This window comes from Onychostruthus taczanowskii, unplaced genomic scaffold, assembly GCF_017590055.1.
Source record: "Onychostruthus taczanowskii isolate IOZ18803 unplaced genomic scaffold, ASM1759005v1 scaffold72, whole genome shotgun sequence".
Lineage (NCBI taxonomy): Eukaryota > Metazoa > Chordata > Aves > Passeriformes > Passeridae > Onychostruthus > Onychostruthus taczanowskii.
Genome location: NW_024505008.1, coordinates 827,607 through 895,000, shown reverse-complemented (window position 1 = coordinate 895,000; position 67,394 = coordinate 827,607). Strand labels below are relative to the sequence as shown.

The 67,394-nt window shown below is 38.7% G+C and overlaps 1 protein-coding gene across 4 annotated transcripts; it reads left to right on the top strand.

Annotated features, from left to right (window-relative positions):
- Positions 1-17,074: 17,074 nt before the first annotated feature.
- Positions 17,075-67,119, top strand: CEMIP2 (cell migration inducing hyaluronidase 2). Of its 4 annotated transcripts, none has more exons than XM_041422219.1 (24): positions 17,075-17,347; positions 30,228-30,564; positions 34,925-35,065; positions 35,611-36,172; positions 39,293-39,462; positions 40,774-40,962; positions 43,588-43,757; positions 46,200-46,409; positions 46,813-47,018; positions 47,581-47,650; positions 50,285-50,413; positions 52,046-52,134; positions 53,998-54,129; positions 54,614-54,649; positions 54,789-54,944; positions 57,568-57,745; positions 58,232-58,447; positions 59,124-59,335; positions 59,848-60,033; positions 61,136-61,355; positions 61,923-62,021; positions 63,080-63,228; positions 63,934-64,040; positions 64,770-67,119. In XM_041422219.1, exons 2-24 carry the CDS (start codon positions 30,240-30,242, stop codon positions 64,964-64,966), a joined length of 4,149 nt encoding a protein of 1,382 aa, XP_041278153.1. In that variant the 5' UTR covers positions 17,075-17,347; positions 30,228-30,239; the 3' UTR covers positions 64,967-67,119. The 4 variants fall into 4 exon arrangements, with proteins under 4 accessions (XP_041278153.1, XP_041278154.1, XP_041278155.1 ...); XM_041422220.1 differs by lacking the exon at positions 17,075-17,347 and adding an exon at positions 17,910-18,102 and having other exon boundaries at positions 30,221-30,564; XM_041422221.1 differs by lacking the exon at positions 17,075-17,347 and adding an exon at positions 27,641-27,800.
- The last annotated feature ends 275 nt before the right edge of the window (positions 67,120-67,394 follow it).

The window sequence follows — 67,394 nt, the reverse complement described above, 5'->3', positions numbered from 1 at the left end:
TCTAACTTGTAGTGAGCACTGCAGAGAAGACATGAGAGAAACATTGATGAGACAGTCAATATAGCTTCATATTGGGCTAGAAGCTGTGTGCACCTCAAGTAGGTGACTCTGCCTTCTCTCCTAGAGCTTTGGGTGAATGTACTATAAATGTAATCAGGCTGTCATACTGGAACATTTTTAATTTTCCAAAGCCACTAAAGTTTTTGCCAGAAGTGTTTTTTCTGGAGTCAGGTAAATGGTGGATTGACTAAAATTCTAAAACTGAACTGTGCCAAAGATCCAAATAAATCGTAAGCTAAAACAGCATTTTAAGTCATTTAATCAGTAACTCATCTAGTAGCTCAAGGGCACATAATGGCACTGCAACTCTTTATTCAGCACCTGAAGTATTGCAAAGGCACTTGATTGGCCAAGTCATCTGCTTTTAAAGGTCTAAGTGCACTTTACATGTAAATGTTGTGCATTTATGTAAGTCATTCTAAGGAGAGCAAGGCATGTGTGCATAAAAATCACCAGCAGCTTTGCAAGAGCGTTGCTGATTTGGAGGCACGTATGATGCATTCTGATTTTGCCCTAAATATTTCCTAAAAAAAGTTTGCTTGGTCCATTTGGTAGATGCTGCACACTCTTCAAAACAGGAACAGAAATATCTGGTCTGATTTAAAACAACCTCCCAGGATGGTGCTGTTTTGTTACATTCATGTCAACGCTTTGATTCATTAGAAAAATGTTCACAAATTATTTGGGTGGTAAAATCTAACTGCTGATGAGGCATTTCAGTTTTCAGACCTCTGCTTCTCAAGATTGTACTAGTTAAATATGTAGTTTTTTCTTTTGTATTTGGCCAAGTTTATCATTGTGCACTACACAGAGAAAAGCAAAGGAATGTATGCCTTACTTATCAGAATTCTGTTTGTGTTGTATCAGAATTCTTTTTGTGTTGTAGTATCATTTCTAGCTGGCAACAAGATTTAATGTAAGTTTCTTCCTGTCAGAGATTCTGTGGCCTCTGAAGTGGTGGAACACAAACCGCATGCTTGGAGCCAGAACAGGAGGGTAGACAAAAAATGCAGACTTGAGAAAATGTATGAGTTCCTGTTCTGCTGTATTTGTAGAGCCCAGCGCTGTCTCAGTTTGCCCATCATAGCCGGTGCGTAACAGATACCCTGTCATTATGTTACTTAGGGTTCCAAAACAAAAAGAATTTGTGTCTTGGTTTAAAACAACTTGAAGGATCACACTCTGGAATGCACTGCCTCCCTTTATAGCTTCAACCAATCCCTTTCCACTAATTAAGTGATGAATACAAGTAGAAGTGAAAAAGTAAGTTTAGCAACAACGGGTACAGCAACAGTCAGGAAATAACAGCAAATAGCCGTCAGATACAAAACTGCTGAACTTCGCAGACTCCACAGAACAGAGAGACCCGGAATGCCGGGGGCAGCCCCCCAGGATGACACTCCACAGCCAAGTGCGGGGTACGAGGGACAAATGGAAAGGTGGTGCCAGTCTTCCCCCACCGTCCCCCTGCGCTCTGCTTATCCCCAGCTGGAGCTCCGGCCAGCACTCTGTGGATCAAGGGCTGGAAACTTACTGCCCCTTTCTCTCGGTAGGAGCAATAAAGGCAAGGTGTCTGGGCTGGAGTGACTCCGTAGTCTTCTCTCCTGCAGCGGGGACCGATGGATCTGGACCAGATTGCTCAACCTGAGCGAGGCCGCCCCACTTGATGCGGCAGTACAGGTGACACGTGTGGAATTCTCTTCCATGGAGCTCAAAGCGGCCAGCTGCAGACTCTCCAACACAAGAGAAAAAACCTGAACGAGAACCCCAAAAGGAAACGGCTCTGCCTGGGCAAAGACCAGGAAGTCAGTGAGCCAAAACCCACATGGCAAGAGGGGATGAGCTGATTGTGAGAGACGACTTAAAAAGGGCCCGATAGCACCCGGCACCGCAGCTTCCCGGCTGCAGGGTCAGAAGGAGACAGGAACAATTTTGGGCACAAATAGATCTCGATCACAACAACATTTTGGGCTACCAATGACAATTTGAGTAATCTACAAGTTAGGGTGATATGTAGGCTGTATTTTTTGTTTCTTTGTAGTCACAAAATCTTGAGGGTTCTGTTTCAAGGGAAAGTTGTGATTCACTTGTCAGTAACTAGAGTTCTTCAGAGACATACGATATCACAAGGCAGGATAAAACCACCGGGACTGGCAAATCCTGGAGCCAACTCCAGATTAATGCAGATAAGGTAAACATTAAATCTAATTTGTTTTCAGACTGCTGGTTATTGTCCTGCCATATTTTCACTTTCTAATGTAAGAAAATGAATTTTATGCAAGGCATTGTTCATGCATTACAAAATCACATTGTGTTTTCCCGCATGTGTCTGATCTGTGACATTTAGGCTTGCTTTCCACAGAAGTTGGCACAACAGGTTTTTTTACATGGTTCAGTCTCTCCTTCCAGACAGCAAATAAAAGGAAAAGAGAAAATGGCCTCATGCTGCACCAGGGTCGGTATGGATTGGATATTAGCAAAAATATTGTCACCAAAGAGACTGTCAGGGATTGGAAGAGTCTGCTCAGGGAAGTGGTCGAGTCACCTTCCTGGGGGTATTTAAAAGACAAGCAGACACACAGCACTTGGGGACATGGGTTAGTGGGAGACCTAGCAGCGCTGTGTTAGTGATTGGACTTGTTGACCTCAAAGGTCTTTTGCAGCTTTAACAGTTTGATGAATTCTATGGGGAATAGCTATTTTAAAAAACAATCGTATATGAACAATAGTGTTCACATGTGAACAAAGCATTATTACATCTGATTATTGCTTTGTCAGTGTTCAACAGCTGTTCTGAGTCAAATTGCTTCTGTGGCGTGTGAGAATGTGGTGATAAGAATGTGTGTGTTTAATGGTAATTTGTATTTTTACTTATTATTCTATCACTTGTTCTGAATTGTAATTAGTACTGTATTACTTCAGTAGACATTTGGATTTTGTAAGTAACCAGGAATCACTAAGGTATGTTTGTTTAATAATTAATATTTTGAAATATTCACATTTCCACGTATCATGACTGATACACATACAGCTATTGAATAATTGTATAGTAGTCAATCATGTGGTCATTTATGATAGGCAAAAATTGGATTATTTTTGTTAGTGAATCATTCAGATGGCTGCAGTGCTTTTCCATACTTCCCTTTCATGTTTCAGAGGAGTTTTTTCCTGTTACAAATGTCTAACTAACCAATTTGGTTATGTTGGTGGGAACTGATCCACTGCATTGAGCTTAGGAAGCATGAGGACATCTGTTTCCACATCTAAGTTTACGTTGTTGCAGCTTTCTGCACTGTGTAGAGTGCATGTGGAGCACAGATAGGGTCTGCAATGAAGTTTTTATTTAGGTAAAATTAAGAATTTCTTATATGCCATATTTTCTGCAATAACGATGTGACCCACTATAAATACATGATTACTTATGCTTTCCTTTAATTGTATCACATTTTCACATGGCTTAAAACCTGCAAACAGATTAGCAACTAATGCACAGAAAATGCTTTTCTTGTAGCAGGTTGTCTTAAAAAGTGCTGTAGTATGTCAAGTTGTCCTTCTGTCCCACTGCTCTGTCTGCAACATTGCTAGTCAGAGGTGTGATTTAGAAAGAGCTTTTAGACTGTGTGTTCTCTGTTGTTGGATCTTCTTGTGCTCCGCTGACATCCTAAATTAGAGAAGAAGAAATGTTAAAGACTACATCCAAACCTATGCCCTTTAAAATCTTTAGTGTATGATTTATTTATTGCCTTTTTGGACTTCTTGATACTGTTATTTCATGGCTACAAATCCAACAATTTTATCACTCTAAAAGAAGTACTTCCTTTTCTCTGTTTTTAAATCCATCTTGTTAAATTTTCACCCCTAAATGAATGTCCTCCCTTTTTTTTTTTTTTTTTTTCAGGGTTTAGTGAATAGTTCTGCTGCCTCTTGCCCAACTATTCTCTAGCAGATTTCACAATTTTTCTTAGTAAAGGAAGTGCTCCCTCTTATTAGTCATTTCGTTGTCCTTGTTTGAAATATAATACACACTTAGGATACACTAAGAAACTGCATTATTGAAAATGTGTACTCATGCTTTCAAATAATCTGATAAAAAGGGATATGATATGTATTATCTATAGAAAGATATAGTGTATAAATATATAATCTAGACATTGCTGTATTTTATGGAGCAGTATTTCTATAGATACTTATACTAAATTTTTGAGACAATTAGTGCAGAATAGGAAATTGTATTTATAGGATGTAAGCACAGATACTGTTTCTGTCATAGAGTATTTTAAAAAATATGTTATTAGAAGAAACCATGTCTCCAAACTTAGATTTTCTTAGCATAGTTAAAGCAGTGAAACTAGGTACTAGAAAATACTTTGAGAACTAATTTAAGTGGTTATCTCTAATTTGTTAATAAAGTTTTCTGATATGCACTATAATACTTTGATGTGATATTTTGACAAAAAAAACAGTGCATATACATTGATAATTCCTGTACTGATCCTTTATTTTAACCCTAGTAAATTTCTAGGGAGGAAAAAACCCATTAAGTGTCATTGGTATCTACAGTACTTTTTTGGATTACACTTTACTGTGACTGATAATTTCTTATGATATTGTGGGTCTTGAAACAACTAGGTTAATGATTTTTTGAAAAGCACAGCAGCAGAGAAGCAGCTAAATTAGTAATGTCAGGCTTCAAAGGCTCTTGATCATTAAGTCACAGTTGCCAGATTGTTTATTGTGAGGTCTTCTGCTGTGACAATACTCGAATCGCAGCAATTGCCACCTGCTGATGTGGCCAGTCTTCCCTTGAGTTTAGATTGTTCCTTAGCTTCAGACACCCATTTCTTCCTGCAGGCTCTTTGTTGTCCCTTGCACTCTTGTCTGGCTGCCCCTGTTTTAGTCTCCGTGCTTCCCAAGCCCATCTCAGAAATCTTCCAAGCAGCAGCCAGAAGTGGATCAGGCTCCATGAACTGCATGCCACATCTGCATTTCCGTGGCACAGACACGAGGAGCACAGACAAGAAGGGACTTGCTGCAGCAAATGTTCGGCTATTCCTGCTTTCATAAGGAGAGGTTGGTTGTCAAGTAGCTGGGAGGCCAGAGGAAACAAAACCATGTATCTGCTCCTAAGTATTTCTCTTCCATCTTGTTGTGGGAAAAGAAAATAACAGGAAAGTGAGGATGGGGAAAATAGGATGTTCCACTGGGGAAAAAGAAAAAAGGTTAAGGTAAATGTTTGGCCTGGTGAAGACCTAAAGAAAGATCTGCAGATCAGATTAAAGGAGTTTGTGCTTAGGTAGTGGAAAGCAGAACCAGCAGAATGAGACAGAAAAAGGAAGATGCTGGGAGAAGCAAGAGATTTTGGCAGAACTAGGCAAAATCAGGAAAAGGAAAAATGAAAAGAAAAATACAAAAAGCTTTTGTCTTTTCAAAGTAAAACATTTTTTGAAAGAAAAATGTAACTAATCCAAATGGGAGTGAAACAACTAGTAGATGGAGAAATGCCAATGAAAAATAGAGAGGAAGAAGGAAAATATAAAAATGAAAGGAAGTGGAAAAGGGGAGGGGGAACACCCTACATTACTTCTATTTTCCAGTTCCTTTGTTTTGTCATATGTCCTTGGGAAATCAGTTTATTGTGATAAAAGGATTTATGTCTAACAATGGCATATCCTCTGCATTTACTTGCTGGTACTATTACTGTGCTAGGGCTAGACCAGTGACCTCCAAAAGTTTTTGATCATGCACCTCTATCATTAAGACCTTTTTGAGCATGATCCCATAATAGAAGCATATATATTTATTTATAAATTGTATACATGCACTATTCTATTAAGGTATTATGTACATTTTAAAATATTTACCAAAATAGGAACTAAGATAATATGAGATGAAGATGAAAAAACAAACAGTATTTTGAAAATTTGTATTATTTTATTTTATTTTATTGATTTGATTTGATTTGATTTGATTTGTTAATGTTAGCACCCTAATTTCTTCACTCCAGTGTATTGTCTGGCACATATCCTGGGTTGTACATTTCCTTGCCACACACATACCTTGGAGAGCACTGGACTAGACCTAATGCAAAGCTTTAGCTAGTCTAAAGCTTTGTGATGAGCTCTCTCCAAAGCTATTGCTTACATTTCTGAGGGCCTTGGTGAGGAAGATGAGGAGGTGGCCTCCTTATCACAGGATGCAGAGCTGCCTCACCTCTTCATAAGTGTTTTACAGTATTGCACAGAAATGGATTCATAAATAGCTGGTTAGGACCAGTCAAAATAATTTACAAAAATAGTCATTCAGCCTGATCACACCTGAATTTTCTATGTTCTATTGTCTTACATTTACCAGCTACAAGGAAAAAATTATGGTTTCCAAAAATAAAAGCACAACTTACTGAAAGACGCAGCCATGACTTTAGAAAATTCTAGTCCAGTTATAGCCAAAGTAGACCTACAGCTATTTGATGAAGACATGAAGAATTCAATTTAGTCTTTTATATTTTCCTAAGTTTCTTCTCAAAGTAGGGTCAGCAAATTGAGTTGTGCACATCCTTTGAATTAGACCTGCAATCATGTTTTCAGTTGCACAGCTAAGATCAGACCCACTTCTTCAGGCATAACTTGATTTATATATGTTGACTCTTGATTTTCAAATGTGTTTGACGTAACACATTTGAAAGTGTGACATTCAAAACTTCAATAATAAATTATACTGGGCTTTCTTGCAAAGGATAAACCCACAAAAAAAGGCTTTGTTTTGCTGTTTTCCCATGTGCTTTCCTGTGGAAATTCATATAACAAAGGTTTTGGGAAGGTAAAAGCTGTAAGAATATAACCATAGGCTTGTATTTAAAGAATATTTATTTATATTTGTCTAACAACATTTATGCTTAATGTTTGTATAATTAATTTTCTTATATCTAAAAGCAGCAATCTGAATCAGTAACAAAAGACAAACACTGATAGTGAAACAAAACTATGATAAAACTATGGATTATTTAAAGGTATTTTCAGGCTAGTTTACATTTGAATGCTTTCTGACCTTCTTTGTGCCCTCTGCTGACATATATTTGAATTAGCAAACATTATTACATTTAACATCCTAGCCTAATAAATCTTTGTTACCAGCAGATTATCTAATGCAGTCTGCAGTTCAGTTGAAAGGCTGGGTTTAAATGCTCTAGAAATGTAGGAACTTAGGCTGGCACAAAACCTGGAAAATTATATTAACCTCTTTAGTAAATTTATACTTATATTTAAATATGGAATTAGATTCTAGTGTTGCAGGGGGAGGTTTCTGACTTTATATGTTTCCTTGTAAGAGTCCATCAGTGCTATCGACCGGTTGTGTCAATGGCTTAAGGAGCAGAATGGAAAGATCCCAAAAAGGTGTGTTCAATCTCCCTGTGTCTGACCTTTCTGCTGGGTATATTAGAAAATACAGTAATGGTTACAAAACAGACACCAGTTTGCATTGACTTGGACTGAGAAGATTCCTTGCCTTCAGTATGCTTCCCCGTGGTGACATCAGGCAATTCCTCTGTACTTTGTTTTCAACTCACTTTATAAACACAAATCCATCATTCTTTTCATCTGCTGGAGTGCTGGTTGAAGCTCACTCAAACATAAAAGAATCTGTATCCTGTTGGGCCTCTGCTATCCTTTAAGTAGTATTTAATGACTGTACTGTTTGTGAGACAATACTGGCAGAGTAGTAGGAAGACCCTACTGCATTGTGACCTAGATCATTATCAATCAGATAAACTTTAGAAAGAAAAAGAGGCTTACAGACCTGGTTTTTAGATTTAGTTGTAAATAGAATGCATTCTATAAAGTTTTGTACGAGATCTGTTTTACAGAGAATGTTTATGAGGCTTTTCAAAAAGGAGGGGACAGTAAACTCTTTAATATACCAATCCAATATATTGAAAACATATGTTGGACCACAAAAAGTCTTGAGTTTATCCCTCTCCTGTAATACAAACTAACCTAAGCCTGGTCCTTTTAATTGACCTACTGTGTTTTGAGCTGTCAATGGACACAAAAGTTACATTTCCAAACTTCAACTTCAAAACAGAAGCTAAAGTACTTATTTTTTAAAGAAAGCTTAGATTCTTATTCTAAAGGGAATAAGAGGGTATAGAGACTGTAAGGCAGATGTTATCTAACTTCAAGATAATGAAAGGGTCGTGAGAGCTGACACCAAATAAGCTTCAGTTTCCACATTGATTTATGGTGCTGCTCCTTGCAGGACCAATTTGAGATTCTGCAAGCTGGGTCTTGAGGCTGTCAAGGACAGGTTCATTCGGTTATAACCAGTGGGTACCTTGGTGGATATAACATGGGAGATCACAGCTTTGGCTTCTATCTGAGTTTAACCTGTTTGTATTTCGGAGGAGATTAAAAATAAAGATTAAATATGTTTGTGTCAGCCAAACGTCAAATGTAGCAGTCTGCTGCTTTAGATTTACCCAGTCCATAGTAAGATGCAACTTTTTCATTGTTAGTGTTATCTAAATGTTCACAAGCTCCTTAAGCCACAGAAAACTTTGTGCTAAAAGTTCTGTTTCTTCTAGTTACTGTGGAAAGTCTAGGAACTATCTTTTCCAGTGCTATCTTATTCCATAGCCATGTTCATATCCAAGAAAGCTGCATTCACCTGACAGTTCTATTCAGATCTTAAATACTTCTCTAACTTGAGTTCTAGCTCAAGACTAGTCCAAAGAAAAGAACAAGCCTCCTGTCAAGTTTTGGGTGTTGTCAACTGCATATGAAAAGGTCAGCATTTTATTCACCAAAAAAAAAAATAAAGAGAAAGGTTGTAACTGTCTGCTGTCCTCACTGAGGGAACATTTGAAAATATGGCTGGTGAAAAGGACAGCATGTATATCAGGATAAAAATTAAATTCCTTAAAAGGGAGGAAGAAATTCCATTGACTGGAAAGCAATGCCAGTTAGCAAGGAAGTATGTGTTCCACTCTAGGTTTGTATTGGAATATAGCACTAACAATAGTTGTGAGGAGTTATTAGCCACAATAACAGTTGTTTTTTTGTTTTTTGGGGTTTTTTTTCAATTAGTAATAAAGTGTTTACTAATATTTCCCTTTAAAATGTGGTTACTCTGTTTCAGGATTAGCACCCATGAGACATACAGGAGCCATTCCCATCTCATACCTTTTGTAATACTAGTCAGCAATCTCTGCTATTAACTTGATATGCATATTTTGAAACTTAATTGCAGAGCTGCAGGCATTCCAAGACAGATATTAAGATTCTTTGAATATATTTGTATTGTATCTTGCAAGAAACTTAGACACTGGGTCATAAATACATCAGATAAAATAGGATTCCTTTTTGGGGGGACGAGAAATGAATAGTAAATAAAAGTTTAAACTCTGAGGACCAAATAAAGCTATGTACTTAAAAAAAGTGAGTCATTACTGCTGGATAATCCTTTAGATATATAGGTATATAGCAACATATTCCTGAGTATTTGCTACACAAGATAGATGGATCAAGTAGTACGGCTTCAAATTCAAAAAATTCTATGAGAAGAGGTCCTAAATAACAGCATGCAAAGATATTTGTGTCCATTTGTATCTGATTTTAATTCATTATCTGTACATGGAGTCAACACTTTGCATGGTGGAATAAGTTTTAAAAATTAATGTGATTTCTGTACAGTCTGGCTTTCAGAAAATTTATGATTTATTTTCATATTTCTCTGATTCCAAAAAAGTGTCTTCCTTCCCTGGTTTCATGTGAGAGACTTATGAAGCTGACCAAAGGTAAGCTGTTATCAAAAAAGCAAAAGAAACAGGCAGAAGCCTCTTTCAAAGTCTTTCTGTTAAAATGGTGCACAACAATGACTAAGTTAATATCTAATTCTTGTGGCTTGACCTTGGCTGGGTGTCCAGTGTCCACCCAGCCACTCTATCACTCCTTGACTGACAGAAGTCTGTTCCAGTGCAGGCTTCCCATGGGATCACAACATCCTTCAGGCATCACCCTGCTCCAGGCTGGGGCTTCAGGAGCTACAGGTGGAGCTACAGGTGGATCTCTGCTCTCCTGTGGATCTCCATGGCTGCAGGGGCACCACTGCCTCACCATGGGCTGCACCAGAGGCCGCAGAAGAATCTCTGCTCCAGCACCTGGAGCATCTTCTGCCCCTCCCTCTGCAGGTCTTTTTCTCTCAGGTATCCTCACTCCTCCCCAGTGCAATAACTTATGATTTGATTTTTATCTCCCAAATGGGGTATGATTTAAAACAGTAATGTAAAAAGTGTTAATTACATAACAAATGAAGTAAAATAACAATCTATAACCATATAATAGTCCTTCCTGCATAGCAAGAAATTTGACTTAAGGCATCCATAAATTTGGGAAATTACTCTTTGTCTTTTTGGTTAGCCAGAATGTAAATGTCTAAGAGTTTATGTCCAATTGCTGAGTGCTTCAAGGAGTGGACAGAAATTTTCCCAGTCTCAAACAGCTTTTTGTTCTGGCCAGCCTGTCCAGCATGAATCTGGACCATGTACAGGTGGAGGTTTAGTCCAAAGCCTGCGTGAATCTCACCCCTGCAGCAGGGGCTGATGAAAGCTGCTGCATTGTTTCGGCCTCATATGAGTTTTAGTCTGAACCCATGAAAGGGTCTAATCACTGTGTAACTCAGCACCATTGGTGATTCCTTATGCCTGTAAAAAGTGTAAATATATGGACAGAAACACCAGGCTTTATGGAGAATATTGTCCGAAAAATTTAGACAGACATTTAGACAGCTTCTACCATACACACAAAGCCAGCAAGACCTTTTCTGTGCAGTCATTACTTCTGAGTCTCTAGAGACTTGGTTGTGATTTTTTTACTTGTAGACAACCTCCTCCAACTCTGACATTGTTTTTTCCCAGGAGATGACTTCAGTTAAGCCTTTAATCTCTATTAAGTCTGTGCTCTGTCTAATTCAGAATGGAGAAAATTTCTTGGACAGATATTATACCTTCACTGTGCTCAGCTTGAAGTTTTAGTTGAAAAATCATTGTGTAAGTTATCTTTCCTGTCAGAGTTTGTTGTACAAACAAGAAGAAGGTTTCTATCTGTAGTCTTTTTCTTTCTTTTTTCCCTGTGCTCTCTTTTCCATGCAGCTTGCTCCACAGAATTTTGCAGAGGTAAGGCTTATATAACTATAAAATGTTGATGTCAGTCCAACATGTACAACTGCCTGGCTTAGTAAATATGCTCCTACTGAAAAGAAAAGAAAAAAAAAAAAAAAAAAAAAAGCTGAGGGAGTGGAACCAAAAATAAGATCGGTAGTGAGAGAACTTGAAGGAAAATTAAAGAGTCAGCAGAAAAGAACTTCCCTGACTGAGTAGCCTTATGTGTAAAAAGAATGGCAAGCTTGTGCTGAGAACGTTGTTTTGCCTTCAGCACATTATTGACTTTGATAGTTATTTTTTCCTATCTTTTGTTCCCCCTCATTGCTTACCTAAAATCAAATGAGAGTATTTGAGGAGAAAATAGGGAACTGATGGTCTTTTTTTTTTTTTTTCAAAGGGCTGGTTTATGGCAAAGGTTATAATTTTTGAGTGGCTCCTATTTTGCACAGAACAGGAACTTGCTGTTCAGAACAGAACATGAACAATCTAAAATGCAGCTCCTTCTTAAAAGCTTGCTGATATGAGTGTGATAGCATATGGTACTTACAGGTTGTTGGGAAATCCAAAGTGAAGTTTGTAGACACAATTACAGGCTCTAAAGGATTGCTGTTCAGAAATACTACTAAGGAAACATCAATGCAATATTCAATGGTGACCAACAAAGCAAAAAGATTTTAGATATGATTAAGGGAGAAAATACAATGAAAAGAAAGCACTTTTTTTTAACCTAAGGTACCCATATTCTGGAGGACACTGCAATTCTCTTTCTGTCTTCTTTAAATAAATGGGCAGCAAAATTGGCAAAAGAAAAAGATGCTGAAATATGAAACAGTTTTCAATAAAGGGACAGAGAAATATGTTCTGTTAATACATTTATTAGTATCTCAAAAGAAATGGGCATGAGAGAACTTGATGGAGTGTGAAAAGGATGGAAAAGGTGAATAGGGACTAACTTTCTTTCAATGTAAGAACTATGGGGTATCATATGAGATAAGTGGAACCTCTGGAAGAGATATCTTGTAACTCATATGCCCTGTGTAGTTCCCACAGAGCTCCTTGTCACAGGATATCATGGATGTTAGAAACTTACATAGCTCAGAAAGCAACAGATTCTTTAATAGAAGCTGGTAAAAAGCAGCATATCATATAATGGTGACACAGAGCTGCAAATCACTTGAAGAAGGGGAAGTAATCTATCAAGTTTTGATGTCTGTTTACTTATCTTTTAAAAATATATTCTTGTAGTGTCTTGTCAACAGCTGTTGGAAAGAAGCTACTTTGCTAGATGAATCTCTGCTTTATTGTACAGAGACCTATTTTAATATTAATTTATGTTTTTTATAAAGAAACAGATCTGCAAAACCAGTAATGATCATGATCATGGTGCTTTCACCTCAGTCTCTTGTTTAAAGAATTGATTTTTAAAAGCAGCAAGATTTTTAGGATTACTGAATACTATTGATATTGAATATTGAATACCTCAACATAATATTTAACCAAATGTTTAAGGACCATGCTCTTCAGGATTGCAAATGCATCTCAGAGAATCAAAGTATTCATTTCTCTTGGGCAAATAATTATTTATTGTTTTTGCATTTGGCTGTCATTCATATTAGACATTTGAGTTCCTGTAGCTTTTTCGTAAAAAAAAAAAACCCAAAAGGTCAGGATGATATCCTGTTCACGGAATCCAACAGATAACTTTTCCTGTAACTGTGATTCGCATTTGTATTTGTTCTTCCAAAAAGGAAAAAAGTTCAGTCCGTCATTTGGTGACACACTCTGTTGGCAGAAAACTGAAAATTTACTGGAAACAATCTCCTGTGATTTTACATATGTATGTTATTACTTTGTTACAAAACAAGGTAAGCATAAGTGCCTTATTCTACAATATTACTTAAACATGTGTCAAATGTGTTTCTGCTGAATTTCACAGAAGTTTTTATAAAAGAATGACATTTTGACGACTATGGTAAATGTGAATAGACAAGCCCAAAGCTTTGTAAGAAGATTTACATTAGCAAATCATCATGTGCAAGAAATGTATCTTGCTGTGTTTGATGGAGAGTTCTGTTTTGAAGTTGGTTTTAATGCCATGGAAAACAATGCTATCTTAATGTCCTAATGTGGCACTTTGCCTTTAATGTTTTCAAATACACATTGTTCCTACCTACATATGTTTCCTCTGGGACAAAATGAGGTACCAGCTTTCCATATCTGGTTTTGGCAATAATTTAGAAGCATTACAACTTTATTATTTTCCAAATGTTTAAATTCTTTTCAAATAAGTAATATTCCTGAGCATTTCACCTTGTGAAAATATTTATATTTCTCTTAAATCAGATACATAATAAGTAACAGACCACTTAAATGCATTTCTCTACAGTGGAAGCCAGACTCTCTGTCTCTCTCAAAAATCAAAAGAACTCAATTTTGTCATGTTTCTGGCTTTCTAGTATGTGAATGCAAATCAGAAACCTGTGCTTTAAGCTCTACTCGTCTTGTAAAATTCACAGAGTTTTAACCAAAATCATCCTCTGTTAAGATAAAAACAAAACAAAAAATTCAGGACCTAAATTTATCACATAGAAACATTATGTGCACAATTTAAAAGCAATTATGCCAGGCATATGAGATAAAAAGCAAATGGTCATAGATATTTCAAATAGTCTCAACCAAAGTCTAGCAGGCAATTTGTAGGAAATTATGCACTCAACAAATTTTAGTCTGCATTATCAATTACGGAATGCCTCGTAATCAAAAATTTCTGACAGATCTTAAAAGGTCTGTAGACTATGGCTCATCTCATGAGTACAGCACTCCAAATTCAACACTCATGGATCTGACTAGCCTAACAGTGTATCTGCTTACATATTGCTTATGTTTATTGACCAAACAAGCAACTAGAACCAGCAGTCCTTATGGCTGTGTTTCTGATCATTCATTTGCCAATCAGTTTCTATCAATATTTACCTTAAATGCAAGGCAAATTTACTGTTGCACTTAGCTTGTAAAATTGATGGAAATGTTCTCTTCACTAAAATAAATATTGAAGTGACTTGGAAGCTGGACACCTGCTATGAGAAGCTTTCCCAAGGAAAAAAATTTAAATATGGAAGACAATCACAATCAAATGTTTTTAATAATGTTCAACTAAAATCTAAACACAACAAGAAAGTAGTATGTGTGTTTCTTAATGTGAATGAATTAATTCATTTGGCAGGGAATTGTGACTTTTATTCTCATGATATTTAAAATTGATGCAATGTGCTTTTGTTGCATTTTGTCTTTCATCAAACTGCACATTAGAAGTGTAGAAGGCAAAATACAGCTTTCTGGTACTCATATCGGCTTTGTGATTTTGTTGTTTTCTTCTTTATTCCTTTTGTCTCAATTATGTGCTCCCCTACATGTGTTCGGTCCATGTATATCTGCTTCCCCCTCCCCTTCTTATTTGTTCTTTATATTTATTTTCAACTATTCTTTTAACTCTACATTCTCCCAATATGCATTTTGCACTCTTGTCTTCTCGCTTAAACTGTTGTTGCATTTTATTAACTGCTGTTACCTTTGGTTGAAGCACAGTATGTCAAAGTACGATCAATTTTTTTACCAGGAGCAAACCATCACCCAGCCTAGGCAGTGTTTGCATTATTTTAATAATTTAACTTTTATTTTGCCACAAGTGCTAAACTCCCAGAGAGTTAATTAAAAATCTGTGTGGTTTTTATGATAATTTAAAATATGGGTACTGTTTGGAAAAGGCATTATGGCAGAATACCTGGGACATATGCCAAAAAGGCTTAAGGAAGGAAATAGGTACATTTGCTCTCTTATCTAAATAGACCAACAGCAATATTTTCTAAGGGTCTTCATGGGAATTGAGAGAATCGGACATAATTTTAACTGCCTATACTTACTTACTCCCACCTGTTTCTTCCTAACATACTCCCCCCTCTCTCCTAGTACCTCTTTTAATTCAGAAGGACAAAAGCTGCTTCCTTCTTGCTTATTTTAAAATCATTAAGCCATAGTGACGGCATCAATCATCTCTTTCAAGTCCATATTTCATAATTTTTAAATTTTGGTTTAACCTTTTGTCTGCTGAAACCCAAAGCAGCATGAAGAAGCAAGTGATAGAGTGGAGATGCACTAATCCTTCAGTGCATCATTTGGGTTTCATCGAGAGATTTCAAATACTCAGGAAATTTCAAAGTCTGACATTTTGCATACTTACAGGGTTTAGGGATTGTTTTATTCAAATGTATCCATCATTAAAAAACATTATTGTTGTTTGGTGATGATTCCATTCTGTAAGAGATCTACAGCTACCTGAAAGGAGGTCATAGTGAGGTAGGTGCCAGTCTTTTCTCCTGGCTAACAAGTGGCAGGATGAGGGGAAATGGCCTCAAGTTGCACTAGAGGAGGTTTAGTTTAAATTTTTGGATTTTCTTTTTCACAGAAAGTGTTGTAAAGCATGGTGGAGTCACTACCCCTGGAAGTGTTCAAAAAAACTGTGGATATGGCATTTGAGGATATGGTTTAATGGTGAACGTGCTTGTGGTGCTGGGTTGACAGTGGGACTTAATGATCTTAAAGGTCTTTTCCAGCCTTAGTTTTTCTGTGGTCCTATGATCTAGTGCTTTTATAGCTCAAAGGTGTTTGTGACCTGCCTGAGACTGAAAAGAATGTATTATGTGAGTTGTCTAAACTGTACATACATGTGTACATACATCTAATACAATATATTTAGTTTCAGACTATTTAAGTATGTGGAAATGTTTTACTTTATACCCCTAGACAGTAGTACTGGCAAAAACATCTGCACTTGGGTATCACTGAAACAACCTTTTTTTCAGGCTTCTGGCTGATAATGTTGATCAGCAGTCTGTATTTCTTCTTTCTTAGAGAGGTATATAAAAAAATTAAATACTTTCTGTTCCTGGACTAATATTTCTCTAGTAGATAAGCAGTGCTTACCTTCAGTTTAATTTCAGCCAAAGTAACTGGCAAATGTAAGTATTCAGTTTGCATGTTTGTTGAAAAGCGGCAAAGCTTTGCATTTACACGTGTTAGCATGATTGTGCTCCTGGCCTAATAAAAAAAGAATAGAGACACACTGTCAAAGCCAAGATGAAATTGTCTTATTCATACACCTACAGGCTTTCCTCTCTGTGGTTTAGTGACAAAGGCAAGTTGGGAACTGTCTCAACCTGTTTTGTGTCTACACAGGCAAATCTCTGTCTTGTGTCAGTTACTGCTGTGACTCTTTGGCCTGAAGCTCAAGCTGTGCAGCAGAGCTGCAGTCACAGTCCCCCCCTGAGCTAGTGCAGCTGCTCATTCCACCTCGGTCCCTGCCCACGGGCAGCTGCTATTCAGTGGTGTGATGGCTGGCAGTAAAACTGCTCTGCACCCTGCAGTCCTGGGGTGAAACATTGCAAGCAATGGATCCGACTGTCATCTCCAAGACTTCAGATTAATGAAGCTGATTTGCAGTCTGTTATTTAGGCGCTAGATGTCTCCGTGTGCTATAAGGACACCACACAGGCTAGGCTTACTATGCTTTAAACAAAGAGGAAATCGCTAGAGGCAAAGTTAGTAGGGCAGTGTTCACAGACATACAAGTGAGTTATCACTTTGACTTCATCTGTTTGGAATATTCCCAAGGAAATAACTATGTTGGGAAATGCCTATATTTCCTGAAGCATTTCATTGAAGTATCTTGCATCCGATCAGGGCAACCTTTTTTTTTTTTTTTTTTTTTTTTGCTTCTGCTGGCTCGTTTGTAGTGAGTGTGGCCCAACCTTGCTGCGCGGAAATGGTGGGAGGTCCCAAACTTAAGAGAAGCCCGTTGTCAGATTTGCATCAAAGCTGACAGCCTGAGGTGCCCTGAGGCTTCACAGTCCCTCTGGAATGTCTATACCAATTGCTGCTCTTTGCTGTGTAACAGCTTCAGGCAGGGCTTCCCTGAAATTCAGAACATTTTGGGCTTTAGTTTGATTTTACTTAAAAAACATTAGAACCCAAAACTAAATTAAAAAACGCACACACACACAAAAGCAAATCAGAAAGCGGAATCAGGTTCTCCAGTCGGCTCTTTCCCCTGGTCAGACTGCCCGGACTACAGCCGCCGTAAGTAACTCTGTTCAGCCCGCACGTACCGACAGCCGCCGCGACTCTCCCTCCGCTCTCTGCTGCTGTCGCCTCTCGAGCGCTCCGGGTGTCCCTCCATCCCTCCCCGCTGTCTCTTCCCTCGCTGCCGCCTGGCTCTCGTACCCCGTGCACATTGCACCCCGCCCAGGCAGCACCTGCGCGTTTATAACTGTGGAATTATTATCATTACTATTATAACTATTATTATCGTTATTATTAGTAGAAGTACTACTACTGTTGTTACTATTACTTTAACACGGACATCGGCATCTAACGGTCTGTGCAGTATCTGAGCTGCAAATCAGCTCTTTTCCATTCCGCCCAGAGGAGAGCCGTAGGTCAGGGCACGGATGCAAAGTACCCCCTGCTTCCTCTTGCTCCCCAGGCCCGGATGCTGCAGGCGCCGGCCTGGGTCCCCCGGCAGCAGCGGGAGAGCCGGAGGGATGCAGCCCCGTGGGGCAGGAAGCGCCTGGCCGGGGCCGGGCAGCGCGGCGCCCGGGCAGCGCAGAGCGGAGGCGCCAGCGGCGGCGGGGCTCGGCCGCCTCCGCTCGGGGCCCGCGATCTGGGTCGCCCCGCGGGGCTTGCGGCCGCTGCCAATTGCGTAAGGGCGGCAGCCGAGGCGGGGAGAGGCAGAGTTGGCGAGCAGCCGGCGGCCTCCCGCCGTGTCCGGGGCGGGGAGCGCTATGCCGCCGCCCTGAGCGCGCCGCCGCCGCCCCGAGCGCGCCGCCGCGCCGCTGAGGAGCCGCCCGGGCGCCGCTCCGCGGGACCGCGGCAGGTGCGGCGGCGGGGCCGCGCTCCCGGGGCCGCGGCTTTGTTGGCGCGCCCGGTCGGATGCTGCCGGGATCGCGGTGGAGAGCGACTGGGCTCGGGTCCGCGTCTCGGCCGTGACTGCGATGGGATTTGTCATAGGCATCGCCGAGTGCTGGGGCAGTCGTGGAATGCCGTCCTTGTGACTGATAACCAACAGCTGCTTCACTTGCCCAGAGGAACGGAAGAAACAGTGGGAGTCGTACATCATCGCAGCCCCTCTAAGAAAGGAGGGTGTGCAGCGATTAATGCACTGGATTTGTGCTATATCACAGCTAGATGATGGCTGTGTGGTGAAGATAATACCCTTGTTGGTATTTAAGTGTGTATTTAGTGACACGGTTTCCTTGAAAAGGAAGAGATTTTTTATTTCTCAGTAGTTCTGAAAGCAGAATAGCTGCTGTGGCTTGACAAAGACAATGTAATAAGGAGGATAAAGTAGTACTTGGTATTTTTTTGTGGCGTTAGTCTATTTTCATGAATCACAGAAAAAGATTTCCAGCAGCTTAGCTACTGATGTGAAATGGCCCATGGGTAGCAGTAAGGAGAAGGGAGGTTCGTCTTTGTTCTTAGGAGTCACCAGCTCTTTGAGGTGCTTTGTCTGCATGGGTCTTGCACACTGCCTGCACAAATGTGAAGTCTTCTGCCAGATCAAGTTTTGGGCCTGCTCCTCCTGCGCTCTCTCTGCTACTATGGCATCCAGCAGACTATGCTGGGGACTTGAGCTAGGCAAGAAGGCCAGAGAAATAAATTATGTGTAAAGCATGAGAAATGCCCCCACATCCAAAGGGATTCAGGAAGAAAGGGAGTGTGGAGGGGAGAAGGACAAAGAGAAGGGGTCTTGTGATGTCCATGCTAAAATGAGAGTTGTGTTCTGGAGTGTATGGTCTCAGCAGGAGCTGTGGTGTGTCCTGTTTTGAGATGGGGATATATGTTTTCCGGTGGCATACTGCGGGGTTTTTTTAATTACGAATATTAACACATTGTCCCCACGGTAATTTGTGGGGAAAGTGGTGTTAAGCATTGGCTGGAAGCTTTTAGCCAGTTCACCTGACTTGTTGCCAGTTGTTAGAGACACTAACTAGTAGAATATGGTGGCCCCTGTGTGGAAAGAGCATTGCTTTCAGAAGGGCCTATGAAATCCTCTGAATGTTTCCTAGCTGTTACAGGTCCTGTGACTGGAGGTAGAGTTCACTTTTCTTCCAAGTTTACAAACCAGGGGACCAAAAAAAAGGTTGCTTCTACTTTAAGGCATGAATATAAAATTAGGTAGAATGCAAGCTGTTGGACTACTTTGGTTATTTTGCACCTTTTTTTTTTTTCCTTTTTTTTTTTATTTGAGTTGATACATATTTGAGTAGCTTGTACTTCAGTGGAAGTTAGGAGGTTTATTTCTTTAAGTACTGACAGGAGACAGTGGGATAGGTGCTTTTTGTTACTTCAAAACAACATTCTTACCACCAAGGCTGTGGAGAAATGTCTGCATGCCTTGGATAGTTGGGACTAGAAATGTTATTTAATTATGGATAACTTTAAATGTGCTTTAAATACAAAGGACAGTATTAATTTTCTTTATTGTATGTCCAGTGTGTTTCAGAAGTTTTATTAAACAATTTTAGCATACTGGTTTTGTATGTTTTGAGATAAGTCCAGCTTGTTGCTGTGGAAGCCTTGGTTGCAGAAAATGAGCAGTGACTCAGTTTTGTTTATCTTACCTGTTGAATAGGACAGAGCTGTTTGCTTCTGTACCTGTGGGAAGGCTCTGACTACTCTCTGTGCAAGGATTGGAGCTCCATCGCCTCTTGATTCTGCCTTGTACTGGAGCTGGGGGGAACCGGGGAGGAGAGGGAACCTGTTGTCTGCTGGAGGCTGATGCTGCAGCCTCCACAGCTGGAAGGGCTCACCTCTGCTACCTCTGCCCTGCAGCTGAAGGAGCTCCTTGGCTGGTGGGCCACATCGTGCGTGACTTCAAGGAAAGGTGTCCCACAGTGCTTGCGATGAACTGTTCTTTACCTTCTGTGTGCATGCACCAGAGATTTAAAAACTTCAGCCAGAAATTAGTGAGAAAATTGTCACCTAGTAAATCTTGCCATCTGTATATTAAAAAATTAAATCATTGGAATATAATCTCAAGTATATCAGTGAGGTTCATGCTTTGCATTAGTAAGGCTGTTCCATAGAATCACCTACGGTATGCATCAAAACTTGATTAAAGTCCGTGTTGTAAATCGCGGTTTTCTTCTTTGGAGTCGAATTGTGATTAGACTTGACAGATTCTCAGCTTATTTTTACCAAAAGGAGTTTCACTATTGTTTTAATTGAGGTATTTTTGGCAAATGAGAATAAATTATTTCTGGATGTGGATGTAGTAATCCACAGAAGTATTTTCGTGGAATACTAATACTGAGAAAGCGGAAAAGGAGTAGAAGAGTTGAACAAAGATGTGAGGGAGAAAAGTGATATATTTGCCAATATGGAAAGAAAATACTGAAGGCATTAAGGAATGCATACTTTAGAACTTGAAACCGATTTTCTTGCTTTGTTGTGAAGTAGGTTAACAGAGGGGGTGTGCTAGTAGCTGTTCTGTCTTTTTGGCACATGGGATTAAGAAGAACATGTAAAAAGGAGTAGTGCAATCATGCAAGATGACTAGCTATACCTGGCAGGATGTTGCAGTACTTGGCAGTGGGGTGCAAAGTTCTTGGAGTTTCCTAGAACGGAATTCACTGTAGGGAAGCCAAAATATGAGGGTAGCCACCAGCTCAGCAAGTGGCTAATGCATACCTAATGGTGGATTGCAGGGCTTTGTTATGCAGTTTGAAGATTGAGATTTTGCTGTTTTGAGATAGCCTAAATATGTTGTTTGTGTTTTTTTCAAAGGAAAATTATAGAATGTTTTTTCTTTTACAAAATTCTACAAAGGTATCATGTTGTGTAAGCTAAGTCACTGTTCCTTTTTTACCGGGTTCTCAACTCATGTAGTTCTGTGATTTCTGAGATGCTTTAGAGCCATGGGTTATCTTGGCATTTAGATATACAGTCAAGTTACTCTTCTTAGTTCATCAGTAGAAACTCTTTGCACAAGACTTTGTGCCCTCATGTGTTAGCTGGTGTGTGCTGTGCCCTTCTGCTACACTGCCACAATTCCTACAGCAAAATGAAAACTGTACTGTATTTCAGCTACTGTGTATCAGTGTGACATGTTAATGTTAGCAATCAGGTAAAGGTGTATTTTGTGTTGCTGATCTCAGCAGGCAGTTGCAGTGGCTGAGTTGAGGGGGATTTGGTCCTTAGAGGAGGAGAGGTGATTTTGGAAAAGTGAAGGTGAAAGACAGGTAAATGAGGTCTTAAAGCGTAGTAGAAGAGTGACCACATCACATCAGGCCAAGTGTCCATCCAGGCAATTACCCAGGGTCTGACAGTGGTGAGAAATAGTCAGCTGGTGAAGCTACAGCATTGTGATGCTACTGCTTCCAGCTTGTGTTTCAAGGACTTCCTAAACTCGAGGCAGTGTTATTTATCCAATAATCCTCAACTGAATTCTCTTCTGCAACCTTGTTGCTCCCTGAACCTGTGTAAATTCTTGATGTCCAAAGCATATAGTACTGAGACAGGTTCAGAGACTTTTGTGTCAATTTTTTTTTTCCTCCTTGGAAGAGGCTTGAAATCTTTGCATTCTACCAGCTACTCCTGATTCTGTGGACCTGTGACATATAGCCTCCCAGTCATCCATCATCACTGTGAAGAGTCCTTTGCAGATTCAAAGAGTTCTCACTGGATGTGATTTTGCAGCTCTTAATTATTTTTTAATGCAGACTCATTTAACTTGGCTTAAAAAGACAAGACAAAAGAATGTGGGTGTGCAGCTGCAACAATTCAGTTTTTTAGGCAGCATTATTTTTGTAGTTGATGCACAGTTAAAATTTGCTGAGGCAGTCCTTCAAGTATGCGGAATGAGGGGTGACATATCGTTTACTGAAGCTTAACTTGGACTGAAGAGAAAATTTTAAGAACTTCACAGCTTTGCCAAAGAAAGAAATCCTCATGCTGATGTGGAAGAGAGTGTGTTACTATGCTGATTCTTGTTTTAAGTATAACTTAAATATGACAACCCTTTGATTAAGTGATTATATGAGTATACTCAAGAGTGTTTTGCATATGTCAGTTTACCGAAGCTAAATATCAGATCTGATTCTTTTCCCCACTGCATGTTATAGTTGGTACTTATATGTATGCTTATAATCTATTTTATAACAGCTTTTCTAATTTAATAATAGATATCTAATCTTACTGTCCTTCTCTTAGGAGTAGGATTGTAGGCCCAGTGATTCAAGCTAGTACCAGAACTCAACTTTACCTCTCTGAAGTGTATTACCATTACATAGAAAATTTTCTGCTTTGAAGTCCTAGACTGTAGCTGTTAGGTTGGGATTTGTGTTTTTCTAGAGACTGCTGATATCTGTATACAACTTCTTATAGTAGTTTAAATCCTTTTCCCTGATTTTTATTTGGATTTTTCCCTACCATCTTATTCAGGTTCCCTAAGGTGAATGTGGCAAATCCATCATTTTCATGTGAATGTTGTTCACTTAAGTGTAGCTATTTATTTACTTAAAAGTAGGCTTGTACTCAGATGCATCACTGAACTGAGGCCAAAGTGTTCTCTAAACTAGCCCTCACAGTGTCCCTGTCAGGCTAGTGACCACTTTTTTTCCTCATGTTACAGGCTTGGGGCCCAAATAATTTGTGACTCATGTGGCAAGCTAATGATACATGGGTGACTAAAATGCAAGTTTCCACTCTTGATCTCTTACACAAATTATTAAATGTTTCTGGAAGTGGAGCAGTAAAAATGGTTCCATTCATTTTGCCTATTTCAGCACATGCCACATTTCCTAGCGTGCTCTTGGATATGCTGTATTTAACTTGTAGATAGTGCACTGTTTCTGCATGGTTTCCTCCAGCAGAATATGCTATTTTTTAAACAGTGAATGAAAAACGGAATAAACTTCCACCAGTTTATAATTTACAATGATAAACTGCTTCAAAAAGAAACAAAGGGCAGGAAAGTATAATTCACTGGAAATGTCAGATACCATTTTAGATACACTGACTACAGTTTGTTGTGGCTGCTGGCTTATGTTTCTTTGTTTCAATGGGCAAAATCTGAAGCTACTACAGTTCTGCTTGAGCTGACTGAAAATTGAAGTGTCTGCTGGTCAATTTAGAATTCTTGAAAGCTTACCAAGAAGTCTGGTGTCTAGGAACTGGAAAAAAACATGTCCCTGCAGTTTCTGCAGTAAGCTGCATGTCTTCACCACTACAAAAATCCATAAGTTTTGTATGTAAACTTTCTGCAAGATCAGATACTTCATCTGCTGTATTAAATGCTCTGTAAGTGAAACCAGGTGAGTGCTGCAGAACTTGTTCACACAAACCATATCTGAAGGACAAAAGCCCACCTGTCACTGGAGCAGGGAACCAGTTTTTCTGTACAAATACCCTCTGGTCTTTGTCTCATCCTTAATGGTGATCTGCCAAACACCTGCACAAGAGGATAGAAATGAAATTCATGGTTCTCCTGGATGCTGTCAGCGGTGGACATGAGAGTGGTTTAACTTGACCATAATTTTCTACTTATACCCACAGACAAGTTCTATTCCAGAGTATCTATTTACCTCTTTCCCTTGGAGTGCAGTCTGTTCACCATTGTCTCCCCTTCACCTCATCATCCTTTCTAATCCATAGATAATAGCTTAATTGTTTTGCATATCACCTAAACATATGTAGTCCAACTTTCCCTACTTGTATATAACTTTGAAATTTCTTCTGAACTGGAGAGAGGCTTGTGTTCTCAAAGATTTCATTAGACCAGCTGATGGAAGGTTATTTCTATGTATAAGCCTTCTCTACTGTAAATATAATGCATGCTTTCACTTCTGTTTCTTGACGTGTGGTACTGAAGTGGTTCTGTGATTCTGTACTTTGAAAGATTTGGTTTAAGAAATACGGACCTTGCAATTTTACATGTTTTCTACATGCTGAGAAATTCACTAAAGATTATTAATTGTTACACAAGAAATTCAGAAAATCTAGTGAAGTAGAGCTTATCTTCTAAGTTTTGTAACTTTTACCTTTCTTATATCTTTGTTTCTTGCTGATTTTTGCTCTAATTTTCTTCTGAAAATGCAGAGCATGGGAGAAAACTTGGTGGAGGCGTGCAGAAAACAGCATATGTGTCTAGATGTCAGTAGAGTTTCTAAAGGTTTTTTTTTGTAACTCAGTTGAGATTTTTCAGGCTCTTCTAAATATTGTGATTTCCAACAGTTACTTAACTGTAGCAATGCATTTTACTGTGCACGTGTTCTTTCCAGCTTTTGTACATGGGTGGAAAAGTAGGTTCCTTCCAATATGCTGTCTGTTGTCTTAAAATTACATCTAAAGAATGTAATTTTAAGACAACAGACTTAAAGAATAGATGTAATTTCTTAAAGAATAGATGTAATTTCAGAATGAGGCAGGAGGAGAAAATGTGAAACCAGGAAAGAAAGCATGTGGGCAACCTGTCTGGAATTGTTTGTACTAGTGAGGTTGAGATTTGTTGAACTGGGGACTTCCAAGACACTTGAAGCATTGAAATTTGTATTTCTGTTGTAGTTGACCAGCTTGAAGGTCTATAGAGGTGTGCCGGTCATGCTTTAGGAGCTTGCCTGACATCACATTCTGTTTAGTAATTGTTTCTGCTTAGGATCTTTTTAATACTGAGTTCTTGTCCCTTTCCCTTTTCATGGGTTTCTCACTGCCCTTTGGCTTTATACCAGACAAGTAGCTCTACCAGGAAAGCAATAATAACTTTTGTTGTACAGAATCACTAGGTTGGAAGAGACCTTCAAGGTCGAGTCCAGCCCATGCCCTAACACCTACACTAAACAATGGCACCAATTGCCACATCCAGTCTTTTTTTAAACACATCCAGGGATGGTGACTCCACCACTCCCTGGGCAGACCATTCCAGTATTTTATCACTCTTTCTGTAAAAAACATTTTCCTACTAGCCAACCTGTATTTCCTTTGGTGCAACTTGAGACTGTGTCCTCTTGTTCTGTCCGTTGCTGCCTGGAGAAAGAGATTGACCCCCACCTGACTACAATCACCTTTCAGGAAGGTCTGGTAAGAGTGAGTCTCCTTTACAGTAGGTAGAGATATCCTTTAAATAGAGGTTGAGTCTCCTTTTCTCTAGCTGAACACCCCCAGCTCCCTCAGCCATTCCTTACAGGGCTTGTGTTCCAAACCCCTCACCAGCCTCGTTGCCCTTCTCTGGGTGCGCTCAAGTGTCTCAACGTCCTTCCCAAACTGAGGGGCCCAGAACTGGACACAGCTCTCAAGCTGTGGCCTCACCAGTGCTGAGTACAGGAGTAGGATGACCTCCATGCTCCTGCTGGCTACACTATTCCTGATACAGGCCAGGATGCCCTTGGCCCTCTTGGCCATCAGGGCACGCTGCTGTCTCATGTTCAGCCTGCTGTTGACCAGCACCCACAGCTCCCTTTCCACCTGGGCTCTGTCCAGCCACACCATCCCCAGCCTGTAGCATTGCAGGGATTGTTGTGGCCAAAATGTAGGAGTCGGCGCTTGGACTTACGAAACTTCATCTTACTGGACTCTGCCCACCCATCCAGCCATTCCAGGTCTCTCTGCAGAGCCATCCTACCTTCCAACAGATCGACACATGCTCTCAGCTTAATGTTGTCTGCAAATTTACTACTGTGTTGCATGGGGAAATATTTTTTTGTGTATGCGTTGTTTTCCTCCACCCTTTGCTCAGTCTTTTCCTTAGCGGTAATTATATAGACTCTTAAGATTAGACAGTGTGGTAATAGGTCAGCACTAGAGCTGGTGTAGTTTGATGGCCCAGATCAACAGGAGTGTCATTTTTCCTGGTTTCTTTTCTTTTATTTTTTAAAACTCTGATGCTTAAAGTGTGCTTAAGGAGATGCATGAATTATGAAGTAAGCAAATGTTCTATACCACATTTTCAGATGGTGCAGGTGTGGGAGTTTATTAGCATGTTTGACATGTTTTATTACACTTAGCGTTTGACGACACAGAAGTGTAAAATATCTTGGGGTTTTTCTCACTTTTTGGGTGGTGTCATGTGACATTTTGAATTATCTGGTAAAGTAAGCCAATTTCTTTCCAGGAAACCAGCCCCAAAATGAGTAATGGATAAGCATGGTACTTGCTTCTGAGCACACAGTCATGTCTCAGGAGGTTCATATTTTATGCCCTCGTTGTACAGTGCATATATTTCCAGTTTCTGACCATGTGGAACAATGTGGGCTTGTATGGGAATGTGGTAGTGGCACAAGTTAAAAGCGGTGAAGGAATACTTGAGGACACGGGAGATGTTGCAGCCTGTTCATCGTCTCACTGCTGTCTGCATGCTGGGGTTTGCTGTCCACATTTGTTTGCTCACTTGCTCTGTAGACATATCCAGGCTTGCAGGTATTCACTGTTTTCACTTGGAAGCTGTGCAAAATAAACCTTTAAATTTTTTTAAAATTTAAGGTGGTTTAATCTGTCTTGGCTGATGTGACTAGTATGAGAAGTACTTGTTTGCTTGCTCATGCTGTAAGAAGGGGTGCATGAGCAGAAACCTGGATTGTGTGGAGTTGCACCACTCTTGCAAAAGAGCCATATGCAAATAGTGCAGTCATCCAGCAGATGGGTGGCAGTGAAATATCTGAGATACTCCAGATACATTGTAGGCTGAAGCATCTGAGATTCTCAGATGAGATTCACAGCTGAGTCTGTGCATTGGAAGCTTCCCTCTTACTGATGGGCTTGGAGCACATATTGAAGTGTGGCTCTGACTAAAAGCTGTGTTGAATAATGGATTTAAAATCTTGCATAATACTGCGTTGAAAGCTGATGTGCAGGAAGTCACAGTGATGGGAGTAGTGAGAAAGCAGCATTTGTAATTGGCATGACAAATAACACGTTTGTACAGATAGAGCTGTGTGCAAATGTTAGGTATATGGTGTGAGAACTTGACTGTTAGTGAAAGCACACTAAAGCAAGCTGCAAAGTAAAATACTGCACCATTCTGTGTACCGCAATACAAAAGTGGTAGATGTTCTTGTCTGGGACTGACCATCAGGAAGAGATGCCTAGATCATGAGTTCCTTTATGATACCATGGCACAGGTCAAAGGGAATGTGGGAAAATTCAGGTGCATAGGAATTTTCAATGGTATTTAAATAGTTCAGCAGTTTGGGTATTTTGTCCTGCATTTCACTCTGTAAATGCATTTGCAGAGTAAAATTTGTGCTGTATTTGTGACACACAAACTGTATTTGTGCAGCCAAATAATTGCATTCTCTAGTGCATAACTGGCCATACAGACAATTACTATACATACTTTTATGTGGTGCTCTCTGAGGGCTTCCATGGAGTGGAAATACACAAGCCAATAATTTGAATCAGATTATCAGTCTTTCAAAAAAGCTAGTAGCTGCTCTACAGCATGGAAGACATCCTTTTTCAGCTAGAGAATTTCAAATAATGCATGAAGAGGGAAGGAAGTATTGCAGTGGTTACTCCTGTTATAATGGAAAACTGTATGGTAAGTCTTTAGAATATACTGAGTATCTCCTTATTGACTTAGTGTAATTATTTTTATTTTGTAATGGTTAAGACAGCAATTCTACCATCTCTTTCCCACCCAGCCTTGGGGTGGCCTGTGTTTTCACTTGAGTGGGACGGTTGAAAACGTTTTACAATTGCCAGAATGTGGGTTGCAAACAAAGCAGAATGCTTTGTACAACACAAAGTATGTTTGAAATATGACACAAAGTGTTTCCAGTGACTGCTGTAATGAATGTTTTTTGTTTGTTTTTTTCTTTAGAGGTCTGGCAGTACTTTAGGAGGCCTTGATGAGAAGAATTGTGGGGAAATTATTTTGTAAAACTATTTCAAGTCTTGCATAGCCAATCTGGATTCAGTTGCTATAGCTGAGTAGTTTAAAAACTTTTTAACTGTTGATATTACACTATATCGAACACTGCAGTAATTTTGTCAGTGTCACAGAAAAATTTTTAGTCCTAACAGAAAAATTAGCCAAGTTTAAGTTGGGGTTTCAAACCATAAAAAAAGAAAATCTCAGTGCTGGATCAGGTTTCTTAAAATGTTTAATTAAGAACCTAGTCCAGCATTTGTTTAGCTAGACATGAATACTGTCTTTGAACTAGTTGAAAAGCTCCATCTCTTCCCAGCTTTTAATACCACATCTAAAACACAGAAATTACTTTCATTTCTGAGAGGTGATAAGCTGAGTAAAAGCACATGTGGTTAAAGCAAACTGTTCCACAGTGCACGTAACTGGTTGGACAGTTAAGTTTGAGAGCAGAGGATTGGGTTTGTCAAAGAACAGAAAGGAGAATGCTGAAAATTAATTTGTTATAATGAACAGGTGCAAGAAGCACTTTTGGAGGACTTGGAATAATTTTGCACTCTGGGATAGCTACTCCAGTTCATGTTTCAGTGCCTTCATTGTCATTGTGAATATATCTGGAGGTGCATTGTCTCCCATGAAAGGGTAATCTTGCCTGTTCTATAGTAACAGCTCTTTTTCCTGGAAACAGTGAACTATCAGATTTTGCAGAATGTGGGACAAAAGGCTCCTTTGCTACTTCTCAGAATAAGATTACAGTTGTCACATTTCTCCTTCATCAGCGTGCCTGACACTTCACAGTATGGCTCAGACTTCCCTTTGTTAATGGAACAGAAAGAGGATCTTTATACTCTTCCATTATCAGTAGTTTTTATTTTTTCTACACTTTGCTGTTTAATGCACATGACTTATGCCTAAATCCCCTTCAGGATTTAGTTTCAAAAGTTAGGTTTCAGTTAACTGAGACTTGAGCATCCTTCTCAAAAATTTCATCTACAAGAAGTGTCAGTGTAATCAGGTTAAAAAAAATTATGCCAGTGTTGTGAATACTGTGTGCAGCACTGTTGACTGGAAAACCAGAGAAAACAGTCAAATGCAGGTTTGTCTCTTAAACTAGGTAAGTGTGGCGAGTTAGAGCTGCTGCAGAGGATGGGCCAGGCAGTGATGGCACTGGTATGCTTTCCTCTTGGTGTGTTTCAGAAGAAAGATGGAAACAATACTAGTAACTGAAATAAAAGCACTCCTGGGCGATAGGTACAGAGATCTGGAGCAGGCATGTTGCTTCCAGGCTTTGTGTCCAAACCCAGGCATCTCAGCAGAAAAAAAATCACAAGTTTTGCTGAATAAGATGTAGGTGACTTTCTTATAGAACCATTCCTGATGTACCTTTACTAGCAATTGAATCTTGCTGTGAGTAAATGAAGAGTTTCTGGCTTTGTTCACTTCAGCTTATTAAAAGTATTGACTAAGTTATGTCAGTGTGACTAGAAGTAAAATAGTATTTGATATTTTAATTTAAGCAGCTTGTAGAGCTTCCAGTGTAGAAGTCAGGCTTATCTTTTTCAGCTTCTTTTCTGTAAAGGAAAGTGAGGAGTTTTTTTAGCTTCTGTGTACAGAAAAAATACATTTAGACATTCTTTGCATAACTGTGAGGAAACAGAGGTTGCTAACTTTCTCATTGTTCATCTGATTTCTTAATCTCACAATACAAGTTAACTGTGAAAATACTCAGTGAAAAATAACCAGTGGAACTATGAAGAAATGGTCTGTGTTATACTGGGCTCCCACACCACATGCTTTTGAGTTTAATTGTGTTGAAGACACATATGTTGTTCCATGCACTTATACCATGTTACTGTTACTCAGTTGCTACTGGCAAGTGACCAGTAGCAACTGAGTAGCAGATACTTTGTAAATAGTCACAGCTTCAGTGGCTGTCCTTGACACATGTGGTTTAAAATTGCCTTTTGTTGTTTTTTTGGTTTTTTTTTTTTTTTTTTTTTTTTTTTTTTTTGTTTTGTTTGTTTTGTGCATTTTGATCTGTATTCTGAAAGCCTGTCTCTTATTTTTTGTCTCTGTGTGTGTGTGTATGTGTTCCAGTGACTTTATAACATGCAAGGCACTGATACCAGGGGGAGCTCCCCTACGTTCCTCCGTCCTCAGAACGGGAGCAGTCACAGGTCTTCGGGGTACGTCCCGGGGAGAATTGCCCCTCTCCGTCCCCCGCCGCCTTTGCAGAGCCATGCTGCAGCAGAATTTACCTCGGCGAGGCAGGAAGCCCAGACAAGACTCCCATCCTTACCAGTGGAGCAGCACCGCCGACAGGCAGAAGCCAACAGACATAAAAATACTCTTATTTGTTCTGCCATTTCTAGCCTTTCACTTTTTGTTGCACTGGGGATTTTTTTGGGAATAGCTTCAAAATATGCTCCAGATGGTAAGTTCATTAAGATCACCCTAGAAGTTATGCTATCTGTTAACATAATTCAGTAATTCAGCATCAGGATTATTGTTGAAAGATAATAGGACACTCACTGTGATTTTAAGATTGAAGGAGGGAGAGACTGGGGCCAAAGATCAGCTCTTTTTTTGTTATCTGTGTTGTTTTTTAATGTATGGTTTGATTTACTTACATGAAACAGAAAGGCATAGCAGTAAATAAAGATTAGTGGTGGGTGAGAAAGAGACATGAATGTTTTATAAGCATAATTATTTTTATCTGCAGAAGCTGTCTCATATGTTCACAAATTGTAGACAAAACTAAATCCTGTATATTTCAGCAGTAACTAAGGAAGATAGTAAAACAAAGTTAAAGTAAAATAATTTAAAAATCTTTGAGAAGATGCTAATAGTATGTGTTTGTTTTGTTTTTATGCAAATTGGGCAGGGAGCTTTTTTGATCTATTAGCCCTGATTTTTTGTTTTCACATCATTTTAGAAAACTGGGCAACTCTTTTGGAATTTGGAGAATCTGAAATGTGTCTCTGATTTTAAGGCATTAACAGGTCATGTGATGACCAAGTGTACATCCCTCTAGTCAGTTACTCCTAGAAGATGTTATGAGGTGTAGTTGCTAAATATTGGTGGTACAGTTTGAAGTGTGGGTTGTTCTGGTGACTTTGGAATTTTTGACTGTTTTTAAGGTTTCTAAAAGCTAAATAGGATTTTGAATTGAAACTTTTGGCTGCTGTAATAACAGACTTCTCAGTGGCTTTTGACATAGTAATCAAAAAGATGCTGTTTCCAAAGTCCGTGCAACACAGGCTGAGCAAATCAGATAGCCAACTGAAGTTTTCCGATGACAGTACAAAATAAGTGCACATATCCAACTGAAGTGCTCTTGGTGGTGGCTTGCTGAGATACTTCCTTGGGTGAAGTTGCTGAGCTTTCCTAATAATTATGAAGGAAAATAACAAAACCTTAGGGACTAGTAAATGCAGGATCATTCTTCTGTTATGGTACGTATTGCTGGTAACAGGTACATATGAAGTAAGTACTTCTATTACAGACAAATTCCAGAGGAGACTGGAGGGTGACTTACCAGTTAACACTCTGAAGTACTTTGAAGTGCAGCCAGGCTCTTCTCAGTGCTGTTGTGTAGCAAGACAAGAGTTACTAAGAAGCTCCACCTTAATATGAGGAAGAACTTTACTGTGTGAGTGACCATGTACTGGAGCAGATTGCCCAGAGAGGCTGTGGAGTATCACTGGAGATACTCTACAACTGTCTGGGCACAATTCCATGCAATGTGCTGTGGGATGACCCTGCTTAAGCAGGGAGTCTGGACCAGATGACCCACTGTGGCCCCTTCCAGCCCTGTTTATTCTGTGATGCTGTGAAACCCTGACATGAGAGAAATTCCTGCAGGGACTAAGGAAAGCCTGGCTGATGTTTTAATCTTGCAGTCGCAGAAACTCCCCCAAAGTACCCCAGCAGGTTGAAATGTTAGTGTGCAAAAACATGTGCATAGTAGCTCTGTCCCAAGCACGTGTGATGCTGCAGTGATCAACACCAGTTCCAGTTAGGTGTGCTTGTCTTCAGGACTAGGTGGAAATCCATATTTTCAGAACTTTTAATGGCTGTTTAAAAGGCAGTGGAAGGAATTACTTGGTAGTAAATGCATGTAAATTCTAAACCTCCACTGTACTTTCTCCAAAGGGAAGATGCTGCTTGTCAGCATTTCTGTTCTTGCTTATCAGCTGGTTTCTGTTTCCTCCATGCTTCTGTATTCCTGACTCATCTAAGGAGTCCTGAACACTGGAGATCAGGGAGAGCAATGGAAATGCAATTTCTTTCCCCATTTCCCTAGGCTTCTGATGCCAGGTTAAGCTGGGGAGACAGGGAAAAGTTCTTCAGTCTTCCAGCTCTCAGCTGGACCTTGCCCAGGGTAAACAGGATCCTCAGAAAATTTAGCCTGCCAAAGTCTTATAAACTTCTGCTGAGCATAATATAACACTGATATGTTTTTCCCAGAGGCCTTAAGAGTTCTAGACATGGTGTCTAAACAAGTAGAAAGTAACTATTTAGTTGTATCTTGAGAACTGTTCCCTGCCTGTCTTTTTCTCCTGTCAAATTTCATATGCTTGCTCCATGAAAGGTTCTATCATTGGACTTTTTTTTGGTCAGGATGCTTTCTTATGGGTTGGATGGTGTACTTTTCCTCCACTACTTGCAGAAATTTTACTTCTCCCCCCAGCTCTAATAGAAGCTACTAAACCTGAAGGAATGCTGGCCCATTTTTACAGAAATGTTTTGAAGCAAGAGGCTTGACTTGAAAAGCTTTCAACATGGGTGCCTAAATTTGGCAAGGTCATCACTACCTAACGTTTCTGGTCTGTGCTTCTGTTTCTATTTAACTTTAAAGGCACTAATTGTTACCTGTGAAATCTACTTGATAATTTTGGAGATAACATACACTGAAATTCTAAATATTTGATGTTTTCATGCGGCCCGCCACAATTGCTAAGGGAGAATTTCAAAATACTTTTGCTAAACATCTGATCTGCTTGCCAAAAAGTTGACCCACTCTGCCCCAAAAGCGTGTTTGCATTACAGGAGTGCCTGGTTCTGATTCTGATAGCTTTCTTGCTGGATTGTAATGTACAATAGATTTTAAAATAATAAATTTTTTTAGTTACTGTTTTATACGTCTTTTTTCTGATTCAGCAGGAAAATATATGTTCACTAGATCTTCTCTTCCATGAATCACACTAAGCAGAAGTCATCAGGTTGCTGACTCATGGTTTCCTCACACTGCCCTTTGCTACCAGCCAGGAAATAAGTGTTTCTTCACAGTGCTTGTGTGTGTGGTGTCTGGGGAAAAGGGATTAGGGACTCTGAGTGAGTCAGGTGGTAGACTTGCCTTTATCTAGTGAATGCTTAGCAGTCTTGCTCATTGCAGCTCTCCTTACTTTTCAGCTTTCCCTCCTGTTGAATTAGATTTTATAAAAGCTGTCTTCATAGGATCCTCCCAAAAGATTTTTTGTTTTTATTTTCATAATACTGTTTGTCTGCCTTCTGCTCTTTCTGCAGTTTGCTAATTTTTCTCCACTGGTAGTCAAATCTTGCTTTATGTGACTTTCCTGTGTTGGGAGGGATTTGAAATGTGGAGAGTTAATACCAAAGGAAAAACATTTATGTTAGCAAAACTAAGGCTGGCTTGTATTAAACTTGTGGATAGGTTTTGGTTTCTTTAGTTATTGCAAGACTGGACTATTTCTGATAGCTTTTTGCCTCCGAAGTAGCACTTCAGAAGTGTGGGTGTATTTCTTCAGAAGACAGGATGTGAAAAAGCTATTTTGGCTGATAACCTCAGTTGGCCTGCTAACATGTTTATTTTTAGCAACTTTTTCATTGTCTTTTGCACAGGAAAAATATCTTTAATGTTTAAATTTTTTAATATTTATTTTAAATTTTGATAAGATAATCCAAGGAATCTACTTTCCAGTTTTCATGGTGTGTCTATGCTTCCCCATTACTCAGATGCTTAATTTATTAAAGAAGTGCATGGTATAAGTCCTACATTGCTGTAACTTTGTCTGAAATCATACAAACCTGTGCTTCTTGCTGTTGCCTCTCCTTCTCTGGCCTTGTAGTTCAGTTTATAGCCTGTGTAGAGCCGCAGCTTTCAGCAAGGATTGCGTGTGTATTTGCTCTTGTGTAGTTTGTAGCCTGATATTTAAGCTGACTTCCTCAGGGATACAAGTGTTTAAGTTAGATCCAAATGTCTCATGTCCCGGGGAACTGCTCTAGCTAGTTAGGTTTTATACTAAATATGTTCAGGGTGTCTTGTCCTTCCTGCAAACTTCCACTGAGAGAATGATTTGAATGCTTAAATGTAAGAAGGGATCAGCCATTCTGATGGGGTTGAGGCCTTGAGGAGGTGGGATATTTTAGATGTTTTATAACCATGTTAGCCTAGTTAGCTGGCCTAAGGCTTCCAGTGCTCAGTGACTGCTGTCTGTCTGACTGCATTCCACTATCTCTTCTAATCTACTACAGGTGACATAGCAAATAAGAGAAAAATCAGATTGGGTTCAAAAGTATCTATGGTCAATAATGTGTGGTCAGTAGTAGTTTAATTCAGTGAAATAATGCCTTCCTACCCCTGAGACTTCAGCTGTTTTTCAGGTGTCTTCTTGGCTATTACTGCAACGACTGCAGTATTGAAAGCACAGGGGGATGTGGGAGTCCTTTGTGGGTGACTGACCCTTTCTTACTTGTGTACATCCTAATGCTACCATGATTGGTGTGATGATGTTTGTTTTTTAAAAGTTGGATTTCTCATTGTATTGCAGAGAATTGTCCTGATCAGAATCCTCGCCTTAAAAATTGGAGCCCTGGAAAAGATCCTGAAAAACGAGTTATTATCAAAAAAGGGGATTTGTTTCGTCTGAACTCAGATGCTACAGTACACTCTATAGTTATACAGGATGGAGGTATGAAATAGCAAGATGAACACCTTGCTTCAGTGTCCTGCATATTTTTTACTTCTGTGATTGCACAAAAGTATGTTGAAACTTTTATCTAGCAGCTTATTGACCAGTTCCCATGCTTTTTTACTTTTCAACCTGCTGCCAGGTTGGGTATATCATTCAAAAGATGAATTCTCTATGATGATGCTCTAGTATCTTTTCAGGGCAGCACTGATGTAGTTTTCTGTGCAGTATTGGAAAACAACATTGTTTAGTAGCCTGTGCAGTACTCAATCTGTTTGTCCTCCAATGGTAACTGTTGTATATTAGTAATCCTACCAAACAGGCAGAAAAAGAATAGGAATAAATCAGTAAATGCTTAGAAAGATGAATCACAATTGGTATCAGTTACTTTCTCAAACATTCTTAAATATATGTAAGAACATAACAGCTTAATTCATGGGTGTTAAAATAAATCTGTAATTTTTCTGTTGGTCTTTCTGCAAAACATGGTTATTTGAGTCTCTCTGAATTTTGATTTAATGTACAGAATTTTTTTTTCCCTTTAGGTTTACTTGTTTTTGGTGATAATAAAGAAGGTTCTAAAAATATTACCTTGAGAACTCGATTTATCCTGATAAAGGATGGTGGAATGCTTCATGTTGGAGCAGAGAAATGCCGCTATAAATCCAAAGCAACTATTATTTTGTATGGGAAGTCAAACGAAGGTGCTGATGTGCCAGAATTTGGCAAAAAATTTATTGGTGTGGGCCCTGAAGGAACACTGGAGTTGCACGGGCACCAGAAGGTATCATGGACTCTTCTGTCAAAGACTATGTATTTCTCAGGGCTGGCCTATGGTCATTATACATTTAAAAAGAATTTTTCCCGAGGACTAAATGTTAGAGTGATCGATCAGGATACAGCAGAGGTTTTGGAAGTGCTGAAGTTTGATACTCATGAATTTGCAGAGGAAAGCTTAAAGCTCCAGAACTTACTGAAAAATGGGCATCCTGGTCGCATTATTGCTATTGCTGTTGGAGATTCAGCTGCTAAAAACCTTCTGGAGGAAACCAGAGTCACTATTCAAAATCTTCTGGGAAGTAGGTTTGTCAGAGGATTAAGTTACAGGTAGGTAATTTATTTTCCCTTTTGTGCTGATTAAAGATGGCATGCAGATTCTGCTGTGGGGGATTTGTTAAAACTTGACAGTTCATGAAGTTCTCGGAGAGTTCTTGGTGTTGTACACAGTGCTGCAGTAATAATATTCAGTGAGCAGTACAGTGCAGAGACTGGTGTCTGTGGGACAGACCTTTTTACTTGAAATTACTTGCTTTCACTGTTCTTTATAGAAATTAAACTAAGACATAGATAGGTAACAGTTGCTAGGTGAGGTTTTTAATTTGTATGACAACACATAACAACATATAACAACAAGTGCAACTGAAGGATCTCTAGGGTTCCTTCCAACCCAAAATATTATTTCTAAGAGATACTAATCCCAGGTATTAAACATCTAATTCATACTCCTGCACTTCTGAAATAAAAGTACATTACCTCTCTGTTGAACTCTCAAAGGAACTGACCTGTCAAATTATTTTGTGATTGAAATGCAGTTACAAGGTGTTTCTTTCTTTTGACTGTTCTTTTCAGTTGGTCAGGATTTGGATGGTGAGACAGTAGAAGTATAACAGGAGTTATTAAAGCAAGAAACTTACACTGCTCCTCATTGCTCTTCATTTAGTTATTGCAAATGGATTTTTGCAATGCATGTTCTGAATTTGGCTTTGTGCCACAGAGGGTTGTCCGCACTGCTCTGGGCAACATAAAGCAATGTGCCCTCATGTCCAGGAAGGTCCTGGCTAGTATCAGCAGTAATGTGGCCAGCAGCACCAAGGTAGTGCTGTACTGGGCACTGGTGAAGCCACACCTTGAGTCCTGTGTCCTGTTCTGGGCCCCTTACTACAATAAAGACTGGTGCTGGAGAGTGTCCAGAGGAGGGCAATGGAGCTGAGGAAGCGTCTAGAGTGTAGTAAGTCATATGAGGAGCTGCTGAGGAAGCTGAGAATGTTGAACCTGAACTAAAGGAGGTTCAGAGGGACCTTATTGCTCTCTACAAGTCTGGTGGGGATCAGCATCTTCTTCTAGGCAACCAGTGACAGAACAAGAGGATGTAACCTCAAGCTGCATCAGGGGAGGTTTACAGTTGAACATAGGAGGAATTTCTTAAGGGAAAGGGTTATTAAGCATTGGAACAGACTGTTCAGGGAGATGGTGGAGTCATCATCCCTGGAGGTGTTCAAGAAATGAGTGGATGTGGTACTTGGTATCATGGTCTAGTTGACAAGGTGGCCATCGGTCAAAGGCTAGACTTGATCATCTTAAAGGTATTTTCCAGCCTAAGTGATTCTGTGATTCTCTGTTGGCAATACAAATGAAAAGTATATCCAGTCTGTTGTTGTTCTGTTGGGATGGTGTTGTATAACCTTTTGGTATTGTCCAGTGTTTTCCAGGAAATTGGTCATTTGGTTTTTCTGTTCTATTCTTATCCCTTGCTATCCCCTGACATCTGGATTCCAGTTAGTTTCCTCCCTGTGCTTTGGCAGAGGCGGGCTGGCGTGTCAGTCAGGATGGCATGTTCTGACCTCAGTTCCCGTCAGGATTACATTTGTGTCACTGGCTGTGTAAGCACAGGGGTGTGGAATGGAATGCTCTTGCCTCTGTAGCAGTTTGGCCAAAAGTGCCAAGACCTGGATGTTCTATTGCAGAATACCACTTCATGAAAGCAGCAAAGCTTCACATTGCTCAGGCTGTGGTGCAGCCAGCCCAGTGTGTCCTGAGAGGTGTATGTTTCTGGGGTTTGTCTCTGCCCATGACCTCCACACCAGTTTGTCTGAAATGAGAAACTTAATCTTGTAACTGGGAAGAAGCAGCCTTTTTTGTGTCTCTGCTGAACTGATACTTGTCTGCTTTCCTTAGTCAGTAAAGGCTCTGTAAACACATAAAAGTGTTTTGTTCTGCAGTGGAAGATAGGCAAGAAGCTGTTCCTGGTGGCTCACTCAGGAAAAGCAGAGTAATTTTCTTAAACCTCTAATGGTAGTGAAAAAGATGTCAGCATGGAGGTGAATACTCCATTACAGCCCTCTCCCCTTCTACACTTCTTCCTGCAACGTGGAATGCAAAGCGTGCATCACAATAACTTTATTTTGAATGTCAGTATGTGAAATGTTCAGCTTGTTTGCTGCTGCTACTAAAAAGCTGGCCCAGTATGTACTATTTCTGTGAACGTGTTAATGCTAAAGTATTGTCAGGCTTTTTGATCCCAATCAACAAAAACATCAAGAAGGTTAAAATAAAGGCAGCTGTATTGAAGGTGGGTTTAATATCTGCCGTTGAATTAATCATTAGCAACAGACTGCAGTCCACCTATCTGACACTGTTTTCACTTGGGGTGAATGATTCAACTTTAATGATGCAAAATTGTCTGGCTTTTTTGTAGATGATCTCTACTGCTTCCTTTGCACACATGGTTATGGCATTACAGAGCAGTAAGGGACAGCAAAATAAACTTGTTTTTTTGAACTTGGTGGCAGCTGTCTGTGGTGCGTGGTTTGGTTTAAATTTCCAAACACTCACACATAAGTGGTATATTGTACAAAGGTTGTGTAACAGCATGCATTTCCTTTTCTGTGTCTGGGCATCCTGAAAGATTCAAAAGCTATTGCCTGTCTGGCACGGGAGTGAGCACCAGTGTCTGTGGTGGTGCAGGCTGTGTCCATCCCTCCCGGCCTGAGGCACTGAGAGTCCTGACTGCTCCTTTGGGGTGTTGCTGGCAAATGGCAGGGGGCTATGGCAGGAACATTGGCACTGACTCCTGCTCCTACTGGGCCTTGCTAAAGCTGTTTGGGAGTAGGATCCTGTGTGGCTTTTGTTACACATCTCTAGCAATTCGCTTTTGGAAAAATGTGTATCTTGTTGAAGGTTTTACTAGAAATGTATATGACAGCCCTCCCCAGTAAGAGCTGTTGTTTGCCAGTTTGTGTATAGGACACCCAGTTGTTTCAAGCTTTTTTTTTTCTCTGCTGTTACATTTGCCCATTTCCTTCTACATTTTGAAGTTCCATTTTAAAATTAATTTGGAAGAGCAAGCAAAAGGCTTTTTTATGACTTCTATACTCCTTGCCTTTCCTGGTTTTGTAAAGAATTTTTAAAGGGCCATTATATTTAAACATTTACTTTTGATTTTCACAGGCAAGCCTGGGCTTTAGTTGGTGTCATAGGTGGTGGAAATTCTTCCTGTAATGAATCAGTGAGAAACTATGAAAACCACAGCACTGGTGGGAAAGCTCTTGCTCAAAAAGAGTTTTTCACAGTGGATGGTCAGAAGTTTGTTGTGAGAGCTTACAGCGAATGGAATGATGGTAGGAAAGTGTTTTGTGAAATTCTACATTTGAGGGAAAAAGAAAAAAAATACTTCATATGCTTTTTTTTTCTCTAAAACTTCTGGTTGCAATTTAAATTTTTGAGTGCTGCTATAAGTTGTTTTTTCTTGCTATGGATGAAATAGGAGGACACAGTTCTTCAGTACTACCTATTTCTCACTCTGTCTCACAGTATTTGAGCAGCATAATATTGCTTAATTTCTAGTCTTAAATTCTAGTATATTTAGATGAAGATAGGAGTCTTATAAGTTTTGACATTTTTAAAGTTTATTTTCGTACTTTGGCAGATTACATAGATTTTAAATCTAAGCTTCTGAGATGTTGATTACGGTACAAAAGAAAAAAAAAAACAAAACAAAAAAACAATCCCCAAACTGCAGAAGCCAAAAGAAATGTTTTATTCTTGTTACAATTTTTGGCTGCTCTTAGAGTGCTGAACTTTAGGCTGATGTTCTGATACAAAGTTGAGTCTGTTCAAGCACAGAGTTACAAATTTGAGTAGTCTGTGGTATAAAAAGCTAGAAGACCCGCCACTTGCTTGCTTTTGTCCTTTATTAATTTTTTTAAAAATTTAAGATATATTAGATCGGAGTTTTTATTGGTAATAATCTCTTTCTGTTTTTAGAATTACTAAATGCTATTGTGTTTTCTTCAAAATTTTTTATGGTAGCTAAAAATGTATTTGTTAGGCAGTTGAGCTATTACTACTCCTTTACTGTTCTTGATGGCCCCATGAAAATGTAAAGACTTAACATTAAAAAAAAAAATCTACCATAATATATCTTTTACTTACTGGTGCTTTAGAGTTAGGTTCAAGAGTTAGCAAAAGTGGCTGAACTTATGCAAATTCATCATAAGCCAGTGAAATTCTATGTGTGTGCAGTTTAGTCTGCCAAACTGTTCTATTAGTTGTGCTTAAAAAAAGAAAGTCCTCTGCCTTGTTTTCCATGTCCTTGATTACATCTGTACAGTTTAAAATGGCAAAAAAATGTCACTTGAAATAAGCAGAGGTAGCTGGACCTACCAATTACTGCTATATGATACTAGGGTTTTTTGAAGGATAAAAAAAATCATAGTTTCTTCCAGTCACCATTAGTTCTGTGTTTTCCCTTTGTTTTGTTTGAGATCCAGTAAGTAAACAGGCTTCTCACACTGGCATGTTTGAGGGCAAAGCTGTACTTTAGAGGGCTTTGGGGCCTGCAAAATCTCTTACGTATTTTGTTAGTATCTTCTTGGGAATTGTTTCATATAAAGGTGAATATAATCTGTTTCCTTTTATTTTTTAATTAGGTGTCCCAGTATCAGGCTTCCAGGTGGAAGCAGTGGGTGGAGTAATACTGAATCTTCTGGATGATGTTAGTACTTGGGAGCCTGGAGACAGGATTGTGGTTGCTAGCACAGACTATTCGATGTATCAGACAGAGGAATTCACCCTCCTTCCCTGCATGGAGTGTACCAAGCATCAGGTTAAAGTCAAAGGTATGAGAGCAGTCACCACCTGAAGATCTGTGTGAAATGTGTGCTGCTGGACAGGCCCTTGCAGTGTAAGCAGTAAAGAGAAGCCTTTCCTCGAATTGCTGTATGGCTTTGTTGCCACATACACGGATGTGTAATTCTCCTTGCTATAAAATGTATGTCAGGTCTGCCTCAGAGCTCACCATGCTAACTTCTCTTTCTCATTTCTTCCTAGGCTCATTGAATGCCTTTTCTTTTTTCCTCCAGTAAGATTAGGCGTGTTTCCTTCTTTGGCTCTTTTCTGTCCTTCCACATGCTTGAATAGCTGTTGTGGTAATTTCTTGTTTCCCTTGCCTTTAGTGTCATTCTCATCTTTTGAACTGTTGTATTTTTTTTCTTTTGTTATTAAAAAAGTAGAAATAAAAACAGGAAGGAAAAAAGAAAATTGCAGTCTTTGAACCCGTACCTTTTTTCTTTTTTTCTCCTTTCCCTCAGTCTCCTTTTTACCACCTCCCCAACAAAATGGTTATAAAATAAGTGGCCTTTCCAAGATTCTGCTGTCACAGGATATCCCTGAGTAGTTGCAATCTGTTTTTCCTTTGGGTATGATGCGCAAGTAAATGGTCATGCATGTTGTTGACCATTTCCTTTTTATTATCTGAGTCATTCTGCTTGACATCACAGGAGCCTCCCATGGGAGTGGCTTGCCAGCTCTGCTGGCATCTCTGTTTTCCTTCTGCTGCTCCACACCTGCTCCATGGTACCGCCCTCCCCCTTGGTGTCCTCCATCTTCTGCTCTGGAGCTTCCCCTCTTGCTCCTGGTGGGCTGCAGCATTAGTCCGTAGCACAAACTAACAAATTGTTGTGCAATGTTAGTTTGCAGCAGCTCGTGGGTGCTCTTCTCAGTCTGATTTTGTCCCATTAATTTCTGCACAGTGCAACTTCCTCTTCTTCAAAGTGCTCTTCTTCATTCTCAGAAGTTTTCTGTCAACACCCTCAGATTTCCCTGTACACCTCTGCCGTAAGGGACTGCCAGTCTGGCTGTCCTCCTGGCAGTGAAATTTACTTCTCACGTTTGTTAGTATGGGTCATGTATGTTTTACTGCATTGAGAAATCTCAAGTATGAGGAAAGCATATCTGCGTTCATGTGATTACACCGTCAGAAAATGCCAGTTTGAGTGAAGCTGCAGAGCTAACTTAATGCAATTGAATGTGATATTTCCTGGGCTTTGTTCTTAAGCATCATGTTGTGTGTTTTATTGGGCACAGTGTTTTAAAGAGCAAACTTAACTGAAAGGTTGCAATATGAAGTTTAAGAAGTTTCTTGTCACCACTGAGCAGTGTGTACATAGACTCTATTTCATCTCGGAAATTGTGCTGTGATAAAGCAGCTGCTTTTAAAGGTTAAAAAAATCCTGTTTTCACAAGATATGGTGTAAAACACGAAATCCTTGCTGCTTTTTTTTTTCCCCCAAAAGTAAATCCTAACTAGAAAGATACTGAAGGAGTGAACTAACAGTCCACTTACCCAGCTGGGGTTCTTTGCTACCCTCAATGTAGTTTTCTTTGTCAAAGTAATGTATACAGTTTTAAAAAATTCACATGCCACCCTACATATTTGTTCCACAACAAATGAATTTCCTCTGTAATGGTAAACTTGACATGCTGATGACTGTGTAATCTTTCAAAATTATTTCTTGCACTGTTTTACTAGGTTTTTTTTGCTGGTTTCACCTTTCTGTAGTAGGAAAACCATCAAGTATTGTGTTGTAGGAGCCCTGGTTGCTCTTTCTGAACTTGATTTCTTGAGTTTCTAGTCAAATATAGGGAAAAACAATAGGCAAGCCTTTAGGGAGAGGAGTGCAGTCCTATACAGATGTCTCTTGTCTTTTTAAATCCTCAGAAGTAGATGTAGTGTTGGTGTCACTCTTAGTTCCGCTTCATGTAGTGGTAGTTTAGGCTTATAACCTTTTTTTTTAAGGCTTGGAGAGATAGTGATAATCTGTATTCAGGGTATCAATAAATGCATAAATGCATTTTTTAAGGTTTACAGAACCAGATAATTTTCTACTTTTAATGAGAAATTGATTGGGTTTTTGAAGATGGGTGTAAAATCAGACTATCTTTTTTTCCCTAATTTCCTCTTTCTTAGGTAGCTATTCTGAAGATGCATAAAGAGGAAACTTAGGAAAGCAAGTCCTTTTTTCTTTTAGGAGGAGATCAATACAGCGTTTTCAAACAGTGTTTTGGTTTCACCTTCAGTTCTTAATTTGTCCTTGAAACAGATTAAGCAGCCAGCATATTTTTTTTTTAAAGCAAGTCTGCATCTGTGTTTCACTAAAAGTTTGACAGATTGGATTAATAAACTCTTTGTTTTTTCCCATTCTGTTCACAAACTATTGGATTGAAACTATAAGATGCACTTGCAAATAAAATGTTGATATTTTTGATGATTGATTTCTGATTAAAATGAAAAATATATCTACCATAAGAAAAGCTGAGAGAGACTAGCATGTTAAGGAAGAGTAATGCACAGGTTTTGTTGCTGCAGTTATCTTTCTTACTTCTGTAAGTTGATTCTGGTTTTAATCAGCGGTGCCTTTTTTTCTCTTTTTTTTTTTCCTCCTGCTTCAAAACTTGTTGATCAGAAAACCCTCAGTTTCTTCATGTAGGAGAAGTAATTGATGGAGTGGACATGAGAGCAGAAGTTGGAGTTCTTACAAGAAACATCCTAATAAAGGGGGAGACAGAAAATGCCTGCTATCTTGAAAAGGAGTGTCAGTTCTTCAGTTACGATACATTTGGTGGACATATCAAGGTTTGAAAAGCATTTTAAATTAACTTTCTCATATAAAGACATATTAAGGACAAAAAGATTAATGTTTAACTTCAAGGGATTTGAAAACTTAAAGAATATCAGTTCATTCAGTTGCTTTTTGTGGAAATTACTTCATTCTCAGCTTTACCCAGATTAGATTTAACTCCTCAAGACTTAGTCTGCAGAATTGAAGGAAGGGATGTCATGCTCAAACTGTTCTAGAAATATCCAGGAGGTGCTGTAACATTGTATGTTAGGGATTGAACAAGTGACATCCATGCGTATACATCCTATAACATTACAGCATAAAATTTGACCTCCCTCTCTTCCTTTCTTTCACTGCCTTTGTTCCTCCCTAGGTGATGAGCATTGAATCCTAATTCAAATTTCCCATCTGAATCTGAGCACTAGAGAGGCATGGAGGGGGAAGAAACTGACTTGTACTATGGGGTTTTATATTTAGTTTCTTAAAAGTCTGAAAGTACTAAGGCTCTATAAGGGAAACAGCTTCAAATTTCTTGTATTATGAATAAATGAAGCTGAGAGAAAGGAGTGTTCTAGAAACTAGTATTTTAACTTGTGTTCACTTCTAGATGAAAGATTTGAGCAGCAGTCCTTCAATGATGCTAAAGAAGTTTGAGGCCTCAAATTTTAATTGCAAATATATTTGTGTTCATTATGTGGTCAGCATAGTTTAAATCTCTTTCTGATGTATTTGTATACAGATTATAATTTCATAGTGGTGACCATAATAGTGGGAAAGAAAATAAGCCCTTTCCTACTATGTGGCAGCTTTTGTTTGTGGAAGAAGGTAGGTGGGCTCAAGATGTCAAGGGCTCACGATAATGTAATGAAAGAAGATAAGTGACAAGCTGTGACTCTTGCTAAGTGTGACAAACATATAAATAAGCAGACCTTCGGTTGTCTGGAAGGTAGAAAAGAAAACAAACTTTTTGACTCATCAAAGTTAAATTGTTCCCAGGAGACTGAGTAGTGAGTGTCTGCTGCCAAATCTAGACTTCAGCACTGAAAGTATTTTTGGCTTACGCTAATCTTACATGCTCAAGCAGAGGGATCCTAGATGTTAAGAAATATAATAGCTTTTGAACATCCTGAATTTCCTACTGGTCCCTAGTTCAGTAGCTAAAGGGGGCTTAGTAGCAGTGAGGAGAGGTTTGCAGTTTTGATGGTTTGCAGTAGTTAAGAGCTAGAGATTAAAGATGCCTAAAAGGTCAGGTTTTGACCATCCCTCTATATGTTAGGTATACAAACCCCAAGAGTTCAATTAGAGGAGGAGGAAAAAAGCTTAATCAGTGCCCTATGAAAATGGATACTTTTGATAATTACTTAGTACAGCTAAGTTCGTGAACTGAAGTTACAAAAAAAAAAAAAAAAAAAAAAAAAGTAGGGTTTGTTTTGGTTTGGTTTCTCTTTTTTTATTTGGTTTTTAACTCAGGTTAGCTCCTTGCAGTTTAGCTGTTGCACTTGGTTTATGCTTTCATAGCAGGTTAGGTGGAAGAAAATACTTTCCTGTATTACTGGTACAACCCCATTATGACTTACTTCATACATAGCAACATTACTGTGAAGGTGTATGATGGTGAGGATTATTTCATATATTCCTTAGTAAAGACATTTCTCTGGAGTGCAGTGCCCAGTTTTGGGTTCTCATTGCAATGAAAATGTAGATGCACTGGTCAGTGTCCTGGAAAGGTAGTGTGGCAGTGTGTGATGATGAGTGATGGGGAGTTGAGAGGAGAGATCTTATTGCTGTCTTCAGGTACTGGTGATGGTTCAGTGGCTACAGCAGTTCTTGGAGGTGCACAGCTGGAGGACAAGAGGCAATGGTACCAGGCTTAAAGAAGGCAAATAGTGCTCACATACTGAGAAAAAGAAAGGGTGGGTGGAAGGAATTGACACCATGAGCATCTCTGTGACTGGAGGTATTCTCTGAGCAGCTGTTTTATGAAGCTGACCAAGCACCGAGCTCTCAGCTGGGCTAGGTATCTCAACAGGTTCCTTTGAATCTGCATTATTCTGTGATTTTTATTCAGCTAAGCCTGTCACAGATGGATCATGCTGGTGCAGCTTCTTTACTAACACTCCCAGATATAGGTGACTTCTGTTTGGTTGGACAGTACATGTAAGAATATTTAATCTGCCACCTGGTACAGACCAAATAGTAAAGTGTGGCAATATGTCTGGTGAAAATTCCTCTGTTGTAGCCACATGGAGATTTGAATTTTGAAATCATATATGAGGGATACAGTTTTGTAAGACTTCTTGTAGAGCAAGACAGTAATGTTTGTTATAACTTTTATTGTGTTGGCCTGTGGCAACTGCGCACATCTAGCTTCTGTACGTCTGGGGTAGATGATGTATTAAAATTTCCATTGATTAAAAAGCAAATTGGTTTTTCCCTCTGGACTTAATTTTTTTTAGATTTTGAAGAATTTTACATCTGTTCACCTTTCCTATGTGGAATTGAAGCAAATGGGCCAGCAGCAGATTGGAAGTTACCCTGTTCACTTTCACCTTTGTGGGGATGTGGATGAAAAAGGAGGATATACTTTTAAAACTTATCTGGAAGGTCTTTCCATTCATCACTGTTTTTCCAGATGTGTGACTGTTCATGCAACTAATGGTTTGCTGGTAGGTGCACAGAGAGTAAAACCTGTTATGTTGGAATTAGTATTATAAAGAGCATGTAGGTGCCAAAATAATCCCATCCCTTATGCAAATCCAATGCTCAGCAATTGTTTTCTTATTTCAGTGGATAAATAAATTACTACAAACAGTAATTTACAGTTCTCACCATTCTGTTTTTTCAGATTCTTACAGCAGCTAGCTGTAAGACAGCTGTAAGGCAGCTAAACTCTCCAGACAGCACTGTGTTTGTGAGGGATGAATAAAACCATGTGCTTGAATCATCTGATCTGCTGATACTGACACTTAACTCTGCAGCTGTGCCAAGATAGTAAAACTAGATGGTATTTGTCAAATAAATCTCAGTAAATGCTGTTACTGCTGACATAATGAACTTGTATTTCTACAGATAAAGGACACCATTGGCTATGACACACTAGGTCACTGTTTCTTCATAGAAGATGGCATTGAGCAGAGGAATACTTTATTCCACAACCTTGGGCTAGTCACAAAACCAGGCACACTTCTACCTACAGACAGAAACAGCAGCATGTGTATTGGGGTTAGGGATAAGGTATATGGAAGTTATGTCCCAGTGCCAGCCACAGACTGCATGTGAGTATGTCTTGGTGAAAAAGTAAAACCCAGCCAGCTGTAGCAGTTGAACTGCTGATGATCTTTTGACAAAGTACAGATGGAAATATTTTTATCTGTAATTTAATGTATGTAGTTCATGGAGTACTGGTATTTAAAAAATAGCAATAAAAATAGCAATCTTCTATTAAAGAAAAAAAATATTTTATGGGAACATTGTTGTTTCTTGTGATACTTGGGACCTTAGAAGTCTGTTGAACATCTTCACTACTGTGTAAACCTATACATACTCTGAAGCTATCACCACTATTTTTTTCTGAATACTACTTGTTTCTTGTGAAAGCTTCTTAAAAACAGTTTATCATTGCATGGGATAACTGCACAACAATAAATACAATACTGTGCACTGAACTAAAAAAAAGACATTTTTGACTTCTAGATGTGGAAGGTTTTGTGACTTGTATTTTGAATGTGAAATAGTTACTTCATCAGTTTACCTTTTTCTGATGCTGTTAAAAAGGGAAGATATTTCTGTTGGAGATAGAGGTTTTCTTTAGTAATTAGTTTCTGAATAATATTTCAGGGCCGTTTCAACATTCTGGATTTCTCATCCCAACAATCATCTTATAAACAATGCAGCAGCAGGCTCACAGGTAAGGCATATGGGTATAATTCATGACAAACTACTTATGTCACTGGCATTTGTAAAATCTGTAATATTTACACTGCCAGATTTACATATATTTTCTTTTTTTATATATGTATCTTTTTATGTTTGGCAGCATATTGGCATTGAAAATGCAGGGTATATCTAGGTGTGCATTTAAGTGATGCCAAAAATCTTTGTTGTGGCTGCAACAGAGGAGATCTCTTCTTTGTATTTAATAGACCTGACAGTAGTGTCAGTGTAGAAAGGTAGTAGTGTCTGTATAGAAATCTTTTTATTTTCACAGAATTGGTGCATTTCATATTAAGTCTTCTGTATTTTCTGTAGGTTGTCGTGAGTTTAGTGACAGTTCTGCGAGAGCTGTAGTCACTGGAATGAAAAATTACTACAAAAAGGTGTTCATTGTGTAAGAAATAGCTAAAATGCTTCTTTTCTGTCAGTGGTTAGGCAATTGTTTCCAGCCAGTTACTGCTGATATAGTTTTGCTTGTTCTGGGCCTTATATTAGCGCAATTATCTTATCATAGCTGCCGGTGATATAAAGATATGTACATAATGTAGAGGCGGGGGCTGGAGTCTGTTCTATATTGGTTTAGAGGCTGAGGTATGTAAGGTTTTTAATTGGACTTCTCTGAAGAGATCAGTGCAAAACAGGAAAGGTTATTGATTGTTGTTGCAAAGGCTCTGGTGTTGGAAGAACATGAGCCTGTGTATTTTTAGCCCCAGATAACATTTGTCTATACATGAAAACATTTTTATAAGTAAATAATTTATTTATTAGCAGTTAACTGTTATTAATAAATAGAATAGGATTCAAAATACTTACTCCAGATATTTGAATTCAGCTGTTAAAAAAATCAGAAAATTTCATTCTGTTTTTTGTGTGGTCTAATTCTTGTTGCTTTTATTGTAGTGGGTTTGTTTCTGTTTGATTTTTTGACTATCACTAGGAGGAATCTGGAGTCATCTCCCAAATTAAGCCAGTTCTTTTTTGTCCAACACAATGTTTTTCTACTTCGCCAGATTTATGTAATATACCTAGTTTAGGTTTGCAGGCTAAGTTAAACAGCTTTTTTCCTTCTTTATCTGCTGCTTAAGTCCTACAAAGTCATCTTCTGCCTGTGTAGCTCATCCCAATATATGTTACTTGCTTTTCTTGGCAGGATGTGCCTGATTGGAACAAGCATTTGTGTCTTGCTAAGTTTAGCCACTCTGATATACATCCCTTGCATGGATGTAAACACGAGTATAAAGGGACCACAGCTTATTGTTTCGGAAATAGAATAATTCAACTGTGTTCATATGGACTCTGCACTAAGGAGCTTTTGCTGGTATAAACTAGAGCAATTCACAGCAAAATAATTCCATTCCTTCCCAAGGTCCTTAATTATGCAGTGAAGCCTATTGTAAGGCTCTACTGCTCTATTGGGCAGTAGATATTTCTTTTGTTTTGCTGTGTATGAGAGAGAAGAAAAGGGGGAAAAACCCAACCTTTTTCATATTTCTGAATGCTTGCAGATGCTTAACAAGCTTTTAAGTTTATTTAAGTCTATTTTTTCAAGCATCAGAGGGTGTTTTGGATAAAATGAGTCTGCCAAACACAGAGCTGTACTTAATTATATGTGAGATAAGATTTTGGGATTTTTATTAATGGAACATCCATATTAGCTTTGTAATGGTTAATCAGAAATGTCAGTGCATCATCATTACACACTGGGATGGGAACATTACTGCAAAGTAGAATTTCCAGCACTCAGTAGAAAATTAGTATATTCTTGGACTGAAATGCATGAAATCTTTTAAGCCAGGGTGAATTGGCTTGGTACATGATTCTTGATGACTGTTTTTCTTGAGATGGAGCACCCAGTGTTTCTTTAGCTACCACTTAATTCTTTAATGTGCCTTTTGGGGTGATTTGTTTTTTTTTTAAAGGGCACACAACCTATGGTCAGGCAAGAGTTTTGATGTCAGTAGGTGTCTCCAATGCAGATGTTGTCATGATGCCACCTCTTGTGAACGCAAATGTAGTTGAAAGGGAAATTTTGTAGGTTTCATTTAGCAGATAAATCCAGCTTCTTTAAGAGAAGAGATACTAAAAGTATAGAAAATGAACAGATCATAAAATTATTACTGCGTGTCATTGACACAGTGCCCCGATCTGGCCAGATTTCTTGATGTGCTTTTTTTTCTGTCTACTGAAAGCTCTTGAGGGTTTTTTTGACTGTGCCATTTAAATTTTGATGGGAGCAGAGATGAACCAACCTTAACAGACTGAAAGAGTAAAGATAGGAGGAATGATTTTGAATATCTTATGTGAGTAGTATTATCTATTAGTAAAGGAAAATCTAGTGTGTGGGATGACATAACTTAATGCAGAAGTTATATTGATTTGGACACTTTTCTACTTTGAAATACTAGAACATGTTAAATATGTGGTGTTGAACAGCTTCACTGAGAAGCAAAACACTTTTTAGTTGATATTGTCCATGAGAAGGTAGCCTTATTTGCAAAATCCCACATTTTTACTATTTAAATTTTAGTTTGGAGTCTTTATTTTAAAATCTGGATCAGCACCAAAAACAGTATCAGAATCACTTATACTATTCTCTCATTACTTGCAGGATGCTGGAATATGGTATTTGTTCCACAGGGTTGCTACAGGAGATTCTCATAGTCTAGCCATCGAAACCAAATCAGAGCTTACACCCCTAGGAATCTTCTACAACAACAGGGTTCATTCTAATTTTAAGGTAAGGTAGTATGTTATTAAAAAAAGATGAAGTTTTTATCTCTCTGTATTCTATATTACAACTTATCTGTTCGCATTTTAAGCTGGGTAGGAGATTAGATTTTGTGCTGTGTTTGAACTCAACTGTAGGACAGTGTATAATCAGCATGGGTGTATTTTCTAGTTGCGTTTTAGATATTCAGTGCTTCAGAACTTTGTAAGACACAACTAAAATCAATTAATACTTCTAACAAAATACTATTTTCAGAAGTAGCATTTCAGATGCTACTCTTTACAGCTTTGTTTCCTACACAGAGTAAAGCTGACCCTTGAAGAATCAAAGTTTATTATAGCAGTGATTCATCTAATAGCTTGCTGCAGTAGCTACAGTTTATTTTTCTGAGTCTCAGGTGTTTGCGCATGGTGACGCAGTCTCTGTCTAGAGATTAAGGTTTAATATTGCCTTAAAGTGATGAGCTCACTTTTTTGCATCAGTTTTCTTATGAAGTTCTCATCCTACAATCATTGAGGAGTGTTCTGTTAGTATAACTTTTAAAACTTTTCCACATCTCAGCTAAAGTTGCACTTCAGCTGAAGTTCTTAAAGTGTTTCATTTGGAATCTAGTTGCTGTGGGTATGTATAAATATAATGACATTTACAAAGCCATCTAACTCTATATAAATACTTGTGTTTGTTTGCTGCATGAGATTCTCATAATTTAACCATTGAAACGTCATAAAATCTTTATTGGATTTTTTTTTTTTTTTTTTTTTTGCCAAGTGAAACTGATTTTGCCTTAAGGTTGTCTGGGATATCAAGGAATGATGCAGTGTTTGGAAGTTGTGTTAATGTGTTAACATTAACTGTAGGGACTGTAGGGAATTTTATTCAGATTGGAATTAGAACATACTCAATACAAAAGTGCCTAGTGAAGAAAAGATGTTCACCTGTATAGCTATTATCATCTTTAAACAAAGGTAGCAATTTGTGTGCTAAAGTTCCATGTTGAAGGAGAGCTCCACTAGCAGGTCTGAGAATCTACTTGTGTACAAGACTCAGTTGTAATCCTGATTTGGATCAGAGGTGAAAGTAGTCACAGGTATTTGTATGTAATTCAGGTAAAGGAGCACAAATGCTTCCTCATGCTTTTATTTTCTCAAGTAATTTATTTCATACTGGATTATTGAGTTTAAAGCTTACTACTGTATGGATCAAAATGATCTTTTATGGTAAAGATAGTTTAGTGTTAAAGTGAAACACAAAGTTTTTTTCACAGTGGGTTTTTTCTTTTCTTTTCCATTTATGAGAATAATTCAAACTCACCACAAGATTGGCTTCCAGATTTTCCAGAACAGCATCTGGTAGTAAATGGAAAACCTCAAACAGATGTTGTGAAATAAATCTGAAGTGACCTTTGATAATTTTCATTGCCTTTTTAAAAAAATCACAGATAATTAATATCATTTTAGAACTGACTGGTTTATTATATTAATTAGCTTGTTTTCCCTTAGACAATATGCCAGTTGAAGCCAAACTGAAAGATCTTAGAGTTTCTAATATGTGTACAGAATGCAATGCCTAAATTTTAAAAATTTCACTTTTACTCTATCTTTAATTTTGGATATTATGTATTTCTTTCCTTGTTTATTTCAGGCTGGTTTGTTCATTGATAAGGGTGTTAAAACAACTAATGCTAGTGCTGATGACCCCAGAGAATATCTCTGTTTGGACAACAATGCAAGGTAAAAGATACTTTCTTTCAAGTGGGTGAAAAATGGCCGCGTTTTGAGACTGCTCTTATATCCACATGGGGAAAAACCCTTTTAAAACAAAAATTTATAAATTATAACCAAGAAGTAAGTTCATATGTGTTATTTTTCTTCATTTATTCATCTGTTTTGGGAACAACAGAGATGGTATCTCTTAAAGGGTTTTGGGTTTCTTCTGAGCTTTTGCTCAGGACAGTTTCCGTCCTCTTAGAGGACATTGTTTTAAACATGCTCTGTTGTCATGCTTAAAATGTTGTCTGGAATTGCTGCTGATAGGAAAATATTCCTTTAAAATCTAATCTTCTGATTTGTAGCTGTGTTTTAACTAATTGTTAGAAAAAGGTTTCAGTAGTGCATCCACTCACCTTTCCTGCTGCTGAATGTTTCTGCTGTTCCTTCTAGACTTGGAGGTCATAGCTCGGTAGTACAGTTCTACTGAAGGCTCTTTGCAGAGGTGGTACAATCAACCACATTTTCTTCAGTTTACAAAGTGAGAGAAGGTAATGGAGAGTCTAGGAAAGTGCCAGGTTTATACTGTGCCTGGTTAGTCTTGTCCTGAACTTTAAATAAAATAGTGTGGGATACTGAATATTGAATAACTGTATCTGTCAACATTTTATTGTGTTAACTAAGTATTAGCATTGAAAATATGGTTCATAGTATGGTTCATAGATTCTTTATTGTCAGTTGACCTGTGTTTAAGACAAATGACTACTGCAAATGCAAAGACGAAAGTTCCAAATTTTGATGATACTTGATACTTCATAATACTTCTGTCATGTTTTGACAGAAAATCCATATAACCCTTGCGGTTTACCTCAGTCATAACAGTTAATTGAGAGGAGCTTGAGAGGGGCAGGATGCCATTTGAGAGCCTGTAGTGTGTTGAGGATGCAAGGAACACAGTGCATGAAGTGGGGTTGTGTTTCACAGCAGAAAGAAAAGGAATTACCTAATGCATAACTATGTGAGGTCCCTAGTCATTGTACATGGAACCAGACTGGAGGGATTTAAATGTTAATTGAGAAGACTGAGTCTATCAAAACTTAGCATTTACTTATCTTCCCATTTTTTCCCTTAGATGGGGAGGGGGCAGATCCAAATCTCAACAAAAGAGTATCAGGTGATTGGGATAACAGACTAGGTATCTTTACCTGCTCAAAATGCCTGTTTGCAGTTTTTTAAAATGCATTACTTTTTGTCTGGGGTCCTGGGGGTAATCAAGTGAAAATGTCACCAATTCTTAATGAGACTGCTTCTTCCTACTATTTAAACTAGATTCCAGTCATGATTTACTATACAAGACCATCTTGGTAGCAATGCAATAAAAGAATCTCAGGCATGCTCAAAGAAGCAGCACTGCTGCATGTCAGAAAAGCTTAAACCATTTGTAGGATTAGTTAGACAGATGTCCAGACTGTTCTTGCATAACTAATGTCAGCCCTTCTTTGTGTCCTTGCAAGGAGATTATAATTCCCTTCATCAAACTTTCACATTAATGCTCCACTACAAGTGGGGAGGGCAGAAGGAAAAGGGGGATAAAGGGAGGCTAAAGGCAGCTAAAGAAACGTAGAGAGACTGAGCAAGAGCCTGTGAGAGTTACTGGAAAAGAGATGTTTCACGTTCCTTCTTCATGATATCCCACAGACGCTTTTCTAGCACTGGTGAGGACCAGAGATGTACCTGTTTTTAGCTTCTTTCATTCCAAACATTAAGCACAGTGAAACTTGCCCATCAGATGATTGTTTGTCTTTCAGGTTTACTCAGCTCAACATATATGGCACATATAAAAAAAGGTAAAAAAGTTTTCTTGTACTGAGTGTTTATCTCTCCCAGGTTTCGACCTCATCAAGATGCAGACCCTGAAAAGCCCCGAGTTGCTGCCTTGATTGACAGATTAATCTCTTTCAAAAACAACGATCATGGAGCCTGGGTTAGGGGAGGCGATATCCTCATTCAGAACTCTGGGTAGGTATTTGGAAGCAAACAGCTGCATGCTGTTTTCTCTGAGGCTTTATTTATGGAAGTGCATTACAACAGGGTTATAGGAGAGGATTGATGGTTAACTTTAGGAACTTCTCAGTATGATCAGCTGTCATACCATCCCACAACTTCAAGTATGCAGGTTTATATGTGATTAGATGAGAACCTGCCTTAAACAGCAAAAAAACAGCTGTAGTAAAAAGAAGCCTGAGAGTTGGTAGAGACAGTAAATTCGGACTGGGATTTCTGTTGTCTCCCTGAAGCTCTCAAGTCCTGTTTGAAATGTGTAGAAAATTATTTTACTACTTTTTAGCAACAGTGCTTTTGGAAAAGTTAACTGTGTGGTGATTATATGTTCCATTAATAGAAAAAGTCAATCTTTTTTCAGTGCATAGCAGGATGTACTCTTAGATTAACCAACTGTAGGATAATTCAGAAAAAACAACTGATGTTTTGGACTTTCTTGTAGGTTTGCAGACAATGGAATAGGTTTGACATTTGCAAGGTGAGTACTTTTAAAATAATTTCTGTTTTGTGTATTGTCCATGAAGTCTGTATGACTTTGCTTGAGGAGGGCTGTTACAGAAGTAAAAATGGTGCTGGAGATTCTTGGCTAAAGATTTGTCTTTGATGTGCTTTAATAGTGATGGGAGCTTCCCAAATGATGAAGGTGCCAGCCAGGAGGTATCAGAATCGCTGTTCATAGGTGAGAGCAGGAATTATGGGTTTCAAGGTGGACAAAATAAATATGTGGGAACTGGAGGAATAGACAACAAGACACGTACTCTGCCTAGAAATCGGTAAGTATATTATGAATGAAGGAAGTGGAAATACAAGAAAAACTTGCTGTATCAGATGTAAAGACCCTTCTTGGTTGAGCTGTCGAGAGATTAAGACTCCGTTGAAAGTGATTCTCTCTTTTTAATGCTCTGTGTGCAGCTGTGTCACTCTCACCTTTTTACTTATGCAGGTTCATCTGATGCTTCCACAGGTTACTATTCTGTAGAAATTTAAGCTATCCTACTTAAATTAAACCTTAGACTTAAAAAGTATTTAGGTCTAGAAGAGAGCCTTCAGGTAAGAGAATTTCAAAGGTCAGTTTGGGACTAGAGACTGCATTCTGTCTGTGACAAATCACAGTCTGTGACCATGATCCTTCTCTTTTCTCTTTGACTTGCACTGGTGCTTGTTTAACATAATGCCAAGTCCTACCCTTGCCACAGAATAAGAAAGAAGACTGTTTTGGTTTAAGCCCAGCTGGAAATTGAGCCCCATGTAGCCACTGCCCTTTCCTCACCTCCTCAGGTGAGAAAGACAAAAGACAGAGATCAAGCTGAGACAAGAACAGTGTACTGGAAACAATGAGATTAAGAATATTGACAATAATAACGACAATATTAATAATAAAATTATATAAAACAAAGGTGATTTATGTGCAAAAAAATTGCAAAATTCTCACCACTCAGCCTGGCACTGGGTAGCTCTCAAGACAAAGAACAAGATGGCCAAGAGTTACATTAGCATCCCAAAGTGTTCTCCTGTGGACAAATACTCTGGTCAGGACCAGTGTTACCCCACTGCTTTCCCAGAAAAAGTAATTCTCTTCCTTCAGAAAATGAGAAAGCATCCCACTTCCTAGCCATGGTGTACGATGGTATCAAGTAGTACAATGTGTTGACCATGCCCACATGGCTCCAGGTTCTGTCCCTACACATGGGACAAGTAGGACAAAGGGTGAAGTGGGCCCCGGCCACCACAGTTTTTTGCTGTTCAGCCATTTAAAGAGGAGAGGTTAATGTGGTGGTGATATGAGGTGTTCAGTCTTGTTGAGTGGAATCACCTAACAACTGATGCTGGAAGGGGCCTCTGGAGGTCATCTTGTCCAACTCCTCTGCTCAAGAACCGTCACCTAGGGCTCAGGTTCCAGGACAACCAGGTTTCAGGTGTCTTTACTATATCTCCAAGGGTGGATTCTTCATAAATTTCCTGGGCAACTTGTGCCAATGGTCAATCACTCTCTTAGTGAAAAGCTTCTCCTGTTGTTTAGCAGGGACGTCTTTTTTTTCATCTTGTGCGCATTGCTCCTGGTCTTGTCTCTGGGAATAGCCTGGCTCCATCTTCTTTACACCCTCCCTTCAGAGGATTGAGATTCCTGCCTGAGGCTTTTCTGCTCCAGGCTCATCATGTCTCCTAGTGTTTCTTCCCATAGAGATTCTCCAGGAACTTAATCATCTTTGTGGCTCTTTGCTGCACTGTCCAGTGTCTCCATATCTGCCTTGTAAGGGGGACAAGCACTCCACATTGTTGCTTCACCAGTCCTGAAAAAATGAGAAGTATCACTTCCCTCAGTTTGCTGATAACACTTCTCATAGTGCAGCCTTGGATACTTTTTACCTCTTTGTGGCAAGGGCACATTGTTTGGCTTATTGTTAATATTACTTCCTCTAGGACCCATAGGTCCTTTTCACTGGCACAAGAGGTTGTTGCTCCCAATGTGCAAGACCTTGCATTTTTCCATGTTAAACTTCATGAGGTTCCTATCCACCCAGTTGTCCAGCCTGTCGGGGTCTGTCTGGGTGGTAGCACAACCCTCTGCTGCGTCAGCTGCTTCCCTCTGTGTTGTGCCCTCTGCAAGCTTGGCCCATAGACTATACTTGGCCTAATCATCCAGGTCACTAGTAAAAATAACAAACAAGACTGGACTTGGTATTGACCACTGGGGAACATCACCTGTTATTGGTCACCAAGTAGACTTTATGCCATCACTTTCTGGGCCCAGCCATTTGTCCTCTCATCCCACCCATTCTTCATGAGGATCTTATGGGACACAGTGTCGAAAGTCTTACTGCAGTTGGGGTAGACCCTATCTTCTGCTCTCCCACTGCTCTACCAGTCCAGTCATTTCATCACAGAAGTTTATCAGCTTCTCCTTGGTGAATTCATGCTGATTATTCCTGATGACTTTCCAGTCCTCCAGGCACGTGGAAGTGGTTTCTAGGATTAGCTGCTTTATCATCTTCCTGGGGGTCAAGCTAAGCCTTACCAGCTAAGCCTACTATTCTTTGTGTGCTCCTTCCTCAAGTTAGAAGTGACATTTGCTTTCCTCCAGTCTGCAGTCATTCCAGTTGCTGTGATCAATCAAAGAACAGGTGGTATTATTTTTCTGCTGTATTTCTCATATTGAAAAAGTGGCACATTTGCATGTGCAGAGTGATAGCTCCGAAACAGGAAAATATAGGAGTAGGGGATTTTTTGACTCATTAGAGAAGCACAGAAACTGTATTTCTTTTGCTAAATTCTATCTTGCGAGTCATTCTGTAATTGTTACTTTATTGATTTCTGAGAAGAGATGTATTTGACACAGATTCAAATGTACCATGAATTTTGTTACAGGATGGTATAAATATTTGCTTGCATCAACAGGACATTTCCAATCAGAGGCTTTCAGATTTATGATGGACCTATTCACCTTACCAAGTGCACATTTAAAAACTTCATGCCAACTCCAGACAGATTTACCAGTGCAGTTGGATTCTTGATGAAAAATCCGTGGCAGATGACTCCAAAAAATAACATTTCTCATGTGAAGTTTGGTCCAAACGTAAGTTTACTACAAGTTTTCTTGAAGTCCTGCAAATGGTTTTCTTTTCTTGTATTTAACATACACAAACAAGAGCTGTAGGTCATCCTTCCTACACATACCTACTTCAGAGTTTATCTCCTGGCTGGTGGGCACACACACCTCCTTTGTCTCCTGACCAAAAAATCCATTACCATCAGAGATGTAGGATATGTTACACTAAATGATTCACAGCTTATGGTAAAGCTGAAAAGAAATTTTTGTAGGATTTTTAAGGTTTGGTATATCCTTAGTAACGAACTTTCTGCAGCAAATATTAACACTATTCAGAAGCAAGGGCTGGCCTGAGCCTATTAGTAAAACCCAGCATGTCTGCTTTGCAAGATTCTGCTATCCTCGCTGTAAAGTTTTTAATCAGCTTTGTCAAATTCCTGTGTTTCCCATATGTGGAGATGTTAGTCTGTGTTTCACGTCAGGAAAAACAAAAACTTTTATTTTTGTTGTCAGGTTTCTTTGAAAGCCTTCTTTGGGAAGCCTGGTCCGTGGTTTGAAGAAGGAGATCTGGATGGTGACAAGAACTCAATATTTCATGATCTAGATGGCTCAGTGACTGACTACACGGATACCTATGTGGGCCGAATGGATAATTACTTGATTAGACACCCCAAATGCATTAACATCACAGAATGGAATGGTGTGGTTTGCAGTGGGAACTATGCACAGGCTAGTACTATTGGCTTTCTGGTTGGGGCAAATCTATAAAATGAACTACTTTTGGAGTCAGGTAGCGTAAGAAATAAAAAAAATTACCTGTATTTGGATTTAAAAATTTTTTGACTTTTAAAAATACTTCTGTATATATCACACCTTTGAACCAGTTGTCTATGCATCATGCTTCCTCTCAGCAGACTGAAGGTACAGTATCAGATGCGGCAAGTTAAAACTAAATGTGTTTGTCAAGAATTCTGTGTTGCAGCTGTATCTGCTAAAACATTTTTTCATTGAAGGTGCCTTCTTCCACACAAGTTCTCTCTGCTTTTTTTCACAGAGTGGATTTTAAGGGGTTATTTTCTTGGTTTGTTTTCTGGATATGTTGAATACCACCTTTTGAATACAAATCTTACGGGTTTGATTCCCATTCTGGTTCCTGCTCTGTGTGGCCAGGTGTTATAGCTGATTTTTTTTTCTCCTCCATGCACTTTTTTTTCTGTAAGATTGGAAAAATCTATAATAGTTTTTTAAATAGGACTTTTATTCAGGAGAGATTTGTGTATTACATAACTCAGAACATCAAATTGCAGCATTTTGGTTAATATTATCCTGATCATGCTTCACAATTTCATTTTCTTTGGCAAAGAGACCAAATTTTCCTATTTTCACCCTCTTAAATATCATATAGGTTTATGTCCAAACCTGGAATGGACAGAATCTTTCCATGACTATTGTCCGAGATGAGTATCCAGCCAATCCCATGGTTCTTCGAGGTATTAATCAGAGAGCAGCTGCCTTTCAGCAGTACCAGCCAGTGGTGATGCTCCAAAAGGGCTATACAGTGCATTGGAATGGAAAAGCTCCAAATGTCACCTACCTGTATCTCATTAACTTCAACAGGTATGTTTATTTTCTTTCATGGCTTTGATCCATAAGGAAGTTATGTCCTGCAAAATTACTGTGCATGAGTTTGCAACCATCTGGAAGACCAGAGTTTGGGTTTTGTTTGTTTTTTTTTTTTTTCATAGTTACAAATACAAAAGTATGGGATTAAACAACCAATCTGCACCTGAGGTTAAACACTTGTCCAGTATAGTGTCTTTAAGGAAAAACCTTTGGAGAGGATGATGTAGCAATAGTCAAGTTGGCAGAATTGCAGTTGAATAGCTTATCATACTTGATTTTGTTGGCAGATGAACTTATTAAGTATCTCTGAAGTATATAACCAAATATATCCTGTGAGAATCAGTTCTTAAAATGTGTAATGAAAGGCTGTGCAGATTTGATCATCTGGTTGAGGGTTTAGGAGCTTTTTGTGTTCCTGTTTCTTGTTTTTTTGGAGTGATCTCTTTGTTCTGTATTGACACCTAAACTGTTCCTACAAGGACTCATACATTTTATTTTGGTTTTAGGAATGACTGGATTCGTGTTGGTCTTTGTTACCAACCAAAGACAGATTTTCTTATAGTGTTGGAAACCTTTCAAAGGCGGTCCTCTGCTCTGTCAAGCAAGGTGGAACGCTATGTGCCTGTATCTTCAATGATGGAGCTTGAAAGGAATCGATCAGACAAGAGGTTTTACTTTGACAACAGTACTGGGTAACTCTTGTCATTTGACTCTACTAGAAGATGTTGTTTAACTTTGAAATGTCCAGTTTGAAAGTGTTAAAAGCAATTGGTTGAGGCACCTGCATAAGGGGAAAGCTGTTGAGAAGGACTCCAAAACCCTTTGGAAAAATGTTCATATGTCTTTAAATCTCCAAACTACTATGGTTGTCATTGAAATACTTTCTATGAGCACTACAGTGACCAAAGATATTTCCTATCCCATGTCTGGGGAAAATACAGTATCTGGTGTGCTGCAGAGCAGTGCGTTTTAGGATTTAATTTCCTAGTCTTCCGAGAAAGTATCTGTTTTCTTGTTAAGCATAAAATTCTATAAATTTCCAAGAAACTCTCTTCCAACATTTAAAAATGATATTTTTTGAAAATCCTAATCTGTTTTCAGCTGTCTCAAAAGAACTTAAAAGTCCTAGTCTCTCTTTCAAAAGTACTTCTCACAGAGGCCACTAAGATCCTTCTGAGAGGTTTTAGATACCATCAGCTTCCAATAAATTAAGTCCTGTGTACATCAGTTATGAATTTTGCAAACATTTTTTATAAATTTATAAGTTGTGTTCTTATTTATTTTGTTTTGTTACCTGCTACTGTGCCTGTCTGTAATAAATACACAAATGAATGTAGTTTTTGAACAGACATTTATGTTGCTCTGTGTAAGAACTTTACACCCTAAATTGCCTTTCAGGCATTTGAAGTAGCACAACTGTATTGTTCAGTGTTGATGGGTGAAACTGAATATTTCTGCTGCATGTCTGCAAAGATCTATGAGCAAGGAAAAAATTCATGCTCTGCAATTTGGTTTTTGCTTTCTGTAAGCTGCTGATCTGAGGGCTGATTTTTCTTTACAAAGCATCTACATTTATATTGATGTCTCCTTTAACTGTGGGGAATTTTAGATAAGTTGCTAGGGATTTCCTAACTCTAGTGAACTGTAAATACCTTGAAACCTTTGGACAGTCGTGCAGAAGTGAATACTGTAGTTTGTCTGCTTCTGAAAATTATGAAATACAGCTGCTAAGATTAAATATAAGTACCTATATTTCACAAGTTAATTTAGATTATTTTTCCCCTTTTTGTGTAGATTACTGTTTTTGTTTCTTCAAGCCAAATATAATAGGGATGGTCACAGTTATTGCTCATCTCAGGGATGTGAAAGGATCAAGATTGTGACCAAAGATTCATCAAAAGGGATAAGTAATTGCATGACAAAAGCTTACCCAAAGTACTACCAAGTACCAACCGTCATAAAGCAGATGCCAGAAAAAACTACTGTACCATGTACAAAATGTGGCACAACTCAGGTAAAATAAAATAAGCTAAAACTTTCATGAACTGTAGAGTTGGTGATGCTGTCTGCTCAATTTAAGTCCAAATTTCAATCTTCCAGCACAGAATACTGCACTTATCAAATTACAGTGGTCAGTTTGGTTAATCTTCTAGGACTCCTTGAAGGTTTAGAGTCCTTTCTGTAGCACAAAGGTTTCAGGGTTTTTTTTCTTCTTTTGTTCAACTCTTGCTCCAAGTGCTACAGAAAAGGGACACAGGTGGATTGATGTCTTGCACTGCAGTATTGTCTATGCTACATGGAGAGCTTTGCTGCAGTGATCTACTCTCTGTTTGGATCTTTAGTTATTAGCATGAACTTGAAATTGTCTCAGCTATACAAGCTGAGAAAAATATTGAAATTAAGAGATAAAATAGGTTACACTATGTATCATTATATTTATTAGGACTAGTAGTACCATAAATAATGCCACTGACAAATGGATATATTTGCTTTGGAGCATGGGCTGTCTATTGTAAACTGACATGATAAAGTGTTGAAGAAACAGTAATATATGTACTTAACTGTTTTGTTTGATATCCAGATGGTATTCACCAGTGACCCTCACAGAAACTACCTCCTTGTGCAGATTAATTCATCTGATGAAAAAGAATCAAGCAGAAGTCAGCAAGCATTTATATATGTAAGTATTCTTTATGGTTTTCTTTGTAAATATCACCATAGCAGTTTGTATTATAGCAGTTGTACATCTCTACATAATTCAGATCTCAGTTTTCTTCACTTGAATGAAAAGATTGGTTAATTTTTTAAAAAACAGAGTCAAAAAGCTTATATTTAAACCTTAGAAAGTGAGGCTTCAAAGCTGAAGAGAAAAATGTTCCCATTAGAGTTTAAAATGTTCAGCTTATGTTTAAATCTGTGTGGGTATACAATTATGACTGGTTTTGGAAATAAACAGAACACATAAACTAACTTTTTGTTAGTTAAACACATTTTGTTGAAATTGTCCTTGTTGCAAGCACATTAGTAAGTTAGTGGGATAGGTCACATGAACCATTAAACTTTGTGGAAGTCCTCTACATGGCAATTGCTAAAGAATCAGTAGATTTCTGTATTTGTTCTGATGTGGCCCAAATAAGCCCAGTGTTGTGGTTCTGTATAACAAGTACTTTAGTTTGAATTTTCCATCCAGATGCTGAAGCAGACTTGCACGTGAAGGTGAAATGCCACTTCGTCTGCACATGCCTTTAATTCTGCAGTGTCATTGTTTGCCTGGCTGAACCTTCAGTTATTCAGGTAGACAAATGGCACATGAGCAAACTTCTCCAGGAATGTGTGTACCATATCCAAAGCAGGAGGAAGAAACTGGGCTGGAACTAACCTGCTGCAGGCATCAATTTCAATTAATAATAAATCTATTACTGTAAAGAAGTTCAGGGGATTTACTATCTGAATTTTAGCTTCTGAAAGCAGGAGAAATGACTGAGGCAGGTAGTAAGTCACCTGAAATGTGCAATATTCCTGTGGAAGCTACAGGCTTAAGACTCCCATGCAATTTCAGAATTCACATTAAGGAGTGTCCTTTCAAAGGGAATACTGAAGAGTTGCTAGGGAGAAACAAGTATTAGTAAGGAAATTACTGTGTCTAAACTAGAGTAAGATTGATTAACACTGAGTGCAGTAGAATTGCTGTTTGTTTCTTATTAACTTCCTTTTCTCTCTCTTTTTCTTGCCATTCAGGTCAATGATACCATGTTTTCCTTCAAGGATAATGGAATACTTATTGTCGTAGTAGATGCCTGCACTGGCACAGTGTTGGGAAACAAATTATTTTCTGGAGTAGACATTAGGCGTGTAGATGGATATTTAAAATCTGGAATTCCACAAAGGTATGTCCAATGTCCAGTCATTTCCAGTATGTCCTGCAAGCTGTAGCTCTGCTCTCTGACAAGGATTTAAATAATGATGAATAGGTAATGATACCTGAGCTCTGAAAGTGAACAAAACATATGTCTAAGTTCAGGCAAAAGGAGAAACAGAGGAGCAATTTATTGGACAGTAGTCTTATTTAACAAAACTAAGCAGATTTTGAACACTTATATTTTTTCTGGTGTTGCCTTTTCCCTCAAAAGTAATTTTCTTTAACAAATCATCATGTAATGCAACTGCTTTGCTTAAAACAAGAGTAACTTTTTGTTTAATAAGGACAGTGGCAAGGGCTATGTGAAAGATTTCTCTCCAGAATACTGTTCTCTCCAGAAAATTATTTATCACTAAATAAAGATAGAGAGTTAGTCAGAAAATAATCAGTATTTTAATTCTCTAATTTTGGATCTGTATCCAAACTTGACTTTTCTGATACAAAATACTATACTGTATTTAAATAACACTTTCCAATGATTTTGAAGTTAAATTTAAAGTTACTTTAAAACCAAGAAATTCTAAGTCCTTCTTTCAGAAATGGTTGACTATTTCCATGTCATAAGTATTCATGAGGAATTGGACACTGAGGGCAGCTAGCTGGAAAGGTTTGTAGCAGAATATTAAAATAATGTGTTTATAATAGCCGCTGTGTCATGCTGTTCCTGTTGCAGGTCTATCATTCTGCTGAGCACAAGAGGTGATGTAGCAATTCCTGATAGTTTAGCTGAAGCCTTAATGTCCCTGGGGACAGCGAAACCACCTTATCTTCAGAGCAACGGTTGGTGGAAATGTTGCACATTTCTTTGGCACCACCTTGGTCTTTGTGCTTGCGTTGGCGTGGTGGGTTTCTTATGGGGTGTGTGAGAAGGATGCAGCTGGTAGAGGGTGGTTGCCAGTTTGTGCTGGTGTGGCTGCTGTGTGTCAGCTCTTGTTGAAAAGGGAGATGGGCAGCCCTTTAGCAGATGGGGCAGAAAAGCTCTTTATCCCATTGTGTGAAGCTGGTTGCAAACAGAGAAGTAACTAGCAGTTCTTTGTGCCTGTGGATCACACAAGAGTCCCAGGCTTTTTTTCTGAAGCCTGTATTTTGTGCCTCACCCAGCAAATGTATTTTTAAGCAATCTCCTGTGCCTATCTAGTATTTTCTGTTCTAAAACAACTTGAAGCTAGAAATGAGAAGCTATTGGTATTTTGAGGGATGATGAGTTTATAGGCCACATGGGGTAGCTCTGATCTGTTCAGAGTGATGCCACAAGTTGTGGTTGAGAAAGCAGGTTTTACAACTGTCCAATTAGCTGTGATTTTAAATTAAGATTTCAGGGAATTTAATACTAAGTATTGAGGCAGGAAATTGCAAATCATTATTTCCTTTTAAGGTGCATGTAAAGCTGAGAGTGGATGAATGCCCTGAATAATGTGGGGGGTGCATGCCTTTTCCTACCTAACCAGTCCTGTATGATGCTGCAGTGGGCTTGGCTGGTGTGGTAATGCTGAGCTTTTTCTGTCACAGGAAGCTTGGCCTTTCTGGGCTTCAGAGGAAACGTTAAGCCATCCTGGATTAAGCTGTTTACCAGTCCTGCTGGGCATGGGCTCGTTCAGATAGAAAAGTATATCCCTCTGCAACTGGAAGAATATGGCTGTGCCAGAGCAATTAAAAGCCGTCAGAAAGACCTTGAGCTTCTGAAGAAGGCTGCACGATCTCATTAAAGACTAAGATGTACATAAAATCTGGGGAAAAAAATGTGAACTAACTTATTTTTTAATTTATGGCATTTTGAACTATATTGTTATCCAAGTAAATCATGTTGTTGTCTGACAGATGTTTGCCAGCACTGACTGCTTGAATGCCAATCTGTGCACCTTCTAGTTGTACAAAATATTGAAGAATTTATTAGTATTTGTATAAACAGGTTTCAGAGATTTTTCAGATGTTTGTATTTACTGTAAACAAGTTCCTTCTGTTTAATACTCCTTTTGTATGTAAGAGGGTATTCATAAAAGCCTTAAGTTTTTAGTAACAGGTGTTCGAGTGCATTTTGGGTTACTTGAAAGATTAACATCAATGCCTTCATAAACAGCTTGAATTGGTCATTATAACTTAAGCATTTTTCCCTCAGCTGTTTACGTGTTTGCACGGGAGTTTATCTGTCAGCTCAGTTACATTCTCAGTCTGCTTTCCAACGTGTTAAAACCCAATTTTCCCTATACATGAGGCTGACTGAAGGGATTTTTAGCTACAGTAAAAATTTTTGCTTTTCTGTGGGGAAGATGGAGGGAGGAATTCAAAGATCCAGCCTGGGGCTGGGTGAGGATTGTGTAGCATTCAGCAGAGTTTTACAAGGCTTTGTGTACAAGCATGGCACACAGAGCAGGAAATTACTCCTGTTCTTTAGGATCACTGTTTATTATTCTTTCTAAATACACAGGTGTGTCTGTAAGAGTTCCTTTAATAAACAGTCTAGAAATTAAGGCTGCAATCTTGAGTACAACTTGACTTCAGCTTAGTCTTTTAAACCTTTTAGCCAGAAGGGCAAAGCTGAGATACTGTTACTCTCAATTTGTTAGGAAATGAGGCTTCTACTCTTGCAGTGATAGATTTTTTCATTTTGTTTTGATTTTGTTATTTTTTGTTGTTTTGCGGGTTTGTTTTGTTGTTTGGTTGGTTGGTTTTGGGTTGTTTTTGTTTGTTTGTTTTTTGGTGTTGGTTTTTCTTTAATTATTTTTAAGGCTATCTCAGCTTTAACTTCTAAGTGAATGGAAAGTGCTCTCAGTTCATTAAGTCATACCTTCTGCCTTAACTTTGATTCTTTCAGTATACTCATATTGTTAATTCCTGTTGACTTTATGTTAGGTCTTTGGATTTAATCTGGTTTTGTTGCAATTATTTGGCTGTGTCAATAGTGTGAAAATCATTTAGAACAGTGGCGCAGCTGCCCTTTTTCAGGATCCTTGTCTTTGAAATTAAATTTCAGGGACGGTAAAGATGCATTTGATAATAGGGAACAATAGGTGCCATAGGGCTAAAATGTAACCCTAGTTCTAATAAAACTGACATATTTCCTTCTTCTTGTATATGTTCTCATTCATTTGAGCTGGTATAATGTATCTACCATTCATAGATGCTTTGTGCTTTGAATTCAAAATAGAATGGCTGTTGGAAATGAGCTATATGCCTGTCTTCTCCAAAAATGTTGAAAAACTGTGGGGATGTTTTTTTGTGCTTTAAAGGAGAAGAGGCACATATCAAACATATTACTCTGTTCAACTAAAATATGCTACCTCAGTGCTACAATTAAACTGCCTGGTCTAGTGTAGTTTCCTAAGTGAGAAAGGAAGGGGTAAGGAGTATGACATAAGAGTTGAAGTTAACAAATAGATGACCGATACTATTTTTATTGTAAAACCAAGCCAAATGGGTGATTGTGTATTTTGCAGTTTTTCTGATGCACAGTTCTCTTGTTATGTTTAAAAGAAAAGTAATTTTGTTAGGGGAAGCTGTGATAAATCTTTACAACTAACTGTAATGTTTGGTGTTATTATTGCAGGGCAGTGATGTAAACGCTCTGAGTGCAGTAGTGATAGTGTTTGGGGATTAAAATGGCTTTAAGGCTTCCTCTATTCTCATGCTCAGCAGAGAAATAGTGATGAGGTAGTGATCCTCAGGCTTGTGAAGTTGGCCATTATTTATGATATTCTGCTGTTCTAAGCGTCTTGTAAAAATTTTCCTTGGAAGTGTCAAGGTTATTCTGATGTAGGGCTTACTGATGAACAGTTGGACCTGAAGTTTAAGTGTTTGTCTTTTGTGTAAATTTAAACACTTGACAAATAGCATAAATAAATTTTTACATCTGACAAGGCAATAAAATTATGGGTGTCTTCTGTTCCTGTATCAAGTAATTTTATAATGTGTTCTGTGTCAATAATACAAACTATCTTATTTCAACAATGGTTTACTTGTGAAGTTTGCGGGGTATATCCTACTCTTCATTCATAGACAAGCTAGCAACTCTGGAAAGGAGACACTGATGGTGACTGAAGTTATGGGCCTGTCTTGAAAGCCAGATATCTCAAAATCTGTCTGAGCTGCTGAGTCTACAGTCATTCAGCTCAAAGGAGCAAGGACCAGTGTTGGTAC

Bases quoted from the DNA above. Each gene is read 5' to 3' on its own strand.
- CEMIP2 (XM_041422219.1), top strand. From the start codon at position 30,240: ATGCAAGGCACTGATACCAGGGGGAGCTCCCCTACGTTCCTCCGTCCT. The intron at 58,448-59,123 runs GCTAGTACTATT...AATATCATATAG, and splicing joins GCAGTGGGAACTATGCACAG to GTTTATGTCCAAACCTGGAA. The intron at 59,336-59,847 runs GTATGTTTATTT...TTTTGGTTTTAG, and splicing joins TATCTCATTAACTTCAACAG to GAATGACTGGATTCGTGTTG.